This window comes from Humulus lupulus, chromosome 2 (assembly GCF_963169125.1).
Source record: "Humulus lupulus chromosome 2, drHumLupu1.1, whole genome shotgun sequence".
NCBI lineage: Eukaryota > Viridiplantae > Streptophyta > Magnoliopsida > Rosales > Cannabaceae > Humulus > Humulus lupulus.
The window spans coordinates 58,612,344-58,684,432 of NC_084794.1; the positions used below are offsets into that span (position 1 = coordinate 58,612,344).

The 72,089-nt window shown below is 35.8% G+C and overlaps 3 protein-coding genes across 3 annotated transcripts; all 3 read right to left on the minus strand.

Moving 5' to 3' along the window:
- Window positions 1–22,800: 22,800 nt before the first annotated feature.
- Window positions 22,801–23,403, minus strand: LOC133814305 (uncharacterized). Its single transcript, XM_062247286.1, has one exon. It carries the CDS (start codon window positions 23,401–23,403, stop codon window positions 22,801–22,803), a length of 603 nt encoding a protein of 200 aa, XP_062103270.1.
- A 2,785-nt stretch (window positions 23,404–26,188) lies between these two features.
- Window positions 26,189–27,645, minus strand: LOC133817874 (protein SPIRAL1-like 3). The gene is made up of 3 exons (XM_062250497.1): window positions 27,406–27,645; window positions 26,907–27,172; window positions 26,189–26,493 (listed from the first exon to the last, which is right to left on the minus strand). The coding sequence occupies exons 2-3, from the start codon at window positions 27,162–27,164 to the stop codon at window positions 26,413–26,415; spliced, it is 339 nt and encodes a 112-aa protein (XP_062106481.1). The 5' UTR covers window positions 27,165–27,172; window positions 27,406–27,645; the 3' UTR covers window positions 26,189–26,412.
- Window positions 27,646–28,609: 964 nt separating this feature from the next.
- On the minus strand, window positions 28,610–32,539 carry LOC133817873 (putative methylesterase 11, chloroplastic). The gene is made up of 5 exons (XM_062250496.1): window positions 31,995–32,539; window positions 30,270–30,506; window positions 29,925–30,068; window positions 29,412–29,543; window positions 28,610–29,127 (listed from the first exon to the last, which is right to left on the minus strand). Exons 1-5 carry the CDS (start codon window positions 32,343–32,345, stop codon window positions 28,846–28,848), a joined length of 1,146 nt encoding a protein of 381 aa, XP_062106480.1. The 5' UTR covers window positions 32,346–32,539; the 3' UTR covers window positions 28,610–28,845.
- Window positions 32,540–72,089: the final 39,550 nt, after the last annotated feature.

Below are 72,089 nucleotides of genomic sequence, written 5' to 3' on the forward strand. Positions count from 1 at the left end.
TATGAGTATTAGATAAGCATGCGGGCCATGTCTAGCCTTTAAGGGCATAATTGTAATTTTGGCCTGTTATGGCATAAACATGATTATTTGTGATAAACTGTTGAGACCACATTATTATGTGGATATATATTCGTAGCTTTTGGCACGAGGCGATCCTAGGGAGCAACTAGCGGGAAAGTCACAATGGGACCCAATACTTGACTCGGGGTGAGTCAAGGGGTATTTTGGGTATTAGACAATTATTTGGGTTATCGGGTTATGGAAATAAATAATTGGATATATATTTGAGGTTAGGAAGCCTAGGTGGGAGTACTGGAGAATTTTACCATTTTTCCCTCGGGGACATTTTCGGTACCCCGAACCTCGGGATTGACTTAATCAATTAAGGATAGATTAAACAAAACTCATAAAGTGGTAGAACAAGGCCAACTAAACCTCCTCTCTCTTCTCTCACTCTCTCAAGGGAAACTACATAAAAACTAAGGAAATTTGGCTAGAACTTAGTGAATTGAGTAGAGGTTTTGGAAGATTAACTCAGTAGAAGCTAAGGAATCTAACCAGGGACTGAGGTGAGCATTGAATTATACTTTTGATCATTTGATTATATAGCTTTAGGGCTGGATTCTAAGAGTTCTTGGGTTCTGAATTTAAAGGTTGAATTAAGGAAGAAGGCTTGGGAGTTAGCTCAGTAATTGTTTGGAGGATTGAGTCTTCAGTGAAGGTAAGCTTCAATTTATGATATAGTGTTTGAATTCTGGGTTTTTCTTACTGGTGTTGGCATTCTTGAGCTTGTGGGTTTCAAAGATTGAAATGTTGTTTTGATGAGTTTCTAGACTAGGTTTCTGTTGGGTTATGTTGCTAAAATCATGTTAGAATGTTTGTGATAATTGGATTATATCATTAGGATGGTTATGGGTGGTTTTGAGTGAGGTTTGAGTGTTAAAAATGGTAGTTTTTCTAGGTTCGAAGGGGTCGGGTCACGGCTCAGTTCTTGGTGTGCCGCAGCCCTCTGAAGCAGATGGGTACTGGGGAAGGAGAACGGGTCGCGGCATGGGGAAGGCTGAGCTGCGGCCTGTGTTTGTTTTTGGGTGAGGTTGGGCCTCTGGTTGGGGGCATGTCGCGGCATAGGAAGCTTGGGCTGCTGCCCTTAAGGACATTTTTGGCCTTTTGGAGTTTTTAAGCGCGGGAACCTAACCTAGGGTGCTTGGGATCGATCCCACTACCGTGTTTGGTGGAATTCAATGTCCCGGAGGTTAGAACTTTATTCGGACACCTTTATACAATTATTGATGGAATCTTTTATCATGGTTGTGACTAGGTGTACGCTTGGGCTCGGGGCAGGATCGTGCTCAGGGGCTGTCTTTCTTAATCGAAGCACTTGGAATTAAAGGTAAGAAAACTTCACCCGTTCATGTGGATAGGATGGGACTAAGTGTTCCCAATATTTGTATGCACTGTTATATGATTGTGATAAACCATGTGAATATGTTGGGACTAAGAGTTCCCTATAATTGTATGAATGTCATGAGGTGGTATTATGCCATGGGGACATGTGATAAATGGCCTAAGAGTGCCGGAATTAATACTTGCACACAGGGCGTGGCTCAGCCACTGGTAGCTGAGGACAGCTTAATAATCACTGAGCTCGGTTTAAGCGGGCTGGAGTCAGTGGGATGAACACTGGGCTTGGCCTAAGCGAGCCAAAGACAGTGGATTATATAGAGGGTGCGGCCTACGGGCATCGACCCTAGTTGTTGCTTGACATGTATACTATTGTTAATTAGATGTGTATGATATTCTGAATATCTGAAAATTAGATCATTGGTTATTGACTGATGTCCTGGATTGAATGAATGCTATGGCTACTGGGTAATTGATTAATGTCTTGTAAATCATTTGGTTATGCTCTGTGAACTACTTGGTTATTGATATTGATTGTGCTATGATATTATGTTTTCTTGCTGGGCCTCGGCTCACAGGTGCTACGTGGTGCAGGTAAAGGCAAGGGTAAGATGGTTCAACCATGGGTTGGAGAGCTCTAAGGGCAAGGTGTACATTGTCAGCTACTCGGCCACCACGGTCGAGGGTTTGTACAGGGACGGAGACCTAAAATATGTATTTTTCCATTAGAGTGGCTTTGATTGTTTATAACATTTGGAAACCCTATAAATGTGTCATTTAAACCCTGATTTGGGATCCCATGTATCAAACATTTGTTTTAATGAAAATTATTTGCTTTTCACCAAAATCTTTTAAACCTAACCTGTTTATGTCTTTAGACTCACATTTTTATTTAAATGACTTGGTTAGCAAGTCTCACACTATTTTAAACACACAGTGTAACGGTCTTGGTTATCCAGGGCGTTACACAGTTCTTGGTCAATGCTTAGGACTCCAATGTCCTTTATGACAAGAGCACTGAGCTCATCTCCTCGGTAACCTCTCTCACTTCATTATTTGTTGTAATTTTTCTTACAGTATGTTCTAACTTGATTCGTTTGTGTGTTAGGCTCTTGCTAGAGTTGCTTAGCTAAATTACAAGTTGAACAACGAGGTTCACACGAGTATGTCCTATGCTCATGAGTTGAAGGATCTCCAGCTTAAGCTCGTTGATGAGTTCAAGGCTGCAAGATCAAAGCTGGAGGCCGAGATTGAGAAGCTGAAAGCCGAGCTCAAAGAGAAGAGCTCCTGGGTTGAGGAGCTTTAGAAGTTGAATGCCAAGCTCGAGGAGGAGAAAAAGGCCACCTTCAAGATAATAGAGGGTGAAAAGGCTCGTCTTCTCGAAGATTTTAAGCAGAGAAAGGATCGGGCAATTGGCTTGGCCATGTACAGAATTTGGGCCAGCAACGCCGATCTCGACACGAGCTTTTTGGGTACCTTCGAGGACGAGTTTCTAGTCAAATGGTAAGCTCGGCTAGCAGCGGAGGAAGATGCTCAGGAGGACGCTAAGAAGGCTACGGAAGATGCTGAGAAGGCTAAGGAGGATCCTCCTGCTTCCTAGTTCTTTGATCATGGGCTGCGTCCCTTTAAAAAATCTTGTAATAGTTTAGAGTAATTCCTTTTCATGCCCTCGGGGCAAAAACAATCTACAGCTCATAAAAAGAGCTATTTACATTGGATATTTTTCATATTATGTTCGACTTTACTTTAATATTTTTGCTTTACATCTCTAAGATCGAAATATTTTAAGCAATTTATATTAGAGTTTTGCCTTTATGTTTGTTTATTCATACAAACATATATTGGATTTAAGCTCAAGTTCCAATGCATTCGCGCATAGTTTACTCGATATATCCATATCCGATCTCGTTATTTGTCAAGGTCGGATCTTACTTTAACCACGCACTCGGAAGTACTTAAGTGATATGTAAGCTAAGTAGTTTAGTTGTATCTTACTTTTTGTAGTCACTTTTCCTCTTCCTCACACAGTTCCTTGAGGTTATGAGGTTGAAACTTTTGTTGCAAAATACTCCAGCCTTGGTATCGACTTAGCTCGCAGTCGGTTAATCTTTTTCCCACTTGTGTCGATCAATTTTAGCTAGTTTGTCCCAAACCTATTTAGGTCACTCGTGTTTGGTTCGTAATCCATACACTTATAAATTTTTGATCTAGTTATATCTAGATCACACTGGCTCGCGTATCTAGTCGTATCCAGACACTTAATTTTTAATAATTTGGTTATGTCCAAATATTTTTAGCTCGCGCATTTGGTTATATCCAAATACTTTATTTTTAATAATCTGGTTATGTCCAAATTATCTTAGCTCGCACATTTGGTTATATCCAACTACTTTATTTTTAATAATCTGATTATGCCCAAATTATCTTAGCTCGCGCATTTGGTTATATCCAAATACTTTATTTTTAATAATCTGGTTATGTCCAAATTATCTTAGCTCGCGTATTTGGTTATATCCAAACACTTTATTTTTATAATACACTTTAAACTTTTATGTTGGGTTAACGATCCAGACATTTGTTTGTTTTTGTGTATGCTATATTTCAGTTATTTATTTTTTCAAACTTATGGTATATATACCACTGATGCCCCCTTAATATCCTATAAGTGTGACCATAGGTTATTAAATTAAGAGAGTTTACAAAAAATACTACATATTGAAACAAAAATGACTTTTATTCAAAATTAAACAATTTATTAACAGAAACTTTGTAAAGATAAACAAGCATGGTTACAGGAGACATCATTCCTACACTATTGATAGTAAGGTCGTAGATGTTCGTCATTCCATGCTCATGGTACCAACTCTCCGTTTAATCTCGCCAATTTGTAAACGCCAGGTCGAATAACTGACTCGATTTGGTAAGGTCCTTCCCAATTGGGCCCAAGCACGCCAGTAGCTGGGTCCCTTGTAGCTAGGAACACACACCTTAACACCAAGTCTCACAATCCAAATTTCCTATCCCGAACCTTTTTGTTGAAATACCGGGTAGCTCGCTGTTGATATGCTGCATTTTTTAGTTGAGCTTCATCTTGTCGTTCTTCAATCAGGTCCAGACTTATTTCGAGCTGGGATTGGTTCGAGGATTGATTATAAGCATGGCTACGAATGGTGGGTATTTCGACCTCAATTGGTAACATGGCCTTGCATCCATATACCAGAGAAAAAGGGGTATGTCTTGTTGAAGTGCGAGTTGTAGTTCGATAGGCCCACAAGACTTGGGGCAACTCCTCGGGCCATTTTCCCTTAGCTTCTTCCAATTTCTTTTTCATAGAACTCTTGAGAGTCTTATTCACGGCTTCGACTTGGCCATTTGCTTGGGGATGGGCAACAGAGGAGATGTTTTTCATTATCCCATTTTTCTCACAAAAACTGGTGAATAATTCATTGTCGAATTGAGTACAGTTATCTGATACTATTTTCTTTGGCGTTCCATATCGGCAGATGATGTTTTTTACCACAAAGTCCAAGACTTTCTTCGAGGTAATCGTTGCCAGAGGTTCGGCCTCGGTCCACTTCGTAAACTAATCAACCACGACCACTGCATACTTAACTCCATCTTTTCCAGTTGACAATGAGCCTATGAGATCGATTCCCCACACCGAAAATGTCCATGGGGAGGTCATCATAGTTAGCTCGGATGGTGGGGCTCGCGGGATTGTAGCGAACCGCTGACACTTATCGAATTTCTTGACATACTCGAATGCGTCTGCCTTGATAGTGGGCCAGAAGTATCCTTGTCTTATAATTTTCTTAGATAGGCTATGCCCCCTAGTGTGGTCTCCACAAAATCCTTCATGAATTTCTTCTAGGATTTTCTTGGCCTCGGGTGAAGTCACACATCAGAGTAATGGCATAGAGTATCCTCTCCGATATAACCTTCCTTCCACAATAGTGTACCTGGGAATCTGATACATCAGTTTCCGAGCCTTGTTCCGTTCTGCTGGGAGAATACCGGTTTCGAGGTCATCCAGGTTGGTTCGAAGTCAATCATGCAGACATCTTCCTATTCAGGCTCGCTAATACTGGGTGTCGACAGGTGCTCAATTGGCACAACATTCAGCGTATCGACTCCGTTGGATGTGGCGAGTCTGGCCAGAGCGCCACATTTGAGTTTTTCTCTCGGGGAACCTGTTCTATCGCATAGAACTCGAAATGTTCGAGCGTTGCTTTCGCTTTTTCTAAATATGCAACCATCTTCGTTCCACGAGCCTGGTATTCCCCTAAGACTCGGTTGACCACCAACTGCGAGTCACTGTAGCAATGTATTGCTTTAGCCCTGAGCTCCTTGGCTATTCAAAGTCCTGCCAATAGAGCTTCGTACTCAACCTCATTGTTAGACGCTTCGAAGCCAAACCTCAAGGCAGAGTGAAATCATCTTCCAGTTGGAGTGATCAATATGATTCCTGCCCTCGATCCATTTTCGTTGGAAGATCTATCGACATAAAGTTTCCACAGCTCGCGGGCTAGGGTTATAACTTCATCATCAGTCATTCCTGTACATTCCACAATGAAGTCTGCCAGGGCTTGCCCTTTTATGGTCATTCTTGGATGATAAGTGATCTTGAACTATCCGAGCTCAACAACCCCTTTTAATAATCGGCCCGAGGCTTCTGGCTTGGACAAGACTTGCCGTAGTGGTTGGTCAGTCATCACATGGATGGGGTGTGCTTTGAATTAAGGTTGGAGCTTTCAAGATGAGTGGATTAGGCTAAGAGCCAGCTTCTCTATTAACGGGTTTCTCGATTATGCCCCCAGTAACCTCTTACTGACATAGTACACTGGCTTTTGTACCTTCTGATCTTCTCGGACGAGTACGGCGCTGATGGCGTGCTCGGTTGTAGCGAGATATAGGTACATGATTTCTCATATGATAGGTTTCGACAAGATGGGAGGTTCCGTGAGGTGCTTCTTTAGCTCCTGAAATGCAAGCTCGTATTCCTCTGTCCACTCAAACTTTTTGGCCCCTCTCAAAAGGTTGAAAAATGGCAGACATTGGTCTGTAGATTTAGAGATAAATCTACTTAATGCCACCATCCATCCAGTTAAGCTCTGGATATCTTTATGCTTTTGAGGTGAAGGCATGTCGATTAACGCCTGGATCTTGTCAGGATTAACCTCTATTCCTCGCGCGTTCACAATGAAGCCCAGAAATTTCCCCAACGATACTCCAAAGTAGCATTTCTGGGGGTTGAGTTTCATGTTGTACTTTCGTAGCATGGCAAAGCATTCTTCGAGGTTGTCCACATGGTTATTGTTATGTTTATATTTGACCAACATATCGTCAACATACACTTCTAGGTTATTACCTATCTGCTCGGAGAACATCATGTTTACGAGCCTTTGGTACGTGGCTCAAGCATTTTTAAGCCCAAAAGGCATGACATTGTAACAGTACAGCCCTTTATCTGTCACAAAACTCGTATGCTCTTGGTTCAAGGCATGCATGGAAATCTAGTTATATCCAGAATAAGCATCCATGAATGACATTAGTCCATGCCTGGCTGTGGCATCTACGAGCTGGTCGATTCGGGGTAGGGGAAAGCAATCCTTAGGGCATGCCTTGTTGAGATCGGAGTAGTCGATACAAGTTCGCCATGCCTCGTTAGGTTTCGGGACCAACACCGGATTGGGGATCCAATCAGGATAAAAGGCATCTCGTATAAATTGGTTTTCCTTTAACCTATCGACTTCTTCCTTCAAGGCTTTCTTTCTATCATCGCCCAGGAGTCTTCGTTTTTGCTGCTTCGAGGGGAAGCTCTTGTCAATGTTAAGTGCATGGCTTATCACATTCGGACTTATCCCTACCATGTCTGAATGCGACCATGCAAAACCATCCTGGTTCTTCCTCAAGAAGCAAATTAATTGCTGCTTTGTTTCTTCTGAAAGATTTTTCCCTACCTTCACAGTTTTCGAGGGTTCAACTTCTTCGAGCTTGACCTCTTCGAGTTGTTCTAGCGGCTTGAGGTCAGCCCTCTCTTCTACTCTAAGATCAATTTCTTCGTCTATCTCGAAGATTGTCCCATCCTTATTCTGAATTACAACAAGTGCTTGTGCACTTTTTTGTCTTTTCCCTTTAACAGAAATGTTATAGCATTCCCTCCCTGCAAGCTGGTCCCCTTTTAGAGTCCCGATGCCACTAGAAGTCAAGAACTTGATGGCCAAATGCCTTATAGATGAAACTGTTATATTATTTTATAATATAATGTAATATTATATTATATTACAATATAATGTTTAGATTAAATAAATGTGACAAAGTGTGTCACATATTGTAACATATAATAGAGAGTTACAATATTTAGATATATGAGATATATCCAAATAATGTAACATATTTGGTGTTACAAATTTGTAACTTCCAAATATTACCCTTTATTGTGTAAAATTGTTGTTACACAATATTGAGATGAATTTCATAAATCCATATGTGATATGGCTGTTAGAGATATGATTTTAACCCCAATAATGTGTTTTTGGGAGTTACAAAATAATTTGGGAGGGTTTGGAACCGTTTGGAAAAACAACACAATTTTAAGTGCTGAAATTGGTCGGTGGCCGCGGCCACTGAATGTTGGTGGCCACGGCCTGTGGGACAGAGACCAGTGGCTGCGGCCACTAATGTCTCTGGCCGCGGCCACAGGCCAAAAACTGACCAATTTTCAGTTTTTTCAATCTTTGTTGAACGGCTCAAAAAACACAAATAACTCCCAAATCTCTTTTTTAATTCCATATTAATCCAATTAAACATTGGTAACAACCATGGGGGTTTGTGGAATTTGAAATTCAAAGGGTGTCTCTAAACTCTATAAATAGGAGCCTATAGCTCACTTGAAAGACACAACATTTCTATCCATAAGAGCACTTGGCTCGAAACACCTTGAGGCTTGATAATTCCATAAAGCTTTTCCAATATCTGAGAGAGATCCCTTAGTGCTTGAGTTAGGGGGAAATAAGCTTTTGGACAAAGGTTTTAAACCTTGTTCAAGTTGGTGATCCCCAACCCTCTTCACTTAGGTTGTGTAAGTGAGAGTTTCTTGTATTTCAGTTCTTCTTTCTATTGTATTGTTTTCTTCTTATCCTCTTGTTCTTTTTCTTTTATTTCTTGTTCAAGAGTTGTAATCTTTTATTTTCCTTTGTTTCAAACACTTTACTTTATTTGTAACCTTTTGCTTAGAGTTGTATTTTACTATTCTCTTCTTCTTCATCATCTTCTTCATTTCCTTTATTTTATTTGTATTTTCAGTTATAGAGTTGTAACACTTTATTTAATCAACCTTGTCTATTGTAATATTTTGCATAGAGTTGTAACATTTTCTTACCATTTCCATTGAGGCAATTTATATTTTCCTAACAAAAACTGCCCCCAGCCCTACTAGGGTGGGTCTCCCGTGCAGCACATTGTAGGCCGATGGGAGATCCACTACAATAAACTCCATCATCTTGGTTATCGAGACTGGGTAGTCTCCCAAGGTTACAGGGAGTTCGATGGATCCCATGCAGCCAATCCCTTCTCCTAAAAAGTCGTACAACGTCTTTACACAGGCCTTTAGGTCGCGAAGCGCGAGTTCCATCTTTTCTAGAGTGGCTTTGTAGAGGATATTCACCGAGCTCCCATTGTCAATTAGTACTCGGTGCACCCTCTTGTTCGTGAGCTAAAGGGTGATGACCAACGAGTCATTATGAGGGAACTGTACATGAGACGCGTCATCCTCAGTAAAAGTTATGGGTTGAGATTCAACCCTTTGTTGTTTTGGAGCTTTGGGTTCAGGTTCGTAGGGAGACTCATCACCAGTTTTCAGCTCATTCACTTATAACTCTACAAAATAGAGTTATTTTACCACATTTTTTATGCTAATTGTTGCTTAGTCTTTGAGTTTTTAAGTAACTTATTAAGATTTTAAGTAATTTTTAATTTATTAGTTTTATTGACATTTTTAGGATTTTACATGTTTTTATAGATATTTTATTATAATATGTTGTAGTTTAATTATTTGAAATTAGTGTTATTAGATTAAAAGTAAAAATGTTGTTTTTTTAACTTAAATGTCAAAGTAAATTAAGTTTTAATAAATATTTTCATGAGATTTATGTTGTATATTTTATTAATGAAAATATTTGTTTTAATTTAATTTATGATAATTTTGCAGAAATTTTGTGGCAATTTGATGTGTGAAAATTCAGAAAAAAAAATGAATGAAAAGGAAAGTGGTAGATTTGAAAAGAAATAAAAGAAATGAAGTAAAACAAAGGAGGCTCAATCAGCCTTCCAGCTACCTCCAACCATGCTCAGGCCCATGCCTCTTCTCAGCCGCTTGGCCCAGCAAAGTCAGGCCCACGCCTCTTGCAGATGCACTCCTCCAGCTCGCCTGCCTCCCTTCAGCAAACCCAGCAGTCCAGGAGTCCACCAGGCCAGCCCGTTTGCCCCAACCCAAGGCTCAATTCCATCCTTCCTTCACCTCACATCTGCACTCATCCTCCCCCAGCCATTCGGCCCAGTAAACAAACCCAGCCGAAACCACCTGCCACCCCAGCCCAAGACACGACACAGCCGCCTGCCCAACCACCAACTATCATCTTGAGCCCACAATGTCCCCTATGTCCAAAATGCCAACTTTTTACCCATTTTTCTACACATTTTTCACCACAACATCATCATTACACCCTATAATTTACCTCTACATACCATATTTATTTTATTTAATTAATCTAATCAATTTAATTAATTTAAATTGATTATTTTAATAATCTCATTTTGGCTATAAATATGGAATTTCAAGACCATTTTTGGGGGTGCTTAATTTTTGGGGTTACCATTTTCTCTCTTCCATTTTGGGTTTTTCAGGAGCATTTTCAAGTATGTATGTCATTTATTTTGTAATTTCTACTCTAGTTATGTGCTTCTAATCTTTTTCAAAAAGTTATTAAGATCACGATGAAGCAACTTGTAACTAGATAATATTTATGTTGTATGTTGATTTCCCTTGTAATGCAACAAAGTTTATGGATTTTTCTTCTTCATATATGTCTTTCATCTTTAATATCTCATATTTTGGATTGTTAGATAATATGCACTTTGTTCTTCATTTTGCAAAAACATAATATTCTTTGTGTAAGATGTGTCATTAAATTGTACACATCCATGCTTAGAACAAAAATATTATGTTTTGCCTTATAAATAATGTTATTTGATTTTTTGTTGTTTCATTAGGTTGATTCACATTAAATACTTTGAAATTATAATTTTTGAAAAGTGAAGAAAAATCCTATATTTTTAGAAGTAATTTGTGTTTAAAATTATAAATCTATTTGGAAAATGATAGTTTGATTTATTTTAACTATCACTAAAACTTGGTAATCAATATACTAATAAATATTATTAAACTTACATTTTGTGGATTCTAGTATCTTAATAATCTTTCCTTTTACCACTTATTTTAAAATCCTTATTGAGTTATTTTTATTCTCTTAAATAGCTTTATTTTAAATCTTTTATTTTATATTCATGACATTAAACCTCATCAATCTTTGGAACTAGGTTAGAATTTATTAATTTTGATTTAAAATAGTTTTATTTTTTATTTTAGACAACTCATTTGGGTTCGATCTCGTGCTTACACGAACACTATATTCCATATACGATTCGTGCGCTTGCGAGTATAAATTTTTAAAACATACCCGTTTTGGGTCCATATTCACATATCTTTTCTGGGCATTCCTGCCCGATCCTGCAATATGGGGTCCCCCCCGAGATGGTTATGACATCTTCTCCATCAATTGGAGGGGGTCGTTCATCTTCCCATGCTCGGGAGTTGTTGTTCTGGGCAGGCGGTGCAACTGCTGTCCTCTGGGCAGTGGAATCCTGATTGGGGTTTTGATTTCTTACATACTGCCTGAAATATCCTCTTGAGATCAGACCTTCGATCTCATCTTTTAATTGCCTGCATTCTTCGGTTGTATGTCCGACATCTCTGTGGAATCTACAATACTTGTTGGAGTCTCTTTTCGCCTTTTGGTTTCTCATGGGGTCAGGTCGTCTGAAAGGGACCTGGTTTTCATTAGCCAGGTAGATATTCTCCCAAGACTCATTGAGCTCAGTATACACTTTGTATACGGAGAAGTATCTTTCCCCTTTTTTCTTCTTTCCCCCATCCGCCTCGGGGTTATTCCCTTCATTCTTCTTTCTTTTAGAAGGGTTGTCCCCGGGGGGTTTTGAGGTCGTAGGATCCGCCGAGGTCGAGGCAGAGTTTGTGTTTGTTGTTGTAGTTATGGGATGAGAAGTCATATTCAATGCTAACCTTGCCTCTTCTACATTAACAAACCTCTGAGCTCGTCGATTGATCTCGGTTAAGGACCTTACAGGTTTCCTTGGTAAATCTTCCCAAAGAAGGCTTCCAAGCATTACTCCAGCTCGAACAGCCACTAAATGGCCACTATTGTCGACGTCATGAGCTCGAGAGACTTCCAAGTTAAATCTGGTGAGATAACCTTTTAGTGACTCATTTGGCTGCTGTCGGACATTGGTCAAGGCAGATGCCTCGGGCCTAATGTCGACCATTGCCTTGAATTGTTTCTTGAAATCTCGTGATAACTGATCCCAAGAATCAATCAAATGTCTTTTATATTTTTCAAACCAATTTTTTGCTGGTCCCATGAGCGAGGTTGGGAATAGCATGCACCTGAGCTCGTAGCCCACATTACTGGCTTGCATTATTTTGTTGAACGTACTTAAGTGACTGTATGGATCCGAATTTCCATCGAATGGCAGGACATGAGGAATTATGAATCCTTGAGAAAACGGGGTCCTAGAATTATGCAAGGCAAAGGGCTCGAGTTCCTCATCGAACTCTTCATCCGGTTCCCAGCCTCTTTCGTTTTGCAAGAGCCTAAATGCTCTTTCCAACTGCTCAATCCTTTCTTGGATTGGATCTATGGGGGGTTTGGCCTGAATCAGCAGGAACTGGTTATCTTTGATTACAACTCCAGTTCCACGCCTCGACGCGGGGTGCTTGCGCCAGTTGAGATGATCTCTCAGTTCTGGATTCGGGGGATTATCCTGCCCCCCATTGTGGTTTAGATGTTCCCATAAATCTGGGCGATTTCCTCGATTTCTAGTGTTCCTAGGTTCTTGGTCGTATTACTCACCGACCTAGTGTCACCCGAGCCTTCGTTGACATGGCTCGTTGCACGATTATTACGAGATGAATTTTTTGCTGATCCCCTTGTCTCAACCGTTTGAGATCGAGATACTTGGCTTCTCGTGGGATGGGGACCCCTATGCCCCCTAGTAGTTTCCCCATTCCCATGCCTTCACCCAGCTCGCCTCTCCCTATCACCATGGGTCGGTTGTGCATTCCTCCGAACTGGTGAGGGGTTCCTTATTGGCGATGGTGGGTGTCTTATTGGCGATGGTGGCTGCCATCCATTACGGGGCCTAGAAGGCCCTGAATTTGCTTGATCGGGTTCTGTAACATTCTGCGCGGTACCAGGATTTCAGGTCCGAGCCTCTGAGGGGGCTCGATTATTCCCTACTCTGGCTGGTGCCTCTACAGTCGGGTTGGTAGGACCTTCAGCCCGGTTACCCCTCTGGGGTCTTAGTGGGATAGGCTGCTCCGCTGGTGGCGAAGGTTGCCCAGCTCTCCCGATGGTCGCGTTTTTACGCGGTCGTCCCCGAGGCCTATGGGGTGGAACATGAGCGTCCCGCGGAGGCGGAGCCTAGGTGCCTTACGAAGGTGGGGCTTGAGCCGCCTGCGCCTCAACAGCTAGTTTGGCTAGCTCTTCGTTGCATTTTTTAGCTTCTGCCAACTGCTTACGTAGTTCACAATTTTCGAGTTCCACGATCGGGACATATCTCTCAGGATTGTAGTACATGTCTTCGTCGTCCCTAGGGGCAGGTGGTCCCCGAGAGTCAGATGAACCACTCCTCTCATCGAGGTCAGAATCCACCATAGGCTACTTTCCAAGGCGCCGAGGGTACTCTTCTTCATTTAGGATCTCCTCCTCAGGGATATTAGGATCATTTGTAGCCATTGCTAATTCGAGAGGCTTTCTAACTAAATAGATTCACGCACGTACTATTTAATGACTCTCAATGAAAGCACCAAACTGTTGACGTCGTTTTTCGTCAACTTAAATAGGAGAGCGATTAAACAAGAAAATATCAGAGGAAATGAACAAAGATGAACACAAGTGGATTTTTACGTGGTTCGGCAATTAAATCTTCCTAGTCCACGAGTCTATGTTATTAGAACTTAGGAGTTTTCTGGAAACTTTTCAGAGAATAGTTGCCCAGAGTTTTCTCTCCAGAAATCAGTTTTTCGCTCCTTTACAAATGGTGCTTCCTTCTCTATTTATAGAGAAGGTTGCAGAACTCATTCCCACATATCTCAGGAAGATATTCTGTGAATCAATTAATATAATGCTATTTAATGCATTATTTCCTTCATACACGGAAACGTCCCATAAAAAGTGGGATTGGATAACAGATTAAATAATATTCCTTAAACATTGGGATTGTACAACAATAAATATGTTCACATATAACTGATTAACTCAACTACGAGATTCATCAAATCTCTGAGACTAGCAGTCGATCATGAACTCGCCGAGACCATCAGTCGATCACGAGCTCGTTGCCTAACCCTGCCTATGCTCGGAACAAATAGATATTGATGATGTCATTACATTCGCACTCACACACTTCGAGCTCAAACCAGTCTGGAAGGCAAGAGATGGTTCATGGATATATCCAAGTGTCACACCATGCTATTTACAAGCTCGGGGCATTTTCGAGGCCACATACCCCTTTGCCCCTGCGAGGTCACTGTTTACAGAAACGGTTTAACTGAAAGGACGTGCGGCGACCGTGTCTATTTCGAGCTTACACATAACGAGCCTAGATTTCAGGATCACAACTTCTCATGCTCGAAATCTGGGTGTAACAAAATATATGTAATTATCTATATAATTTATGTTTTCTATAATGGTTCACACCATTTTTAACTTTGTATTTTAGCCGATTACCTGTTTGGACTCTTTTTTTTTTAAATTAACTTGTAGACCTTGAGTTTTGTCAAAAGGTTGATTACCCGTTGAATCATTTATTGTTAAAAATTAACAGTTGGATCTCTTGTTTTGTCAAAAGGTTAAAAATTCAAATAGACAGATTATTTATTTATTATTATATATAGATATTCAACATTGACATCTATTATTATTATTATTAAAATAAAAATGATAAAAAAAATAGATAGAGTTTTTTCATTAATTAATTAATAGCCATAAATTAGAAAAGTGAAATAAAAAATGAGAAAAGTTCACAGTTATTTATATTTATAATTTAATTAAACAGATGTCGTAATTAAATATCTGATCAAATTTGAATTCAAATTAAAAAATGTGAAAAAATAAGAAAATAGAAAGGGTGCTTTGGAGAAATTTTAGAATGTCACATCATATATATATTAGAAAATATACTTGCTTTCGCATAATTTTTTTATAATAATTTTAAATATATATTTAAGGTCATTTTTATATTTGTTTGATAAATATTATAATTTGAATTTATATATTTTGTAATTCAACTATATATATTTAACGTAATTCTACATTTGTTTGATTAATTTTATAATTTGTATAATGTGAGTGAGAAATTTATATCTTTTGTAATTCCTTCATTTTTTTAAGTTATGCTCTAATAGTAAAATTGTATAAAAAGTATCTAATTAATCAATTGTTTGTTTCTCTCTCCTTTCAAGAAATTAATAGAATGTATAATAGCACTTGAAAAGCAAGAGATGTGAAAAAATTAAGCTAACAAACAATATTAAGATCAATTGTCATAATTATATATTTTTTAATTCATAATATGTTCCTTGTTTCTAAAAAATATTTTTTGTGCTTCACATCAACCTCTGCATCTTTTGTTGCTGCTGGAATGTCCACTAAGTTACATTCTAAAAACATTTATTTACTATAGTGAAAACAAATCACAAATCCAAACAATAACATTAGTAATATCGTTTGGTCACAAGCTTGAAAAAATATCAAATGAGAGAAAAATACAATTATTAATATCGTTTTTATTATTACTACATTTTTAAAACGTGTAAAATAGATAGAGTAAATAATAATATATTGTAAAATATTTTATTTAAATTGAAAAAACATGTAACTACATATTTTTTATAACGAGTATGGTACATTTTTTTTTAATTACTACATTATTATAATCTATATAAAATGAATAAAAAAATTAAATTAATGGAGAAAATAAATAGAGTGTTTTGGAGTAATTTTAGTTTTTTAAACGTGTAAAATAGATAGAGTAAATAATAATATCTTGTAAATATCTTATTTAAATTTTAAAAAACATGTAACTACTTGTTTACTGAGATTTTCGGAAACCACGCTAATGAATATTAGCTAAGACTAAATATATGAAATATAGAAGATCAACACAAGGTTTTTACGTGGTTGGGGCGTTAATGAGCCTTAGTCCACGAGTCAGTTATATTAGAGCTTAGAAAGTCTTTTACAATGGAGTTTCTCTCTATGTTTTGGCAGAGTAACTGTATACTAGTCGAAGAGAGGTCCTTTTTCCAGTGTTCTATAGCCTGTATTTATAGACTCATGGGAACACTGGGTCTGAGCCGGGTATAACCCGGGCCCATCAGAGATATGGATACTCTTGGCTTCTCTGGTGGAAGCCCAATATAAAAGATAAAACATACATAAATTCAAGACTAATTAAGGCCCAATAAAGTGGCCCAAGAGCTATGCTTCGCCCGACAAAACGGTGCTTTTGGGTCTGGGCACTTCGAGTTACGAGGCAGATTCAGGGGACAAAGGCAGTCAGAGTACTTGTCAGTGCAGGTCTGAAACAGTGACGTGCAATCCCGAGGTGGCCTTTTCCGCAGGTGAAAAGTGGGGACAACCCCCACGCGTCGTGGGGCGGCTTCAGGGTCACAGATGCTTTTCCCTGCAAACAGGGAGGACCTGATTCAGGTTCGTTTACCTTTGTCCCTCTTCGTTTACCACGGGCCCGGACCGTTTTATATATACTTCAATGGGATTCCGAGCTCTGTGCGACTCCCGGACAACTATCCTGGATCATCATCCCGGACACCGTCCGGGCCCAGAATCGCACTAGGGCCGGGCCCCTTGGTTAATCCGGTACCAAGCGAACTTGGCCCGGGCCCACATTCGAACGCCCAGACCATGGGCCTAGACCACCGTCCTGGGCCCACGGCAGGAAATGGGGATAACACTACTTATATTTTTTTTGAATTACTATATTATTGTAATCTATAAAATTAATAAAAAAAATTAGATGAAATGATAAAATAGATAAAGTGCTTTGGAACAATTTTAGTTTTTTAAATGTGTAAAATAGATAGAGTAATTAAAAATATCTTATTTAAATTTAAAAAATATGTAACCACTTACATTTTTTTTAAAATTACTATATATTATTATATGTTGTAAAATGAATAAAAAATTAGATTAAAGGAAAAAATAGATAGAGTATTTTAGAATAATTTTATAGTGACACACCATCTCCTTAAATCTCTCATTTATATAATATATAGATATAGATATGTAACTACTTGTATTTTTTTCTTAAATTACTAAATTATTATAAGCTGTAAAATGAATAAAAAATTAGATTAAAGGAAAAAATAGATAGAGTATTTTAGAACAATTTTATAGTGACACACCATCTCTTTAAAGCTCTCATTTATATAATATATAGATATAGATATGTAACTACTTGTATTTTTTTCTTAAATTACTATATTATTATAAGCTGTAAAATGAATAAAAAATTAGATTAAAGGAAAAAATAGATAGAGTATTTTAGAACAATTTTATAGTAACACACCATCTCCTTAAAGCTCTCATTTATATAATATATAGATATAGATATGTAACTACTTGTACTTTTTTTTCTTAAATTACTATATTATTATAATCTATAAATTGAATAAAAAAATTATATTAAAAGAGAAAATAGATAGTGTTTTAGAGTAATTTTAGAGTGACACGTCATCTCCTTTAAGCTCTCATTTGTATAATACATAGATTGAAATTTTTTACCTTTTTGTTTTTTAATTTTTTTTAAAGTTAGATATTTAAGAATTAATTAATAACTTTTTATGTTTTTTTTATTTATAGATAGATACTATTTTTAAACTACATTTTTTAAAACACATATCTAAAATAAAACAACATTTACGTAAAATACATTACTACATTAATTTATAAAATATATATTTTGAATGTATTGATTTATATATAGACGTAATTAGTAGTTACGTTTTTTTTTTATTATTACTACATTTTTGTAAATGTGTAAAATAAATAGAGTAAATAATAATATCTTGTAAATATCTTATTTAAATTTAAAAAACATGTAACTGCATATATTTTTTTAAACATGTATGGTACATTTTTTTTAAATTACTATATTATTATAATTTATAAAATGAATAAAAAATTAGATTAAAAGAGAAAATAAATAAAGTACTTTGGAGCAATTTTATTTTTTTAAACGTGTAAAATAAATAGAGTAAATAATAATATCTTGTAGATATCTTATTTATATTTAAAAAATATGTAACTACTTACATTTTTTAATTACTATATTATTATAATCTATAAAATGAATAAAAAATTAGATTAAATGAGAAAATAAATAAATTGATTCGGAGCAATTTTAGTTTTTTAAACGTATAAAATAGATAAAGTAAATAATAATATATTGTAAATATCTTATTTAAATTTAAAAAATATGTTACTAATTACATTTTTTAAATTACTATATTATTATATCTATAAAATGAATAAAAATTAGATTAAAAGATAAAATAGATAGAGTGTTTTAGAACAATATTAGAGTGACACATCATTTTCTTGAAGCTCTCCTTTATATAATATATATAGATATAGATATTAATCTAGTTTATTACTATAATATAAATCTAAAAATAAAATCTAAAACAGACTTATAATTATAAAATTAAATAATTAAAATATATAATATTATATAAAAGGATATATATTTATGTATTAAAACAAAACTATTAAAGGTATTTTAGGTATTATTTTATTGGTTTTATATGAATAGTGTTGCCTTTATTATTATTGAAGGTGGATAGTGTAATTCTTTAAAATGAAGATGAAAATAAAGTTGAGTTGGAGAGAATTTCTGTATAATTTTGATCTTTAATAAATTGAAGGAATTGAGTTTTTGAAGGCAAGTTGGAGATGACTCTGGAGAGAATGAAGGAGACCTTGAGCAAGGGTGGGGAACGAAAAGAGATGGTGATATGTAGTGAGGGGAGGAAGATGTTTGTTGGGTTCATCTTGGTAAGTTTATGTTTTAGCTAAACAATACAGAAAGAAAAGAGAGAAGAAAGAATGAAAATCTCGGTGTATTGATTGATGAAAAAAATGAATTACAGAATAAAGAGAGCTTTATATAGCATCTCTGTACAACAAGATACAACCTGGCACTAACTGTTTCTAACTAACTCACTAACAATTTGACAAACTTCCCTAACTAACTCAAGACAACTCAGCAACTAACTCTGTCTATTCTTGATACTCCCCCTCAAGATGGATGGTATATGTTTACCAATCCAATCTTGTCTTTGAGTGCCCTTAATTGATTAGGAAATAGAGCATTTGTTAGAATGTCTGCAAGTTGTTCTTTTGTAGAAACATGGGCAGTTTTTATAACTCCTTGCTGTACCTTTTCTCTAACCAAATGACAGTTTATTTCAATATGTTTTGTCCTTTTGTGGAAAACAGGATTGGTTGCTATATGTTGAGCAGCTTTGTTGTCACAGTACATTATGGCTGGCCCTTTGTGTTCAACCCTTAATTCCTTAAGTAAAGAGAGCAACCAAACCAGTTCACTAGTGGTATTTGCCATTGCCCTGTATTCTGCTTCAGCAGAAGATCTAGAAATCGTTTGTTGCTTCTTACTCTTCCAAGATATGACTGAACTACCAAGAAATATACAAAACCCAGTTGTAGATCTTCTAGTGTCTACACAAGCAGCCCAATCTGCATCTGTATAGGCCCTTAGTTGAATCTTTGATGCCGCAGGAAGAAAACTTCCTTGTCCAGGAGTGGACTTTACATATTGAAGAACTCTTTGGGCAGCCTGAAAGTGTTTGGATTTGGGCATAGCTAGAAATTGACTCAGTTTATTAACTGAGTATGCTATGTCAGGCCTTGTAATTGTGAGGTATTGTAGCTTACCAATCATCTTTATGTACAGTGTAGGATCAGCAAGCTTGTCATTTTCATCCTATGACAACTTTAGATTTGGCTCCATAGGTGTACTAACTGGTTTGCATCCAAGGTAACCAAGGTCCTTAAGTAACTGAAGAGCATAAGCTCTTTGAGACACAAAAATTCCTTTATTAGACCTTGCCACTTCTAAACCAAGAAAGTACTTTAAATCTCCAAGATTTTTAAGCTTAAACTTGTTATGTAACCTGGTTTTTAGGACCTCCAGTTCTGTGATGTTGTTGCTCACTAGTATAACATCATCAAGATAAACAAGTAAGATGATAAAACTTGTTAAAGAATGTCTTATGAACTTGGAGTGATAAGTGGCAGAATGAGAGAATCCTTCGTCCAACAGAGTAGTGGAAAATTTTTCAAACCACTGCCTGGAAGCTTGCTTTAACCCATAAAGGGATTTCTTGAGTTTGCATACTGCATTATGTGGTAATGGTGTCTCCCCCTTAGGACTATACCCTGGAGGTAGAGTCATATACACATCTTCATGAAGATCCCCATGAAGAAATGCATTATTAACATCGAGTTGATGCAAAAACCATCCATGAATTGCTGCCAAGGCCAAAACCAACTTGATTGTAACAAGCTTAGCAACTGGTGCAAAAGTATCTGGGTAGTCTACTCCTTCTTTTTGACTGTATCCTTTGGCAACAAGCCTGGCTTGGTGTCTTTCTACAGAACCATCAACATGGTATTTGATTTTGTAGACCCACTTGCACCCAATAACATGTTGGTCTGGTGGAAGAGGAACAACATCCCAGGTCTGATTGTTTTCTAGAGCCTCTATTTCTGAATCCATAGTATTATCCCAGACAGGAATACCTTGGGCCTGTTGAAAACAGGTAGGTTCTTGTAGGCTAGAAATGGAAAGAACCACAGCTCGAAACTTGGGAGAAAGCTTTGAATAATCAAGCACCTGGTATAAGGGATGTGCAGTGACTGGCATGTTGTCCTGAGAAGCAATAGAGAGACTATTAGTGGATAAAAAACAATGATAATCATTCAAATATGATGGTTTGGCAGTGTGTCTAACAAGTCTAGCTGAATGTTGAGAAGAATCTGAGTTGGTGTCATGGTTAGATGAAAAATGTAGAGAAGAATCTGAAGCAGTGGAAGATGAATCAGGTAAAGAGAAAAATTTTTGATGCTGAGGAGGTAATGTTGCAGAATTAACAAAGGGAAATATAGTCTCATGGAAGGTAACATCCCTGGAATAAAAAAGTTTGTTGGTATTGAGATCTAAAAGTTTGTAGGCTTTCATACCAATAGGGTATCCCAGGAAAACACAAGGAGCTGCTCTTGGTGAAAACTTAGACCTAGAGGTGAGTAATGTGGAAGCATAAGCAAGGCACCCAAAGGCTTTCAAATGATCATAAGCAGGCACTTTGGATTGTAGAATCTCAAAAGGTGTCTTAAATTTCAGATTAGGTGCTGGGGTCCTATTGATTAGGTAAGCAGCAGTGCTAACACACTCATCCCAATAAGCTAGAGGTATGTAGGATTGAAAAAGCAGGGCCCTAGCAACATTGAGTAAGTGTTGATGTTTTCTCTCTACTACTGAATTCTGTTGTGGCCTTTGGACACAGGAATGGTAATGTATAATGCCTAAGGAACTAAACAGATCAGGAAATTGTAATTCTTTGGCATTATATGACCTAACCCCTTTAATGTGAACACCATATTGAGTTTTCATAAGCTATAAAAACTTAGGAATAGTTGTTTGTGCCTCAGATTTGGTTTTGATGAAATAAACCCAAGTGTATCTAGAATGATCATCAACTATGGTGATAAAATATTTACAACCAGCAAGGGTAAGAGTGTTAAAAGGCCCCCATATATCAATATGAATGAGATCAAATGAATGAGCAGCAATGTTGTGATGAGATATGAATGGTAATCTTTTTTGTTTTGCATAGTGACACACGGAACAATGAAAGTTCGGGGAAGAATCATTGTAAAATTGTAAAGTTTTATTCAATGAATGATTTTTGATACAAGCAGGATGGCCCATTCTATAGTGCCAAACAGTTTCTAAGGTTATTTTGGAATCAGAAATTGAAAAGGTAAAAGGTACAGTTTTTGAAGAATCAGAATGGAAGTAATAAAGCTTTCCAATCTTTTCACCTGTCCCAATCATTTGCTTCTTCAAATTGTCCTGGATATCACAGTGTTTAGAATGAAAGAAAAATGAATAAACACCAGATTCTGTTAGTGCAGTCACAGATAACAGATTATGCTGAAAGGTTGGAACATAAAGGACATCATTAAGGGATAGACTAGGGGAAAGATTTACTGTACCAATACCTTTTACTTTGGCACTACCACCATGTGGCAATCTTACATAAGTGATAGAGCTATCAACATATGTATTATGAAATAAGGAAATGTCAAAACAAACATGGTGCGTAGCACCTGTATCAATGATCCATTGAGAATTTGAAATAGGCAGATCCTTACCAGAAAAATGAGAGACTAGAGGTGCCTCTTTTGAAGAAGTGGATGGTGCATCTAGTGCTCTTTGAGACAACAATGCCATAAGTCTTTGACACTGCACAGATGATAAACTTGAAACCAGATCTTGATCTCCCTTAATAGCATCTCCATTATGATTCTCATTCCTATTTGAATTAGTTTCAACATTTGCTGCAGAAGGCTTCATGTTATTGTGTCCAGCAGGATGAGCATTTCGGTTAGGAAATTTCCCATACAGTTTGTGTCCTGGAGGATATCCATGTAGCCTGTAACATTTGGATATGGTGTGACTAGTAATACCACAGTGATTACACACCATTTTAGGTCGAAATGGTTGAACACTTCCAGCAAATTGTCCAGAATTGGATTCAGAGGTGGATTTAGCAGCATCAGAAGGAGGGAGATAACTTAGAGCATTGGTTAAGCACCTCTGTCTTTCTTCTTGAATAACAGACGCATATGCCTTGTTGATATTAGGAAGTGGATCTTGCATCAGAATTTGTGACCGAGTTCCATTATAGGACTCATTCAAACCAACCAAGAATTCAAGAACTCAATCCTCGTCGTGATATTCTTGGATGATCTTCATAGCACCACAAGTGCAAGCTGGTTGTGGTCGATACTCTTGAATAAGATCCCATAGGGACTTGAGACGAGTGAAATAGTTAGTAACACTACTTGATCCTTGTGCAAGAGACTGCTTGGTTTTGATCGCTTCAAAAACTCGAGGATCATTCTTCTGATTGAATCGCTCTTCAAGATTTGTCCAGATTGTTGTAGCACTCTCCATATACATGATGCTCTCAGCTATTTCATTTGATACCGCATGAAGAATCCAGGATATCACTGTGCTCTTACACCGATTCCATAGCTCAAAGTCATCATCGTCTTCATCAGGTGCTAGAAGTTTGCCATTAACAAATCTGAGCTTGTTTCTTGCGATCAATGCGACTGTCATTGCTCGACGCCACGAGCTATAGTTTTCACAACCAGTTAGAATTTTGGGAACTAAACTAGCTCCAGGATAATCACTGTTGGATAGGAAATATGGATTCCTAGCATCATCGGAAAACGATCGGCCACCAGGATCCAGAGCAGAAAATTGATTGGAAGTCTCTGAGGAGCTTCGAGTCTGAACACCTTCACCGCGAGCCATGGAGATGAAGATCAAAGGAATGAGAATGAAATTTACACAGAGATTGGCGCTGATACCATTTTAGCTAAACAATGTAGAAAGAATGAAAATCTCTGTGTATTGATTGATGAAAAAAAATGAATTACAGAATAAAGAGAGCTTTATATAGCATCTCTGTACAGCAAGATACAACCTGGCACTAATTGTTTCTAACTAACTCACTAACAATTTGACAAACTTCCCTAACTAACTCAAGACAACTCAGCAACTAACTCTGTCTATTCTTGATATTATGTGAGGAGAAAGAGGATTTAGCTGTTGTTGTTTATGAGTGGGTTGCAGGTGTATGAATACGAGTCATGGATTGTGGTCGGATTGGGTATGTCATGGGACTTTGACATGATTGTCTTGTGTTTTTAATCTGTAATTGATAGAGAAGAACTGAGAGAAGGGATGAAGAAGGATCTGAATAGTAGAGGAGGATATATGGGGTATTGTGTGTGTATTTTTTTTTTCGACTGGGGTTTAGAGGAAGATTGTGTTTGGTGAATGTGGCAATGGGTAGGGAATAGCTAAATAATGGAAAAGAGAAAATGAGAATAGGAAAGATAGTAATAGAAATGATAAGAAGAAAATAAGGAAAAAAAATTGTTGAGTAAATACCTGTAGATGGTGAGATATCCCAAGACAGTAGTCAAAATTGAACCAATAGGAAAGAGAACGATTGGCATCTGGACATTTGGAAGAATGATAGAAGGAAGATTAAAGGAAATAAAGAGAGATATGTTTATTTATTTATTGAATGATAGAAGGAAGATTAAAGGAAATAAAGAGAGATATGTTTATTTATTTATTGAACTATGAGGATTTTTTATTTATTTATTTAATTTTTTTTGTGGAGCTGGTCTGGAGAAATTCCCGGAAAAAAAAAATGGCTGCCAAGCCTTTAGTGGCTCTTGATACATGAAAGGAAATAAAATAAAATAGAAATGCCAAAACAACTAAATGAATATGAGGCCGGTACTATTCATTATACAGCAAGAGTAGTACATTTTAGAAATAAATATAATACAGACACATGTCATTACATAGCTAAGCACTAATGAGATACATTGCTAATACAATAATTAAAAAGGTATTACAATAATTATATGAGTAATGATATGTACACCCAAAATATGCACTTAAATATTACACATACAGTGACGTGTTATTGCTTTTTAAAACTGTGGGTCCCAATTTTAATAAATATGATTGATTGGACTAAACTGCCACATCACTGTGTGTAATATTTGTTTGTATATTTTAAGTGCACATATCATTACACTTAATATATGGCTTAACATAACAAAGTCATATATAACTGTCATATAACAAAGCCAAACATAATTCGGCACATGACAAATCTAAATTTGAGACTACAGGAGAATTTCCATTCGATAAGTATTCAGTGATCTAAAACAATACAAGCCATTCACGCTAGATATTGTAAAGGCCAAAGTTAACTCCAAGAGGTGACTTTGATCTGCCTGAGTTACCAATTCATCATTTAGCTTTATTTTAATAGCGAGCTATAAATACTCATAGTGAATAGAAAGTTGAGTTGTTTCTTGCTCTTGCTCTCTTTTGTAGGGTGTTTCTTTTTGCTTAGAAATGGACTTGGCTTGAGTTTTATTTTGCTCCAAATATGTATTTTCTTATTGTTTTTGCAAGCAAAATGATAATGGACCTAAAAGTTGAAAATAAAAATAACAATTGTCCACCTATTTTGGCAATTTTAAGTAGGAGTGTTCATATAAACCGCAAACCGTGGTTTGGAACCAAACTGTACCGTACCAAACCGCCAAAAATCGTGATCGGTGAAATTGTTTTCGATGGTTCGGTTTAACCGGACCACTCAATTTTAATGGTTTGATCACGATTTCTAATTTTTTAAAACCAATTAAACCGGACTGGACCGTAATTTTTTCTACCAAACCATCCAAGCCAAACAATTTAATTGTTTAGGATATGTTTTTAGTAGTATTTAATACATGCACAAGTTTCCAAAACTAAAAAAAGAGAAATGCAAAGTCTCCATATTGTTTAGAAAGTAAACATTTCTTTTTCTCACTTCTATAAAATGATTCAAAATACTTACACTTACAACAACAAAGACAATAAGCTTTTTGTAGACTTTTATAGTCTTAAAAATAAAGATAAAATTATTATTATTATTTATATACAATTATTTACTTAATTATTTTATAATAAAAAAAGTTTAAAATTTTAATAATTTAATTATATGCTTAAAACCAAACCAAACCACACCAAACCATTTATTCATGGTTTGGTTTGGTTTTTCATTTTGAAAAAACCGCATGAGCGGCTTGGTTTCAAAAAATTTCTAAACCGTATCAAACAAAATTGTGTACACCCCTAATTTCAAGCTCCTATCCTCTGAAGATGACAGAGAAAATTCTTAGTGGGGATCAAAATGCAAAACAAAATTGAGGAGGGTCAAATATATGATTTTTGAAGAAAATTAAGAAATTTTATATATAAAAAAAATACGACATAATTTTTTTATTCCTCAAAATTTGTGGGGCAAGGTTCCCTTACCTTACCTATCTATAGCTCCAATCCTGGCCCTATCAATGGTTCGCTGTAGGTTTTCTTTTAATAGTTTTTTGTGGGTGTTTTTTTCCACACCTAATGTAAAAGATAATAAGAAGAAGAAGAAGAAAAGAAAACCAAAAGTAATTTTTTGTGAAAATGAATCCGTTTACGTTCAAAAAATGAATGCAAGAATTATTGGGCAAGAAGATGAGGCAAAACAGACATTAATAATCCCACAACGTACAAGATATACAGATTCATCCAAGAGTATCCATGCAATTTCCAAGCACAAGAATCCACAAAAGGCCATTGTACAAATAAAGATCACTGATCCAAACAAGTAAGATCTTTTTAGAAATGGTTTCTAAAATATGTGTAATATGTTGCCAGTAACAAATTATTGATGGGTTCATATGAAGGAAGGAGATGATCTTAGTTCCCAACCCCACCAAAGAGGTAACCCAAAGATGATCCACCTCCTGGAGCAGCATGAACCTTGGTAGATGGCCGATCCTACACCACAAACATTATTACAATCAATATTTGAGAAACCAGGTAATAATTAGGGGGAAAATTACCATATATATATAGAAGGAAAAAAAATAAACTCATGACAGTAACCCAACTGTAAAGGACAGCATATGTACTAATGTACAAGTCCATTCAACTTATAGCAACTATAGTTGTCCGTTGTCATATTGTCATTATACGGTAAAAGCATCCAATGCATCAAGAAACCAACTCTTTCAAAGATCACTATCAAGCTAATATATAAAGTTTTGAAAATGAACTTGTACTATTTTTTGTTGTTGGGTATGTGTCAATCTTATTATCACCTTTATCACATACTTCATAATATAAAACAAATATATGAATAATAATAATTCCAATAGTTAAAGAAAATAAACATTGAGAGGGGAATTTACTGTTATAAAATTTCCACAGTTCTGGCCATCAGCTCTAAAATAATTGTTGGTAGGGTTGCCATGAATTCCTGCTGGGATCTCCTTGTCAATTATCTTAGGCTTTGAAGCAACAACCACAGGTTTTTGAGGAGAAACAGTGTTTGTGACTGTAACTGGGTCTGGGTTTTGAGAAGTTTGGGCTTTTTTAGGAGTCTCTCCACTTCCAAATAGATAGCCCAAAGAACTCTGTCCTCCACCAGCACTGACTCCCCGGCCCATTCTTAACCCTGCCAGCCATCATCATATCAGCCTAAGGTTTCTTTCAACTTTCAATTTCATAAATAAGAACATTACATAATTACATTACAATCACAACGAAACAAGTAAAAGAACGATCCTTTTCAAAGGTATACAACATTTTTCAACTGTTAACAGATAATTGAAAGAAAAAAAAAAGGAGAAGCAATGTTGTGTCTTGTAGTAGAGATTTTATCAAAAGAAAAAGAAGAGCTGTACTGACCTTCTTCTGGTTCTGCTCCTCCTCTTGGGACCAAGTTTGAAGCTTGAAGCAGAATAGCAGAGATTGTTGGGAAGTAGATACTACTTGTACAGCCAAACAAAGCTTTAATGTGAAGATTCAAATATAAGTTTAATATAAATAAATAAAAAGATAATGTATGGTATGACTCATACGTAGACAATTAATAAGAATAACATTTGTCAAGAAAGTATATAAAAAAGAATAAATATGTGATGCAGAGAAAGAGAGGTTTGTGTTTAGTGTTTAGTGACATTAATATGGTGAAGTTTGAGCTGGCATTATTAGTAGTATATTGGATTGGGTTAGGCTAATTAAACAGTCGGACTCAAGTTTGGCTGTCACAGACAACTGAGTTATGGGATTCACGTGGGTTTGAGTTGTAATGCTTTGGTGGTTCCACGCCTACTCTATTCTCTATGCTCTATACATTGATCAACAAACAAATTTGGTGTGAAAAGACAAGGCTTTGTTTTATTAGAACAAGAAAATAAAATGAAAATGGTTTTTTTTGGGTGTTTGGTAAGGAAAAATGAAAGAAAATAAGACTTTTAGTATTAGGGTATTATTGGATTTTAAATAGAAAACAAAATAATAATTCTACATGATTGATAAGTTAGAAAAGTTCTCTCTAACCAAATAATGTATATTTTTTTAGTCACCTACTTTTTCTTCTCTTTCTCCAATCCAGCCTAATAATAAACTAGGAAAGAAACAAAATTTCTTGAGAAAACACAGTAAAATTTTTGTTTTTAACTTCGAAAAGTCCCAAATAGCTGGTTAAGAAAGCAACAAGACGATGGAATTGAGAAATCTTAAGACAGGGTTTGCTTGGGCGTTGAGATAGGATTGTTGCTGAACTTGGCGGCAATGAAAAGTAGAGAGATGAGTACTACTACTTACTGAAATATATGTGTGGAGAGAGAGATCAATTGTAAAAGCAACCAAACTTTCTCAAGCAACACTTGATTTTTGGAAGCTTTTTCTTTCAAATGTTAACATACGTAAAGTTTCACCCTATACAATGCTGCTGTTGCACGCTTTTTAGTGGGTTTTTTTTTAAAATCATTTTGCTTCAAGAATGGTGTTTACTGCTGATTAGAGAAAATGGGGAACATTTTGATTGCGTTGCTATTATTAGAAAGATCTTCATTTAATAGCATAAATATAAATTGTGAATCAAGGATGAAGATGAGAAAACCCTCGTCAATAAAAATGGGAAGAACATAATCCGGAATGTGATGTATAGAAGCACTACATTGGCAACCTCAAATCCTATGCACATTTACAACAAGTTTGACTACTTGTGCTCCATCTTGTTTGGAACTTGCAACGCACCAACAACCGATTCCTGAAGTGCTCCTTATCAATGTGTATTTCGGCGAAGCTCTAACCATCTAACTGAATTGGCCTGTGATTTTTTTAAACTGTCAAACTTAACTTTGAGATCTCTAACAGAATCTTGTGAAGAGCTTGGGGCTTTGAGAAAAATGGTGAGTGATCGGCGCCTTTTAGGCGGAAGACTCGTTCTGGAGGGTCTGCGTTTATCATGCTCTCCTGGTGTGTTATGGATATGGCATTGTCTTCTGGAGTTTCTATGTAAAACCGCCTCACGGTCCCATATTTCTTGTCTGAGAGAGAGAGCTTCTCCAAAGCTGGTGCAAATGGAATTGGCCTCATTGAAACGGATGCCAATGCAACATCCTTATTGGGAAGAAGCAGAAATGCAGTCAGTAAGAGTAATAAAATGAAAAGGGAAACAATTATACGTGTTTTGTAAATATATAGAGATGTGTTAATATGCAGTAAAGAGATTAAAGTGCTGATACAGGAGCAATGAAGTATGCCTTCAGGATTTTTAATGTCATTTAAAAAAATGGTATAGTGATCAAAGGTAAAGAAAAATGGGATTTTGACATAAAACAATGCCTTCTCATAATTTATTACTTGCATCCCAATGTAGTAAGAAAGGAGATAAACAGTCATACCTTGGAAGGACTTTGGTTAAATAGCAAATTCTTCAGCAATGACTTGTCTAGATCAATAGCAGTTGGGGGGTGCTCATTTCCATTTGCATACAAAAATACCTGGGCCTGGCGCATTAGATCATCTGAACCAGCCTGCAATCTCTTAAGCTTTAGTCATAAATCATCTTTTACATGCATTGCACACTTTCTTCATAGAAATTTCAAATAGAAACAATAACAAGAAATCATATTCAGAAGTTGGGTCACTCCTAACAGGATTGCCATGCTTGAGGTTATAATGATTTGGAACTTAAACAGAGAAAATGTTTTACTCAGAAACTCCATTGATACTCCCAACCAAGTAAAGAAACATGGGTATGAAAGAAAAGAGTCTTAAAATCAGGAATGTGTGTATTTAAATTTTGGGGGTGGGAAGGGGTAAGTAGCCAAGTACAATGAGTATTAGGGCAGATCAAATATCAAAATTTGAAATTAATGTTGAATAAGGACAAATGATAAGATAAAGAGTGCAACCTGTTGGGAGAACATATCAAGAGTACTTTTTCCATTTTTCAACATTGCTGCCGCAAGAAAAACAGCCTTCGAAATTTTAAGAGGAAATAGCTCCATAGCATATGCAATACACGCACCACCAAAATCATGTCCCACCAAGATCACCTTCACAATATGTCCAAACAAAGGGAGGTAAGTAATATAATCAAGGAGGATTGCACTAACTTCTACACCCATTGTCATTATGAAAGCAAGAAAATACAATGAGTGCAATTAGATAAACAACCCTGTATCTAGTATTAAAGCATCTTTTAACGAAAGCCAGCATATGGGTAGGTTAAACGAATAGAGGTTCTAGGAAAATACCTTCTCTCCCTCAGCAAGATTTTCAAGAAAATCAGTAAGCGGCTTCACATATTGTGAAAGGTTTGTAATGCTATTTGCATCAGATGAATGAATTCCAGAACCAGTCAAGTCTATGGCAGTAACTTTAAAACCACCCTCTTCCAAGAGAGCTATAGTTTTATACCAACACCAAGCACCAAAGCCACCTCCATGAACAAGGACAAAATGGCTGGTTTCTAGATCATCATGCTTTACATCCTGATACCACAAAAATAGACATAGTTTTTGAGGGAAGATGCTTGAGCATAAGAAGTAATAGCATCTAATAATTGTGAGGTCTCTTCCACATTGAACCATTAAGGGAATAAACATAATCATGAAACTAACATCCAGTTGAAAGAATACAAGAAAGCCTGAAAAAATAAATAAATGTAAATTTTTAACTTGTATCCTCTACAAAAGATTTTGAACATCTAATGAAGATAAAACTCTGCAGCAGATTCATATGCTGCAACTTGTATGTATCTGGTATCAAATTCCAAATATAATAGCTTGAGTCAGATCAATCACTGTACAAATTGATAAAAACCAAAAACTTGACGAATGTTGTGCAATACACTACTTTGGAATTGGAACTTAAAATGCATGTTTAAAACCAAACTGTTGGAGGGCACAGCTATTTAACGCAGAGACATCATACCTGTTTCTGTTTGCCAGAGACCTTTAAAATTTAAACCATGAACCAAATTAGGACCGTGAAACGTTATTCATAAAGAATTGTGATACATCTTGCTTTTCACTTCAGGGAAATATGGTTTTCAGCTTTGGTTAACTTTCATATAATTTAAACCAAGCTACTTTATACTATATTATATATGTATGTATACTCAATAAACCGACAAATGCCTATCACTAGGAGAAGTCTCCTAAACTGCCGTCTTGCACCATCAAGGGCAGACACAAAATAATGAAGCTATACTCTTTCAAGTATGACTTTTAATTTTCTCTTTGAGACTGGGGCCTGGCAAGAAAAAATAACATAATTTCATAAATGATAGGAGCCCACCAACTCTTCAATTTTGAAATAGCTTACCAACGACTAAATATCTATTCAATATGGCCACCCTAAATGAAGACGGTGCAATCAGTAAATGTAATTAAAAAACATAGAACATACTTCTAGATTTGACAATCACCCTCTTATTAATTCTACATTGTTCGAATAGTTTATAAATAAAAGATACAGAAAAACAGAGCTACCTACATGTACGGTTATATATGTGTCTAGTCCATAACTACAGTTTGTGGTCGTGTATGGAAAACACAGACGCGATCAAAATTCCATTTTCAATATCATTATTTAACCATGACTCAATGAAACCATGGCACAAAGTTACCACCTTCAATATCTAAATTCATGAGCACAAACCGACAAAGTCAATAAGACCAGAAATGTCAAAGAAACTCTAAAAGAAACACATTATGAAACTTTAAACCATTAATCATTTCCTTTCCTTAAAAAACAACAAAAAGATCAATTTTCAATATCTCAAGTTCTCAACGTCTCTAACCAACTAAATGCCAAGCCAAACAATTAAGTATACTATCAAAATCATAACTAACATATAAGAAGGGACGCAAAAGCTAAATTCCGAGATACCCAAGTACAGATTTCGCATGTTTTGCCTCCATAATTATTTTCAAACAAACAAAAATAAAATTTAACGAAAGCCCATAAACCCGAACCTGGTTAACAAGCTGTTGAGGCTGCAGCAGAGGATCAGTGAGAGACCGAGCTCGGGAGCTAGAACTCCGGGGCAAGGTGTTACTGCTCTTCTTGGAGCTGGAATTCGGATACCGAAGCGAAGAGGAGCGGTCAAAAGGGAGAGACCCATTTTGGTGGTGATGCTGCTGAAAGAGGATCGCGGCGGCGAGAGCCTGTTCATGAAGCAAACCGTCGTCGAGCTTCTCCTTCCGCGAGGATCGGATCCGGGCCCATCGGTTGCTCGAATTGGCATGCGGCGGCGGGTTTTGGAGGCGCTTCGTGGGTTTTTTCTTCACTGATTTGGGTGCGAAACCAGCACATAGATTGCCCATTAATGGCGGTTATCATGTATAGAAAAATAAATATAAATAAAACAAAACCCGGATAAAAAAACCTCTGAAGGCTCTGTAAAGTGAAGACAGAGAGAGAGAGAGAGAGAAAACAGAGGTCGATGATGGTGACGAACTGGGCTTCACAAGAAAGGAGGAGCGATTGATTTGGTCATAGTCATGAGCAGGTAACGACTGAAGAGGAGGGCTTTATATATATAATGCTAATAAATACGTATTACTATTTTGGAGAGAAAGAGATACTACAACGGCAACTATGGTAAATATTGTATTATAATTGACTTAATTAGTTAGTTTTAATTAATTAAACCCTAGTTTTAAAGTAGACATTAACTAATGTCTTTATATTTTATTTAAAACATTATATTTTTTCATTACATTTTCTTATAGTTTTCAAAGTTTTAGTGAGAATAGTTTGTAGTAAAGGAAACACAATTTTGTAATTTTATTTTTAAAATTAGGAGGTGGGATACGGTCCAAACCAAATACATAATTATTTGAATTAACATTACCAGTCAACTAAGTTAACTATTTATTATAATAAAATAATATTAACACTACAATTTATAGTCAATGTAAGGCCAAAATTAATTAGAAGACATGATAAAGACTTGAGAAGTAGACTAATAGATGTCACCACATCTAATGCAAGTCTTTTATATAATAACAATAATAATTTAAGTAGCAACTTTTTGTTAGTATACTTAATTACCTAAAACTTTATTATTCTAATTGATTACTTACTTCTCTTTTTGTGTTGTCTATTTTTTTTGTTATGAAATAGACTTGTGATGATGAGCTATATAATTTTGTAACAAACAGTTTCATTATTAATAAGCTCTTAACTTTAATCAATCAATGTAACTTTCATGGAATGGAAGAGCTATGCTCTATAGTCTATACTACTTCACTAGGCTCAATTTATTTTTTCTTATTTTATTTGAAACCGCCATGACCCCACCAAGTACCTTTTTAGTCTCACTATTCTCTTATTATCATTGTATGTCTGTGCTTACAATTTTGAATTTTTAATAAAGAAAAGCATCAAAAGAAAATAAACTCCTTTGAATTGGACTGAAATAATGGCCTATGCAAAAGACGATTTTTGGCATTGGGATAAGCATTTATAACAATTTGCTATTTGGTAGTAGGTTTGTTCTTTACTTTTTTCATTGGCCAACCATTAAGTACTTGTAGATGTTGAGTATTAATTTGATACAATCTAAATTTGTGGTCCACTACTATGTTCCTCAGTTTAATTTACTACTATTTTTCTTTTTCTGGTAAAATAATTTAAATACTAATTGATTCTTCGAGAGAGAACGATCTCATTTTTTATATTTATTTTTAATGATGCAAAGGGTCCAAAAGGAGGTAAAAAGAAGCATATTATATTTTATTGGTAATGGAGTCTTTTCATGTGGAATATTTTATAGCTGCTAAACAACCTCCTATTATAGTTAGATTTTTACATAATACATACTCATTGGGGCAATTCGTAAAATTAATTATGCAATTTTAGAAGTAACGAAGACAAGAACATCTATTTTTAATAACCGAAAACAAGAACAATTATGCAATTTGCTATTAATAATAACTGAAATTCTAGTAATTATTTTTAATTTATGACGTCCAAATAGTGTGACTCTTCTTTGGTCAAAAAATTGTTTGACTTATATTTTAAAAGTTTTAAAAAACCTATATAATTCTAATTTATTGTCCTTTGTAAGTGTAATTGTCCGTTAAAGTCAAGTTATTTTAAAGACTAAAAAGAGCCTATTTTTAATTGTTTCTATCTCTCTTTAGTTTAATTATTATTATATTTATTCATAGTTAACTTTGTGTTTATGAAAGAAATATTCTTTTTTCTCATAAAGCAAATCTTAGTAGAGGTTTGAATACTTTTATAATGGGTTAGGTAATTTCTACAAGTTCTTGTTATGTTGGGGAGTTATGTGCCAATTCTGTCTTGGCTAGTTTACGTGCCAATTTTGTTTTGACTTTGTTATGTACTAACTTTGATTTGGTTTTCTCATGTGCCAATTTTGATTTGGCTTTGTTATGTTATAAGTCCAATGTTTGTTTGTGGGTTAGTCATTTGTTTTTATTTCCTTATATCTTATAATACCCGAAGGGACTCCATTTGGGTTCTTTTAGTTTGTTGGTTTTTAAATTTATTTCTAAAACCTTTTTAATAGTAAATTTGTATTTATTTTTTTAGGTGTTTTATATGTCAACATTTTGGTAGCTCGAACTTTTTGGAGGGTTTGTTTTAAACTCAAGTTGCTCAAACTGCTCCAAGCTTTTGGATATATTGGAGTGACTTTTTAGGCTCAAGTGTTATTATTTATGTTCTGTCAGTTGTTATTGACTAGAAATAAGTTTCTTGAATGAATATGATTCTTCCATTTTTTTTCATTCTATGGTAATTCTATTACCATTTCGGAAGAAAAAAAACAAGAACAAAATCCTTTTTTTTTATACATTGCAATAGTTCTTACTCACTGTAATATTTATCTTTATATAAAAATATAATGGTGAAAAGCTATTGTATTTGATTATAGTATATTCTCAATTATATCTAGTCTAGGATATATAAATAAGACTTTTCTGGATTGATTAACAATTTTGAAATCTGTATATATATATATATATATAAATATTTCAATGCCAAATTAAAATTTTAAATTTTACATATTATGAGATAAATATAGTAATTTATAGAAGGTTTAGTAGAACATTGCTCAAATTTAACGATGTGTAATAATTATAATTTTTGTATAAATTTAAAATTTTGATCATCAAATTAAATAAAAGATTGAATTGATATTATTTTTAAACTTTATATATAAATATATATATATATATATATTTAAGACACTGACCATTTGGTCAATGAGGACAAAATATTGATAGGCAAAAAAGCTAGGCAGTCACCCAAAATGGTGGGGATAACAAGGGCGGTGGCATGGATGATTTGCTACGTGATAAGATAACATAACCTTTTCTCAGATAATTTGTTAGCAGTTATTCAATCATAAATTTGATGAAAAATACCAAGGGAATTAATTAGGTGGGGAAAGACAAAACCATAAATATGACAACTTTAAAGTCCACTTATAATAATAAATAGCAACTACAAGTTAATTTTAATAACTTTCAAGAACCACATTTGTACTCCTAATAATTAACAAACTTGAATTCATTCCGATCCAAAACTTAATTTGTTTTGCAAGTTTTCTTCATGCTAAGTCAGACAGCTACATTAATACTTTATCATTCGGTTAGAATGGATAACCACTATTAAAATATTTGTTTGTATGTAAGTGAATATATATATATATATTTGTAACTTATTAACTTCCTTTAATTTTTAGGTAGTTTTTCAGTCTTTTAAGTAGAAGTTCTAATTTATTGGAGGGACTTGTATAGGGTTAAGTTCTCGATTTTTTTATTTGTGTTCTTTCTTTAATCCTTTCTTTTATTTGGTTACTTTCTTTTTATATATATAAAGCAGCTAATAAATTAGTTTGTAATTACATGTCTTTTAGTTAGACAATAAATTATTTGGATGAAAATGATCCCTCAATTTATCTGTTTTCGTCTATGATGATTCAATTACTACAAACAAACAAAAAAAAGTAATAAAGACAGACAGCTGCAACATTTTGCAAAATGGTTTCTCTTGGTCTAGTATTAAGTACTATTTATTTGTTTATTTTTACAAGGCATCCAAATGCAAGATATATAGTGGGAGAAAGAAAATGTGTGTGTGTGTGTGTGTTTTTTTTTTTAAATTGGTATTTATTTATATATATATATATAATTTATGAAGGTGGATAGGTAGATGAGTAACATGATTGTTAGGTTGTTAGAATCCTGGATTTTGATAAAAATTAGACAATAAAGCTGATCGGATCCTGACTTAGAATTATGAAAAACATTTCGACCTGATGACTACTTGGGTCCAATTAAGGCTTGGCCTTGGTGGTGGAAAGCTATTCGTTAATGCTTGCATTGGAGTTTCCTGTAGCTACTTTAATGCTCCCACCAATAACCATTTAGTTCCATCTTTCACTTCCCAACTGTACTAATCTTCTAGTTACTAGGATAAAGTAACTCTTTAATACCCTTTTTACTAGCCAATATTTTATGTTATCAAAGTAAAGTGGAAAAAGAAACAAATTCACTATTGTCATTGGTAATTTTATATGTAAGAGATTATGCAATAATTTGAGTCAATGACATCATAGCAAAGCATATGTGATATGTGATTATATGATATAAATAATATGTGCTTGCTTCGATCAGCAAAAAGAGCACATATATAGAGGCTAAACATGAACAATATTAATAATAAAACTGTTATAGAGATAAAAGGCATGCATGTGTGAGTATAATCATGGCATACATGATATGCACATGATCCCAGTGATGCTTATGCAAAGCAACACGTTGCAAAGGAGGAAACTTTTGCACGCTCGGATTTGAAGATTTGAAAACTCAAGAAGATGATCGACATAAATAATATACATATACAAATTTATTGGTTGGCCCAAAAAGGGGAAAAATATACAAATTTATTTTTGAGGAAAAGAGGCAAGTACCCACCTACCTTTATAGTACTGCTATACCATGATCTGAAGCTAGGCTTTAACTGATTTCGTTTCTATATCATATGTATAAAAATGGCTTTTCAGTATTATATATTGATTGATCAGTAGTTTTAACGTTGGCTTAAGCAACGTGTGACTCACCATGCCATCTTCTTTTCTTCTTCTTCTTCCATTGACTTGTGGTCCAAACATACTTTCTAAAATGTGGAGTTAATTCTTATATAATATATAAAGCTGGCCGGACTGTCATGCATTCATGCATCTATTTGAAATCATAATAATATATATGCCATGCTTCAACAGGAAGTGGGCTATCAGTGGAATGCCCTAATAAAAAAGAGTTTGAGCCTTTAATTAGGAGAGTTGGACTTGGGCTTTGCTTATTAGGATAATGCTATCAGTGTTAATCATTCCTCATCAGAGTGATTGAGGGAGTAATTAATTCTTCATAATCCTTTCTAACCGCATCAAACAAAAACCATTGGTCCTTTCTAATTTATTAGGTTGTGTGTGCACATGAGCCTATGAAGTTTCGGACAAAAGATGTTGGGAATTACCTCCTAAATAAACAAGATTGAGAAGCAATACTTATAAAAAAAAAATTGTGCGGATAAAAACTGAATAAGTAAAAATAAAAATAAGATGCTAAATTTATGTGGTTTGCTCAATTAATTTAGGCTGCATTAACATAGCTCAGAAATAGGAAGAACAAGCAGCTTCCATTTTCTCAAGGGTACATCTTATGTTGATAAGGTACTGGAAAGATTCTCTTTGGAAAATTTCAAGAAAGGTCAATTACCGACTAGACATTGAATTGTTCTATCGAAAAAGCAATGTCCTTAGACACCTCAGGTCAAAGAGGATGTGAGAAAGTATCTCTATGCTTTAGTAGTGGGTAGTCTAATGTATGTCATGTTGTGTACAAGACCAGATATCTTTTATGCAGTGGGAGTAGTCAGTCATAATCAATCAAATCTTGGCTTGGAACACTGGATTGCGGTAAAGCACATTCTCAAGTATCTTCAGAGAACGAGATATTATATGCATGTATATTCAGGTGGTGACCTGAACCCCATTGGATACACTGATTCTGATTTCCAATCAAATAGGGACATTTGTAAGTCGATGTCTGGCTCAATGTTTACTCTTGCTGGAGGAGTTGTAGTCTGGAAAAGTATTAAACAATCCAGTATTGTAGATTCTACCATAGAAGTCGAATACATAGCGGCTTGTGGGGCAGTTAAGGAAGCGGTATGGCTCAAAAAGTTCCATATCGACCTGGAAGTCATTCCATATATGGATATGTCATTAATCCTATATTGTGACAACAGTGGAGCGTTAGCAAACTCTAAAGAACCAATGAGTCACAAAAGGGGCAAGCATATAAAAATCAATTACCATCTAGTTAGAGAGATCGTACATAGAGGTGATGTGACAGTTATGAAGATATCGTCGAAATAGAACCTAGCTAACTCATTTACTAAGACACATCCTGCTAAGTCGTTTGAGGGTCATGTGTAAAATATGGGATTAAAAGACATGCCTCATTTGCTTTAAGAGCAAGTGGGAGATTGTTAGGGTTGATGCCCTAAAAGCATGTAATAAGATAATTCTATTTGGAATTAAATAAAATTTTATTTTATTTATAATTGAATGATTGAATTATTGTTGAATAATTATAAATATTAGAAAATTTCATATTCATTAATGAGAGTATGATCTTGTATGAGTATAATAGGATTAAGATCATAGATAATGAATAAAATTATCAGCAATAAATTAAAGTATGGAATCAATGGTTGCTAGTTCAGTTTACTAAACATTTTTTGATAATGCATGTAATCTAGATCCGAATCGCTGATGTGGATAGACATCTTAGTAAATGTACTTTATATAATTAGATTATATATGATTGGACCGGTGTGAATTAATTTCTTTATAAACATATTGTTTACCATAAAGATTTAATTCATATAAAAAAAATGATCATGTGTAGATCAGTCTAAATTCTAAGTAAGCATGAACTCATGTTCATGTCTATTGGGTTTTTGGATTCACTCATTAAGGTCTCTTAGTATAATGAGGCTAGTGACTTTTGTTTTGGAGATTCAATAGTATGAATGGGTAGGAACATGATCTTACAATAATAGAATCCAAGATTTCCTAATGGACCGAATATTGGTTCTCTTAAGAGTTAATTTTGGAATTGAATAGTTATTGAGCTCAAATTTATAATATGATTATAAATTAACTGTTCACTAGTGAATTAATGTTACTTAAGAAACAAGAGGTAATTAGAAAGGTAAAATAATAATTTTGACCAGCTCTAATTAGCGAACCAATAAATTGGATGACATATTTACATGAAGTAATTATACCAATGGACAAATCGAGATATTTCTGTAAACATAATTCTATAATTACTAAGAATGCAATTACATATTTATAGTGGAGTAATAATAGAATTAATAAATAAGATTATTTAATTAAAGAGTTTAATTAAGGGTTTATACATTTTTGGACCATGTGTTTTGTATCATTACATGTTTGGAACTTGTGTTTTGACAAATTATTTTTTGAACCATGAGTTTTGTAAATGGTTCAAATAAACCCTTAAACCCGATTTTGATGGGAAAAAATGAATGTAACAATACAGTTGTTAGACATAATGGTAGTGTTTTTGTTCTAGGTTATTAGTTTGGTGAATTATTTATGATTTTATTTGAAAAAAAAAAAAAAAAACTTGACCAAAATAAGGTTTAGGGATCTGTTTGAACCATTTTACAAAACACATGGTTCAAAAAGTAATTTATCGAAATACAAGAACCAAGCAAGTAATGAGACAAAACACAGTTCTAAAAAAGTATAAACCATTTAATTAATAATCTGGTTTATTGGAATTTAGTATTATAGGTCCATAGTCCCTAAGTCACCTCTATAATACACTGTCAATGGTGGATATAATTGACAAATTAAAATGAGAAAATGACTTAATTGTTAAGGAATTAATTTTTGGAGACTAAGTTGTAATTATGCAATAATTATGTGTAATTATTAATTATAAATTAATTAATTAAAAAAACTTATATGTTTTATTTGAAAATCATACATTAGTTGTAATATTAATTAACTTTGGGTTAATTAAATGATGAGAAAGAAAATATTAATTTATTATATGATAATAAATTATTTAAATTATAAGATAAAATTAATTTTGAATTAACTGACATTTATACATTTAGGAAATATTATATTATTTCAGTGTAAATAAATGAGATAAAATTTGGGAGGCACATGTGTGCCACATGCCCAGTCACTATGCAAGACTAGTGTGTGACACATGTCACAACCCAATTTCTCCAATTCAAATTTTAATTGTTAAGAATTTGAATTATTTATTTATTGAATAATTATTTAAAAAGGAATATATTAATTTGATTAAATAATTAAGATTTAAAACCTAATCAGTTTTGACTGAGTCTAATTTTTAGATTATTTTAGGTTTATAAAAATATAATAATGTATCGTAAAAAAAAAAGAAGCGATTGATTTTCACTTTTTAGAAAAAACCTGAAAAAAGAAATACTATGATAATCTCTCAGAGTCTTTGTCTTCTCCAAAGCTATCTTGATCTCATGTGTTGAGTACATCAAGAAAGCCTAAAATTTGTCCATAATGTCCTACGTGCCCACACACGTCTTTGTGTGTTGAGGATTGACTTGTAAGATTTTTGTGTGAATCTCGAAGTTGTCTCATTAGATTGGATGATCGTTTTTGTTTTACGAAAAGATAGCGATGATTCTTGATAGGCTACAAGAGATATGATTCTATATTTTGTGAATCTTGATTTAATGTATGAGTATGTATGTGATCTTGACTTTGATATTGGTTAAATTTGTATTGTCACCCTTCCGCTGCATACTCTGATTTACACAATCAATACCAACAGTTTACATTAGAAAGATTTCATTCTAGCAACCATAACTAGAATAGGACATTCTTCATGTATGTGGATCTATTAAAAATTACATAGAATATAATTATACCTCTTGCAGCGCAGAACTATATGCTTGGAATTTCTTGTCTTTTAGAATGTTTCATAACCACTTGTCTTCCAAGCTATGTCTTACATAAATCAAAGAGGGTGTGCGGTCTCCTTGTTTAATGATGAATTTTCTAATACACACTTCGGACTTTCAACACATGAGAGTGTGTATGCTATTTGATGTTGTAGAAATCAACACATAAAGCTTGTTTTTTCTCTTGCTTTGGGCGTGAGCTATGAGGAGAGGAAATAAACTTTTTCTTTCAATTATTCTGAGAGGAAAAAAATTAGCATGAGCTTCTTTACATAAGGTTCTATTTATAGAAGCCTTGGAAGTGAAGAGAGGAGTTAAACCCAACTATCTTTTTGGATTGGGCTTAGCCGCCCATCACAATCCATTGGACTACTTTGGGTGTCACCCATCTCAGCCCATTGGACTGTGTAGGTGCCCAACATGTGTTTCCCAAAACACATGCTTCAAATTTAGGCTTTCAATTATACCACTGTTGACCACGATTTTGGCCAACTGCGAGTAAACACAAAAACGACAATAAACCTTGAATAGAAAATACGACACCAATAATTTTATAATGGTTCAGCCCCAATTTGTCGGTAATAGCCTAATCCACTTGGAGTTGTGATATACGTATCATACACTTAAGATCAGATGAACTTGAGCCAACTGAGTTTCTTAAGTGTAAGTAGAAAAAATACAGAGTTTCTCTCTCTATAGAATACAAGCTTTCTCTCTCTAAGCTCTCTCAGAAAATGCCCCAAGAATGCCCCAAGTCACAGTCCCAAAGTCTCAAAAATTATAGAGTCTTCAAGTCTCCCAAAGATCAGTCCCCTAAAATGATGCCATGAGCTCTTTATTTATAGGCTCATGGTTCGTACATGAAAAATATCTCGTTTTGACGGGATCCTTGGTTGTTTCAACCAACTTTAATTAATACAATAATAAACAAATCCAAATTACAACAATATAGTTGTTGGGGTTTTATGCCCTAATTAAAACTCAAATTCTTTGTAATCTCATTTTATTATCAATAAAATAATAGAAATCATTTTTTTGACTTGGTCAATCACTTTGCTCACATGTTTTATTTTCATGATTATTTGTTTAATATAAACTTCTACTAAATCCCGAGCATATAGCTAATCTTATTTATAGTGACGTAATCACAGTGGAATATAAATATGATTATATGTTCAAAATAAGTTAATCCTAAGATTAGTCAATGCATAGGATTTACACTGACTTGCCAATCTACGATATGATCTACTTACACATTACAGTGTTATGTTATTTCTAGAACATTAGCAAAGTAGATAAGATCGGATGTATTTGTTACATCGGACTGGACCGATATTGACAGTTGATAAGATAAGTAAACATACCGTTATTATCTATTCTAGTCATATCATATAGTTGACCATAGGTCAATTCAATCTCAATTCTAAGTGGTTAGTATTCTAACTGATTGTATTATTTGAGTTCTTTGACTTGTTCGTGACCAGCTTACCCTACGGACTAGCTCATACTTACATCTTGGGAACTCGGTAGTATAATTGAGTGGGAGTGTTAATCATAGATATGAACATCTATAGCTTCTGATGAAGAAGTGAAACGATGGTTTCCTTTTAGTTTGATTCAAGGTGTTAAATGATAGAGATCTCATTTCAGTAATTAAATTAGTTTACTGAAATATCATTTACAAGGAACTATGTGTTTTAAGGATAAAATACAATGAGGGGTAAAACAGTATTTTAGTCCTATCTCATTGTAGACCATCTATAGAGGATTGAGTGACAATTGTGGTTGTAACGATGGATAATTAATAGCGTATCTATATTTGTTATAGAGCGTTCTATGAATTCAAAAGTGCAATTCCGAGTCTATAGTGGAGTCACGAGGAATTAATAAGTTAGTAAATTTATTTGTTAGATTTATGATAACTTATTGGAGCTTGATTTCATAGGCCCATAGACCCCCTTGTACCTTGGATAAAATATCTAGATAGTCTCAATTAATTGATTTAATTATCAATTAGAATTATCAAAGTTGACGAGATCATTTTTGGATAGTTTCACAGAGTTATGTAATTTCGAGAAGAAAAGAGAAATTATGGCAAATTTATTAATTAAGATAAATTGGTATCTAAATTAATAAATAAGTTTAAATCAAAGTTCAAATTATAAATAATTAATTTGATAAATGATTTAAATAATTATTTAATTAATTAAATCAATAGAAAATAATAGAGGCATTGATTTCAAGTCCAATGGGCTTATAATCAAATGGGAAATTTCACGGGCCTAAAGCCCATGATAATTTCGACCTAGGGCTTTAAATTGGCTATTATTTTATTGATTTTTTAATTAAATTAAATGGCATAATTGAGTCTATAAAATGAGTGCTTAGAGAGAATTCAAAACATAAGTTTAATCACTGGTTTTCTGATAGTTTTAGATTCTCTCTAAACACAAGTCATTTTCTAAGTCTCTTTGATTATTTTCTCTTCTTCTTCTCTGTATCTATCTCATGTGTTGAGAATTGTCCACACTAGTCTAGGTGATTCTAAGGATACATTGGAAGACTGTGAAGAAAATAGAAGATCGGTTCAGTTTCTTGATAATACTCTGCGACAGAGAGGATACAAGAGTTAGAGAAACTGAGGGAAGGACTCTTTTATTCCGCTGCGTATACTGTAAGTATTCTATTCATTGTTTCTCTTTGAATTCAATTTTAGAAACATGTTTTAGGCTATCTCGTATTAATTTGTTTAATATTAGATAAACATGAAAATAAATAAAGATCATGTATAAGTTTTCCCAACAATAGCTATTATTCCGGGATATCTAAGAGATTCCCGCGACAATTAAGAATGATTCAGGTTGAAGCTATTACTGAGGCTTTACTGAAAAGTCACTAGACAGTAACTTCTAAGATTCTGATCCGTGGACTGACCAAATCCATCCCTAAAGTGACTGGTTGGCCAAGACAACTCACTGGTCGGCATAGGCAAGCACCTATTGTCGGCATAGGCAAAGCACACCTCTAGCACACCTCTGGTCGGTATAGGCAAAGCACTCCTCTAGTACACCTCTGGTCGGTATAAGCAAAGCACTCCTTTAGCACACCTCTGATCTAGCATGACACATTTCTGGTCTAGCATGACACATCTCTGGTCTAGCATGACACTATTTTTTGAAGTGAGTGGTCGGACATAACTTTTTACTGATCGGTCAAGAACCTTACTGGTCGGACATAAATTTTACCTGGTCGGTCAAATTACTTTCTGACCAGATAAATCAATTTCTTGACCATTAATATCACAACTCTGAAGATTAATTTCAAACCTTTGCACTCCTTGGTCAACCCATTTAATGACTATTAATGTGTCATTCACTACCATGCATTGCCACGTGTCACTTTTGATTGCCACCTCATTGAATGAAATTTTGGGGATAACATTTGCCCCCCAAGTTTATTATATGATTTTCTCATATGATAAACTTTTTCTCTAACTGATATTTATTCATGTCGTCCAAAAGCTTCCACCCGGTCAGTAACTTTCACTTTTGAAGTAAACTCACGATTGAACTTTTCATTTAAGCCACCCCTTTTGAGGTTTTAACTGCTCGGATTCCACTAAACCGATCAGACCACCAAGCAAATACCTAGGCAACCAAACTCCTTTTGGCCCTCGGACCCAAGTACTCCTTGGGTGTTTTGCCTCCTCAGTCCCTAGCCTCTCGGACATGCAGCCTCGGATGTGCCCAACTCTACAGCATGCAATCTCTTCGGAAAGAAGCCTTGTGATGTCCTCCTTAAACCACTCGGACACGGAGCTCCTCGGATGGCCAGCCAGCAGCTCCTCGGATATGCACCCCAACACTCGGACACCACCCAGCCACTTGGACGCATGCAGCCGCTCGGATGCACACTCTGCTGCTCGGACACACGCAGCTGCTTGGACATGAAGCTCCTCGGATGTGCGCATGCCAGCAGCTCCTCGGCGTGCCTGTCGAGTCATTCGGACATGCAGCCTCGGACATGTGGCGCAGCCGCTCGGGCATATGGCATAGCTACTTAAGCATATGCCTAAAACTTATCCCTTCGAACACCATTAAAACACCTTGTTCGAATCTCTCAAAAGTATTTTGAGAGATTGATTTCTCTCAATCAATCTTGGGGAAAATTGATTTCTCTTCTCAAAGATATTTTTTCACTGCGTAGTAAATATTTTTACTTTGCACTCATTTTCTGTTTGTCATGCTCAACGCCGAGCAGTAGACTATAAGGAGCTGGTCCAGGTCTTGACGATGGTGTTAACCAGTCAGGGACTAGTTTACCCGACCAGTAGACACTCTTAGCCGACCTGAAAGCTTCTTATCCATCAACAAAGTTTCCTACTCAACCAGTGAAACATGCTCAGTCGACCAGGGAAGTTGTATCTACTCTCCCGACCAGGCAAACTTTACACCTGTCCAGCTGAACTTTGTATATGGCTCGTAGTGTATTCTTTGTTCTTATACTTTTGTGAAGACAATTGCTGCTTAGTAGATTTGATATTTTTCTCGTAAAGCCGAGCTATTGGCAATTATACTTTACTTTTCTTTGCTAATTTTAAACATTCTAAGTCTTTTTAGACTAAAAAATTATAAGTTTTTTGTGAATAATAAAGTCACTCTGATATATGCCTTATATTTTCGCATGAGTACTGTAATGCCCCAAATTTCCTAATAAGGTCTAGGACCTTGATTAGGAGGCCGGGAGGGCCATACTTGCTTTATTATGCTATTTAATGATAATATGCATGTTTAGGTGTATTAAATATGCATGTGAACCCATTTGTGATTAATTGGGTGATTTTCATATTTTGGCCATTTCGGGCATTTTTGGCATATATGTGAAATGGGCGTGGTGCTTTGTTATTATCTGGTTATGCCAGGGTTACCCAGCACAAGACGATCCTAGGAGGTAAGCTAGTGGGAAAGTCACAACGGGATTTAAGCTTGACTTGGAGTAAGTCAAGGGGTATTTATAGCATTACCGGGTTATTGGGTAATGGGAATTAACATTTGGTGATAAATTGGGAGTTAGTAAGACCAGGGGGAAATTCTGGAAGTTTTGACTATAATGTCCCCGGGGGTGTTTTCGGGACCCCGAGCATTAGGTTTTATTGGAAGCTACTTAAGCTTGAAGTAACCTTTTAAGAAAATAAAAAGAACGATCTGTACGTTCTCTCTCCCTAAAGTTCCCTTTTCGTTCCCGATCGCATTTTCGAAGGTATCTTGAGTTCTAGGACTCGGAATCAAGCGAGGATCGAGGCATAGCAATCCTAAGGAGAATTAGAAGCTTATTATCCGGAGGATTTAATTGGAAACAACTCAATCGGAGGTAATTCAAGTTTAAGTTTTAAGTTTTTAAAAGTCTTTAAGCTTGAATTGGACTTTGTGAATCGTTGGGTTTCTAGTTTGTTTGAACCTTGGGTTTTGGTGGTTTTGGACCATTGGGGAGTTTGGGAACTTTGATTTAATGATTTGGGAATGTTTAGACATGTTTTTGGGAGGTTTTAAAAGGTTAAAACGAAGGGAAAATGGCTGCCCCGAAGTTGGGCCGCGGCCTTGTTCTTGGGCGCCGCGGCCCTTGCTCGATGAAGCAGGTGCCCCAGTTTTGCCTTGTTGGGCGCCGCGGCCCTTGGTGTTGGGCGCCGCGGCGCTTGCTTCTGGTGGTGCTGGGGGCCGCGGCTCAGGGTGCCAGGGCCGCGGCTCAGGCAGGCTTTTGAGCCCGTTTGGGTGTTTTGACCCCGGAAACATGGTTTTGGGCCTCGGGATCATTCCTACTATCCGGATTAGTGAGGATTGATGTCTTGGAGGCTAAGTTTTAGTTCAAGGGTTGGTTTTAGAACTTGAACTCATTGGATCACCATTTGTGGCTGTGACTAGGTTTACACTAGAGGCTTGGATCAGGATCGTGCTTGTGGCTCATTTGTTGGTAACCTGTGCTTGGACCTAAGGTAAGAAAACTGCACCCCATACGTGACATGCATGGTTATGATTGATTCATGTTGAATGTTTAAATGTAAACATTGATAGCATAATGAATGCTTGGCAATCTTGCCCATTTGCATATGATTATTGTTGAGGCATGCTGGATGATTAAATGTGATGCATGTGATGCACGAGAAACATGTGATTAGGGCATGCCATGAATGATGAATATGAGATTGGTCAGAGCTTGAGTCTCTGAGTTTGTGCATGATCATAATTATGCCAGCAACTGTTTAGTAAGCATGCTGAATGCCCTATTCTTGGATAATTGGCATATGATACACATTGATAGCATTGCTTACCTGTGCATGGTACTGACTAATTAGTCAGAATGGTCTTAGCGTGTATCACGCAAGCCATCAAAGATGAGGTCTATTTTACTATCAGCATTGAATGACTCAAAGAGCATTAATGCCAGACCGACCCCGAGGGTCGATGAATGAAATAAGCGCTTGGAGGCTAGTGACTTACCCAGCAGCCACTCTCCCATTTGAATTAGTGACGTGCTTGTCAGTCACTCAGTAAGGTTTACCAGAACCTATTGAAGGTTAGAGGCTTACCCAACAGCCACCCTTCCATTTGAATTAGTGACTTGCATGGCAGTCACTCAGTGTGGTTACCAGAACCTATCGAAGGCTAGAGGCTTACCCAACAGTCACCCTTCCATTTGAATTAGTGACTCGCTTGTCGGTCACTCAGCGTGGTTTATCAGAACCTCAAGTGTTGCGACACTCACTTGATGAATATTATAAGTGCTTGAAGGCTAGTGGCTAACCTAGCAGCCACTCTTCCATTTGGTTAGTGACTTGTTTGGCAGTCACTCATCTGATTAGGATTGACTTGATAGTCCTCCAATCAGAAGGCCAGGATTTCTTATCCTGGATACCCCAGCATCTGTTTGAATTCATTTGCATGCTGAATAGAGCTATGAAAGCTAGGCATGTCAGATATGATTTGATATCATGATATGACTGTTTATGAGCATGTGAGTTTTCTTGCTGGGCTTCGGCTCACGGGTGCTTTGTGGTGCAGGTAAAGGCAAAAGGAAGCTGGACCATCCTTGAGTTGGAGAGCTTAGGTGATGACGTGTACATATGCAGCTGCTCGACCAATACTTGGGCGAGGTTTGAAAGTGGAACTAGGGCTGAACCCTGTTTTGCCGCTTAGAATGGCTTGTTGTAAATAATCTTTTGTAATAAACTCTGAAATTATATTTTTGGGATCCCAATGTATACAGTAAACGTTCTAGTGAAACGTTACATCCTAACCAAAGTTTTTAACCCCTAAACCGCTAATCATACTTAGTTACACGTTTATGGCCAAACGGCTCGATTAGTGAGTTTAGCACTGTTTGCAATGTGCACTGTAGCGGTCCCTGGAGTTGGGGCGTTACAAGTACTTAGTTTTCTAACTTAGAAATTCTAGACATTTCATAAGTCCCTACTAAGTATGCTTTCTCACACTCTTATTGCTCTAGCATTTTATGAGCATAATGTTTATTGTCACACGAATATTTGCTTCTAACTTGAAATTTTGAAAAATTCCAAGTTACTTAAGCTTTGTCAAACAAGTTAGCTTAATGGCCTTTTTTTACTTCAAAAATTTACAAGTCAGCCTAAAAACAAATATGTTTACTCGTGCTCTTATTTCCTGTGTTAAATTATATACCAGCATACCCCATGTGCCCCCCAAGTGATTGAGGGTTGAAAGATCCTGGGTCACTTGCTACTTGACCGAATCTGTTCGAGCAGTTAATTACTCGTGAAACACATAGAATATATGGAAAATATTCGAGCAGTTGAACACTGCTTGAATGTATCGACCAGTTGAACACTGTCCGATTTTACCGACCAGTTGAACATTGTTCGGATAATTAACACACATGCACATTTGTAGCAAGTATCGACCACGTTGCGCGTAGTCTCTTTTATTACTCGTAAATTAAAAAAAGACAAAACGTATCTAATAACGAGTCTGACACAACAAAAATTGTTCAAAAAATAAATGACTGGTTAGCAAATAACCAGCTCATAAACCAAACTTAAATAACAAGTCAAACAACTTGAAATTAAGCTACCACTCTAAAAGCGGTATTTAGAAATAATATATCCACAGAAGCTCGTTGTTCCAGTGGTTCCTGATCAGGCTCCGTTCACCAAATCTTATCCTAGCACTCCCGCTCATGTCGAAGTGTCTAGGCAAACCTCTCCTTTGCTTTGTTACTATCTTCAGCCAAGTGTGGACCTCCACATATAGTGTCTAAGGTAAAGTCCACAAGCTCGGGTTGCAAGGGTGGAGATCTCTGTTGTTTGAACCCAGGATTGATGCTGCCTCCTTCTCCTTGGGGTGTCTCTGCCCGGTACTTTTTCAACTGGCCCGACCGGAGAAGAAATTCTATTTCTTCTTTGAGGTGATTGCATTCATTCGTGTCGTGACCATAATCTCCATGGAAACGACAAAACTTATTCATGTCTCTCTTACTCATCTCTTTCCTAATGGGTGGAGGTTTCTTGTAGGGAACCTCTTCATGACTAACAAGATATATTTCCGCCCGGATGGCTGAGAGAGTGGTGTAATTAGTGAACTGAGGCTCATACTTGTTTGGTTTTTTGTTTGAACTCGACTTAGCCTTCTTTTCTTCATGGCAGTCAGACCCGTTATTCCCACATTTCTTTCCACCATCCTGATCGTTTCCACCATTCTTAGGAGGGTCAGCAGATCCGCCCGGATTGTGTATGCCTTTCTCCTCTTTCTTGATCGCGTCATCCAACTTCATATACTTATCCGCTCGGTCAAGAAATTGTTGAAGTGTTGAAATTGGATTTATATGGATACTATCCCACAAAGGGCTTCGATAAGTTATTCCAGAGGATATGGCAACCATCTTCCCCTCGTCTCCGACAGCAGTTGCTCTGTTGGCCTATCTCATGAATCTTTGTATATAATTCTTTAGAGATTCATCATTTCCTTGTTTGATATCTGTCAAGTGGTTGGCATAAATTGGTGGAGTCCGAGCAGGACTGAATTGTCTACAAAACTCCTTCCTGAATGCTTCCCAAGAGGTAATGGAATTCGACTTAAACATCCAATACCACTCCTGGGCAGTATCTGACAATGTGGTTGGGAAAACTCTACATCGATAGTCGTCACTTACCCCAAGCAGTTCCATCTGATCCTCAAACTTCCCAACATGTCTAATGGGATCCACCTTTTCTGTATATACCGGTAGCACCAGTGCTTTATATTTTGTCGGCGGCTGGGCTGCTCTAATTCGAGCACAAAATGGACTGCCACTCTTGTGGTCTACAGCATCCATTCCAAAAGGTTGTTTTGATAAACCTTGCACCACAGATGTTAGTGCGTCAAGCTGGGCTTGGATGGCTGGGGCGACTGTCGGGGTCTCAAGGTCTTGACCGCCTAGTCGGGCATTTCTGTCTGGCACACTGTTGTCAAGTATTTCTACTTGACTGACAAGCGATTCAGATCTTGCCCTTTGACCGAGACGGTTCTCCTCTTGTCACTAACAACATCCCTTAGATCCTTCCGAGAAATGCGTCTCCCAACTGATCAAACACTGTGCTCTTAGATTTTTTAGATGGCTTACTGCACGGGACTTCTTCTCTCCCACTACGTTGTTGGCCAGGATGTAATGGAGGCTTCTCGATACGTGCTAGGCAGTCTTTTCCTCCTTGTTGGTCGTTGCCCTCCTTTTCCTTTGACTGGTCGGTGTGATGACTATCAGCCTCATCACAACCATGTCCATCTATGAACTGTGAAGTTCCCTTATCTCGAGGAGTTCTGGTATGATCCTGCCTGGGTGGGGTCTTCTTACTGCCCGATTGGTGACTTCTTGATCTTGAAGTTTCTGATCGGTGGCTCCTGGAGGGAGTTCTAGAGTTCTCCCTCTGCGTCAAGGCAATTCTGGATTGGACCCCATCATCTTCTCGACCAGGGGGGTTACTCCTTCTTCTGTCCGGTCCCCGAGAATTGGCTCTATCAGTGGTCCTCCGACCAGCATTATTATTGTTTGCTCCCTGGGTGGCTGCTTGTGCCGCGGCTTAAGCATTGGCTTGGCTCAATTGGGTAGCCGCTTCTAGAGCAAGTGCTGCTTCACGATGTCTCCAGTCGACTTCCTCTTGTCGTTGTCTGATCTCTTCGCTTCTGGCCTCCATATCGCGCCTTTGCTGCTCTAACGCAGCTCTCTGTCTGGCCATCTCTTCAGCGAAAGACTCCTACCGAGCATTGAATTGCATCATCTCCTCTTGGAAAGAGCCTATTGCTTCCTAGAGTTGTTCAACTTCTAGAGTGGTCTCCTCGAGAAAGACTCTGGGCTCAGTCTCTGGGTTCTACGGTCCAGGACCTTCTGATCTACCAGGCTCTTTTGACGTGCCTGACTTTTTGGATGCCACATTGGTATTCTTGGGCACCATCTTGATATGATAGTCGTGTGTTTCTTCTCTTCAGGCTCTCAATGAAAGCACCAAAAATGTTGACCACGATTTTGGCCAACTGCGAGTAGGCGCAAAAACAACAATAAACCTTGAATAGAAAATACGACACCAATAATTTTATAGCAGTTCAGCCCCAATTTATCGGTAAGAGCCTAATCCACTTGGATTTGTGATATACGTATCCTACACTTAAGATCAAATGAACTTAAGCCAACTGAGTTTCTTAAGTGTAAGTAGAAAAAATACAGAGTTTCTCTCTCTAGAGAATACAAGCTTTCTCTCTCTAAGCTCTCTCAAAAAATACCCCAAGAATTCCCCAAGTCACAGTCCCAAAGTCTCAAAAATTAAAGAGTCTTCAAATCTCCCAAAGATCAGTCCCCTAAAATGATGCCATGAGCTTTTTATTTATAGGCTCGTGGATCGTACATGAAAAATATCCTGTTTTGATGGGGTCCTTGGTTGTTTCAACCAACTTTAATTAATGAAATAATAAACAAATTCAAATTACAACAATATAGCAATTATTCCGGAATATCTGAGAGATTCCCGCGACAGTTGAGAATGATTCGGGTTGAAGTTGTTACTGAGGCTTTACTGAAAAGTCACTAGACGGTAACTTCTGAGATTCTGATTTGTGGACCGACCAAATCCATCTCCGAAGTGACTGGTCGGCCACGACAACTCACCGATCGGCATAGGCAAGCACCTCTTGTCGGCATAGGCAAAGCACACCTCTAGCACACCTCTGGTAGGTATAGGAAAAGCACTCCTCTAGCACACCTCTGGTCAGTATAAGCAAAGCACTCCTCTAGTACACCTCTGGTCTAGCATGACACATCTCTGGTCTAGCATGACACATTTCTGGTCTAGCATGACACTATTTTTTGAAGTGAGTGGTCAGACATAACTTTTTACTGATCGGTCAAGAACCTTACTGGTCGGGCAGAAATTTTACCTAGTCGGTCAAATTACTTTATGACCAAATAAATCAATTTCTTGACCATTAATATCACAACTCCGAAGATTAATTTCAAACATTTGCACTCCTTGGTCAACCCATTTATTGACTATTAATGTGTCATTCACTACCATGCATTACCACGTGTCACTTTTGATTGCCACGTCATTGAACGAAATTTTGGGGATAACAACCACTATATTTATCAAATAAATAATGTATAATTAATTTAATTAATTTTCACAAAATTAATTCTAATAAAATATCACTATATTTTATTTCCCTATTTTATTATTTTATAAATAATACTAAATAATTTATTATTGCTTATTTAGAAATAATACTCTATTATTTCTTTAATTCACCAAATACTTTGTTTGTGTTATCAAGCTAGCTCGGTGACAAATGTACCCATATTCCTAAGCTCCAATAAATTAATTATCTCACTAACTCTTAGCTCAACGAATCAATTTATTAACTAAGAGATTTGTCCACTAAAAATTCATAATTGCATTGTCAGAATTTAGAAGTTGTAACTCATATATCTGTCCAATGATATAGTCATTACATGAGTTATGGCCTTCCAATAATTTTTCATAATTAGAGCTAGGTCATTGTCCGTTAACCTCTCTAATCACATATTTATCAATCAATTTCCTTGATACTCTAATGAACATTTATGTGACTCATATACATATGAAATTTCTATATATTCTCAACAGAAATTGAGTGTTCTATGTTCAAGTACTGCTATCAATATTGAAAGGAATGACTAATCTACTTCTAATCAAGGAATGAGTGGATTTCGTATTTGTGAATTATGTTTCCAACTACTCATATTCTCATGACCCCAAGATATCAGGGATTAGATCTACGTTCTCTTTTGTAAACTGTACTCGATGAGTCAAAAGTCATAAGAATACAAATAGGAGCCTATTACTCACTTCAAGATTAAGGTCAAGTCTCAAATGACCATCGAGTAATGAATGATGAACTTCTATATTTTAACAGAGATTATTAAAAGTTCTTTCTTTCATCGTGTCCCTAGTCCTATACAATTTATATTGTATACGACACCCTCATCTCCATACGTCAACTACACACAATAATCTGAATAGATTGTCTTGTTAAAAACAGAAAATAGACTATGCTCATAATCTTAATTAATATAAAAACTCTCAATTTAATATTAGCAATTACGGAAAATTTTTATATTATTATCTTGAATTAAATCCCCTTGTATATATAATCACATAAGTTAAAATATAGAGAGATATAAAAATGTACTGAAATTCCTCTGTATTGATTATTGTAATAGAACTTAACTCACTGAATACAATGAGAGAATTATGACTAAATATATACATAATATGTTAAGGAAATAAGCCAATGATTGGCTGAAATGAACGGCAGAATGTTCTATAAATGACACATCCCTACAATTGTACAATTGACAGCTATATTACAGTTGAGGTAATAACGGTAAGGAAATGATTGGTGACTATTCATTCTCTTCCTAAATTTGGATTGCAGATGTGGCATTACAATTCCCTTCAATACCCCCCCTCAAACTATGATGTGGTGACTTGATAATAGCTAGTATATTCTTCAAATGGTGAAAGCTTGAAATAGACAGTGACTTGGTAAGTATGTCGGCAATCTTCTCATTCGAAGGTATGTAACGGAATTCAACAGTTTTGTTTAGTACTTTGTCACGGATGAAGTGAACGTCGATTTCGATGTGTTTAGTTCTTGAATGAAATACAGGATTGGAAGCAAGTTGTCGTGCTTTGAAGTTGTCACACCAGATAATTGCAGGTCTTTCACACTTGATTTCGATTTCAACAAACAAGGATTGAAGTCAGGTGACTTATGTACAGGCTTGAGCTAGAGCATGATATTCAGCTTCCGTGCTTGATCTTGCCACGGACTTTTGTTTTCTCGAACTCCAGCTTACTAAGTTGCCACTGTAATACACACAATATCCACTTGTCGACTTTCGGTCGTCCAAGGAGCTTGCCCAATCGGAGTCACAAAAACTTTCGATTGTAGAGCTAAAAGCAGGGGAAAAATGTATACCTTCACCAACAGTGCCAACAATATATCTCAGGATTTATTTGCAGGCAAGCCAATGGTTTTGGTAGGTGCTTGTAAGAACTGGCTTAGTTTGTTGACAGAGAAGGCAATGCCAGGTTGACTGAGTGTGAGGTATTGTAGAGCTCCAATGACACTTTGATAGAGATTTACATGTTCAAATGCTTCACTGTCTTGTAGATGAAGGGTATTTCTCTGAAGTGTTGGAGTTGGGCAAGGTGTGGAATTGATCATATTGGTGCGGTGAAGAAGATCTAGCATGTATTTTGTTTGAGACAAGTGAATGCCATCAGCCCCCGTAGTTTTCTCAAACCTAAGGAAATAAGTGACAGTGCCTTGTTTTTTTAGAGCAAAATGGATATTAAGCTGAGAAATGATGTGAAGAACCCGTTGAGAATTATCTCGAGTAAGGAGAATGTCATCTACATAAACCAACACAAAGAGAAGAGCTTCACTGTTAATGTAGAAAAATAAAGAATTATCAGAGAATGAATTTTTGAAGCCAAGGCGAAACAGGACAAGCGAATCTTGTCAAATCAAGCACGGGGTGCTTGTTTCAGTCCATATAGAGCTCGATTAAGTTTGCACACATAATTGGGACGGCGAATGTCAATATAGCCATCGGGTTGGTACATGTACATTTCCTCAGTGAGTGTACCATTTAAGAAGGCGTTATTGATGTCAATTTGTTGAAAATCCCAACCTTTAGTAACGGCTAGAGCAAAGATAGTGTGAATGGTAGAGGGCTTAACAACCGGGCTAAAAGTTCAAAAAAAATCAACACTAACTTGTTTTTGAAAACCTTTTGGCAACAAGGTGGGATTTGTGGCGTTGGATTGTTCCATCAGAGATAAATTTGATCTTGAAAATCCATTTGTTATTGACAATATGAATATGAGGCATCAAGGGTACTAAGGTCCAAGTTTTATTTTTGACAAGAGCATTGTACTCTTCATCTATTGCTCTTTTCCAAGCAGGTATGGATAAGGCTTGGGAAACAGTATCCAGGGCAGTGAGTGTGAGAGCTGTGTTTGTAGGCTAACTGAGTAAGTAGGCAATGTAGGATTTTGGCTTGAATATTCCTGCTTTGGATCTAGTGATCATAGGATGTGTGGGATGGGGAGGGTCAGTAGTATTGTTGGGAGATGGAGACGGAGAGGTTGAGGGCGTGGGAGAGATTATATATGGGTCAATGGGAAGGTAAATATCTAAAGGTGTTGAGGGGTGAGAATTTATTGACCTTGGACTCGTATGCTGACCTTTGGAGGATGCATAACCCAAAGAAAAATGAGCAGGAGATGCACCAGAGATTGGCAAGCCTGGGGATTGATCACCTGCAGTGTTTACACAATCATCTTCATGAAGTTGAGAGGGAACAAATGGCAGCCAATGGTTGTACTGTATACTAAAAGAACACGAATAGGATGAAGATGGTTGAGTATCATGAAGAAAAGGACCATGAGCAAAAGGGAATTCAATTTCATTAAATGTTACACTTTGTGCAATGTAGACTCAACCTGATGGGTGTAGGCACTTGTAACCTTTGTGATGTAAACTATAGCCTAGGAAGACACATTTTGTTCAGCAAAAATCAAGTTTGTGACGATTGTAAGCTCTTACGTGAGGAAAACATGGACAGCCACAGGCTTTAAGAAATTTAATGTTTGGTTTGACTTGGAAAAGTGTTTCAATGGGAGACTTCATATGTAAAGTTGGGGTTGCAAGATGATTGATTAAAAATGCATCCGTAGTGAAGGATTCCCACCAAAAATGCAGAGGTAAAGATGCTTGGGAAAGAAGTGTTAATCCCATTTCAATGATGTGTCTATGCTTCCTTTTGGATTTGCCATTTTGAGGGTGTGTGTGTGGACATGGGTGTTGAAAGTGTATTCCAAGTTGAGTGAGAAGTGGTGCAAGGCCCCTATATTCACACCCCCCCCCCCCCCAAATCGGATTGGAGAGTTTTGATCTTGGCATCAAACTTTCTTTTTGCAAATTTTTTAAAAGCAATAAAAAGTGGATTTTACTTCAGATTTTAATTTAAGAGGGAAAACCCAAGTAAAGTTGCTAAAATCATCAATAAAATGCACATAGTAGCGGTTACCATCACTAGAGAGAATTGGAGCAGGGCCCCAAACATCGGAATGCACAAGTTCTAGTGGTTTGTTGGATTTGGAGTGTGAGGGAGCATAATGTTGGTGTTTCAATTTGCCAATATGACAAGCATAACAAAAAGGTAGAATGGATTTAAAAGACACTTTTTCATTAGCTAACATGACTTTCATTACATTATGTTAGGGTGACCAAGGCGTAAGTGTAATGCCCCAAATTTCCTAATAAGGTTTAGGACCTTGATTAGGAGGCCGGGAGGGCCATAATTGATTTATTATGCCATTAAATAATTATATGCATGTTTATGTGAATTATATTTTTATATGATGATAAATGCATGCATGTGGGTTCATGATAACTCTACAAAATAGAGTTATTTTACCATATTTTATTTGCTAATTGTTGCTTAGTTCTTGAGTTCTTAATTAATTTATTAATTTTTTTAAGTAATTTTGAATTTATTAGTCTTATCATGATTTTATATACTTTTGTATATTTTTATAGCTATGTTATTATAATATGTTGTAGTTTAATTATTTGAAATTAGTATTTTTAGATTAAAAGTTAAAAAATGTAATTTTATTGAACTTAATTGCCAAAGTAAATTAAATTTTAATTAATATTTTCATGGATTTAATATGGCTTAATTTGTAATTGAAAATATTTGATTATAATTTAATGTTTACTTATTTTGTAGGATGAACTTTGCATTTTTTGTATGCTTGAAGCGAGAAAGGTGTAGTTTTGAAAAGAAAAAAATAACAAAAGAAATATGGCATTTTTGAAAACTTCACTTGCCTTGTCCCAGCCGACCCAACAGCAACCCGGCCCAGCCCGTTGCCTCTCCAGCTGCCTGCCGAGACCCTCTCCTTCACGCCTGCCTCCTTGCACAGTTGAAGTCCTTCGACCCAGCCAACTTCTCCACTTCTCTCCAGCCGAAGTCAGCACACGCCTGCCTCCAACCGAACCATCAACAAAGACCAAGCCAAGGGACCCTGCCAGCAAGCCTGCCTGCTCCATTTCCTTCCCAGCCAGCACGTGGCCCAAGTCCAATCCATCCATCCCAGCTGCCACCAGCCACCACTTCTTGAGCCCATAAATTGCCTAAGTGTACCATTTGTCCCCTATGTCCAAAATGCCAACTTTTTACCCATTTTTTCTACACATTTTCACCACAACATCATCATTACACCCTATAATTTACCTATACATACCATATTTATTTTATTTAATTAATCTAATCAATTTAATTAATTTAAATTGATTATTTTAACAATCTCATTTTGGCTATAAATATGGTATTTCAAGACCATTTGTGGGGTGCTTAATTTTTGGTTACCATCTTCTTTCTACCATTTTCTCTCTTCCATTTTGAGTTTTTCAAGAGCATTTTCAAGTATGTATTTCATTTATTTTGTAATTTCTACTCTAGTTATGTGCTTCTAATCTTTTTCATAAGATTATTAAGACCATGATGAAGCAACTTGTAACTAGTTAATATTTATGTTGTATATTGATTTCCCTTGTAATGCAACAAAGTTTATGGATTTTTCTTCTTCATATATGTCTTTCATCTTTAATATCTCATATTTTGGATTGTTAGATAATATGCACTTTGTTCTTCATTTTGCAAAAACATAATATTCTTTGTGTAAGATGTGTCATTAGATTGTACACATTCATGCTTAGAACAAAAATATTATGGTTTGCCTTATAAATAATGTTATTTGATTTTTTTTTTGTTTCATTAGGTTGATTCACATTAAATACTTTGAAATTATAATTTTTGAAAAGTGAAGAAAAATCCTATCTTTTTAGAAGTAATTTGTGCTTAAAATTATAAATCTATTTGGAAAATGATAGTTTGAATTATTTTAACTATCACTAAAACTTGGAAATCAATATACTAATAAATATTATTAAACTTACATTTTGTGGATTCTAGTATCTTAATAATATTTTCTTTTAACACTTATTTTCAAATCATTATTGATTTATTTTTATTCTCTTAAATGGCTTTATTTTTCAATCTTTTATTTTATATTCATAACATTAAAAGTCATCAATCTTTGGAGCTAGGTTAGAATTTAAGGTTTATACTTTTTTGAACCCTGTGTTTTGTCTCATTACCTGTTTGGACCCTGTGTTTTGACAAATTATTTTTTGGACCCTATGTTTTGTAAAATTGTTAAAATAGAACCCTAAACCCGATTTTGGTCAATGTTTTCTCAACTAAAATCACAAATAATTTACCAAACTAACATTTCAGAACAAAAATAAAATCATTCTGCTTAAAAAATTGTGTTGTTATATTCAATTTTTTCTTCATCAAAATTGAGTTTAGGGTTTTATTTTAACCATTTTACAAAACATAGGGTCCAAAAAGTAATTTGTCAAAACACAGGGTCCAAACAGGTAATTGGACAAAATACATGGTCCAAAAAGGTATAAACCCTAGAATTTATTACTTTTGATTTAAAATAATTTTCTTTTTTATTTTAGACAACTCCTTTGGGTTCGATCTCGTGCTTACACGAACACTATATTCCATATACAATTCGTGCGCTTGCGAGTATAAATTTTTAAAACATACCTGTTTTGGGTCCATCAAGTTTTTGGCGCCGTTGCCGGGGAGTTGCAAGAGAAAAGAAACGAAATTTATCTCAAGGTTAGTAAATTTTTCTACTAGTTATTTTAATTTTTGCACTTAAAAAAACTATATAAAAAATATATATACATATAAAAACTAAAAAAAAAAAAGATAAAAAGAAAATTTGGGACGGTTCCACCATCCATAAAAAAATATTTATATTTCTATATTTATTGTTTTTTTTAGTTGACGGCACTTGTGCCTCCTATCTATCCTTTTTAATTTTTATAGTTGACGGAACTTGTGCCTCCTATCTATCCTTTTAATTTTTATAGTCGATGGCACTAATTTTGTTATAATTTTGTTGTAATTTATCTTGTTGTTATCTTTATTTTTGCAAGTTACTAGTTGATGGCAATTTTGCCTCCTAGTCTTATATCTTATGTTTTAGTTGATGACACTTGTGCCTCCTAATTTTTACCTTAATTTTATTATGGTTGATGGCATGCTATGCCTCCCTACTCTTACCTAAATTTTAGTCTTATTTAATTTTTGCCTTATTTTTCTTTGTCTTTTATAATATTTTAGTGCAATATTGTGAAAAATACTTGAAAAAAAAAACCTAAATCTTGTCCTTTCACCATAAGCAATTTTCGCTTAAAGGAAATTTGAACAAAATTCTCAATCCGCCTCTACTAATTAACATCGAGGAGTTGTTAGTAGTACGCGAGTAAGTGGAATCAAATAGGTCTGGGGACAAGTAAACCATAAGAATTATATTGTTGAGAACTCTCTAAAAATTATTAGTATGCTCTGTGGTTGCGGTTTTAACTGATCTTCCACATCAGAAAATTGTTTGTTTGAGATTATCTTTGTTGTTTTGTTTGTTAAAATTGTATGCATCATTGGGAACGTAACTCTAAAAATCGATTAGTAAAAAGACGTTTATCTTTGTTTGAAATTGAAAGTGTTAGTAAAAATTTGAGCATCATGGAACCTATTGCTAATCCTGTTGATGAAAATGTTCTGCCTGAAAAAACTTTGCTTGAATATTTTGCACCTATTTCATCTAATGCTCCTTCATGCATTATTTTTCCTACAACTTCTGCTACTCATTTTGAGCTTAAACCAGCAATCATTCAATTGTTGCCATCTTTTTATGGGTTAGATAGAGAAGATCCTTACATGCATGTAAAAGATTTCTTAGAAATTTGCTCAACATTTAAATTTCAAAAAATTTCCAATGAGTCGGTCAAACTAAGATTATTCCCTTTTTCATTAAAAGACAAATCAAAAGCTTGGTTAAATTCCCTTCCCACGAGGTCTATAACTACATGGGATCAACTTTATAATAAATTCTTGCTCAAATCTTTTCCTGTCGATCACGATTTTGGCCAACGACGAGTAGACGTCAAAACTACAGTAAACCTTTAAGAGAAAAAATGACACCGATAGTTTTATAGTGGTTCAGCCCCAATTCATTGGTAATAGCCTAATCCACTTGGAGTTGTGATTATAGATCTACACTCAAGATCAGATGAACCTGAGTCAACTGAGTTTCTTTAGTGCAGATGAAATGAATACAATATTTCTCTCTAGATACAAATATTCTCTCAGAAAATTAGAATCGAATCCCTTTTATGATGCCATGGGCCTTGTATTTATAGGCTCAGGATCGTACAAATTGTTAGGAAAAATTGTTTTGTCTCAATGGAAATTGATAATAATATTACAACTTTATGCAATATATTACAAATAAATAATGATTGATTGAATAAGATTACAACTCTATAACTGAAAATACAAATAAACTAAAGAATAAAAAGAAGAGAAGAAGAATAGAATGGTGAAAATACAACTCAAAGCAAAATGTTACAAGTAAAGTAAAAAGTTTGAAATAAAGAAAAGAAGATTACAACTCAAAACAAGAAATACAAATAAACAAAAGAGAAGAATATGAAGATGAAGAGAAATAGTATAGAAAGAAAGAACAAACAAACTAAATAGAAGCAACTCTCACTCACACTACCAAAGTGAAGAGTGTTGGGGATCACCAACTTGAACAAGGTTTGAAACCTTTGTCCAAAAGCTTATTTCCCCCTAACTCAAGCACTAAGGAATCTCTCACAGATTATAGGAAATGCTTTCTGGAATTATCAAGCCTCAGGGTGTTTCTAGCCAAGTGCTCTAATGGATAGAAATGTTGTGTCTTACAAGTGAGCTATAGGCTCCTATTTATAGAGTTTAGAGACACCCTTTGAATTTCAAATTCCACCAACCCCTATGGCTGTTACCAATGTTTAATTGGATTAATATGGAATTAAAAAGGAGATTTGGGAGTTATTTGGGTTTTTTGAGCCGTTCAACAAAGATTGAAAAAACTGAAAATTGGTCAGTTTTTGGCCTGTGGCCGCGGCCACTGGTCTCTGTCCCACAGGCCGCGGCCACCGACCAATTTCAGCACTTAAAAATGTGCTATTTTTCCAAACGGTTCCAAACCCTCCCAAATGATTTTGTAACTCCCAAAACACATTATTGGGGTTAAAATCATATCTCTAACAGCCATATCACATATGGCTTTATGAAATTCATCTCAATATTGTGTAACAATAATTTTACACAATAAAGGGTAATATTTTGAAGTTACAAATTTGTAACACCAAATATGTTTCATTATTTGGATATATCTCATATATCTAAATATTGTAACTCTCTATTATATGTTACAATATGTGACACACTTTGTCACATTTATTTAATCTAAACATTATATTATAATATAATATAATATTACATTATATTATATTATAATATAATATAACATTCCCCCACTAGATTAAATAGTCATCTATTGTAACACTTATTTAATCAATCATTATATTTTGAAATATAACATATCCCCCACTTGATTAAATAAGAACTCTCTCTTATAGGAGTCATTGCATTAGTGCATAAATCAAAGTTTTTTTCAACTTGAACTTTACTATAGTGTAATTATCACAAAATTTGTCGAAAATTAGGTTGCACTAGGCATTGAACCATCTTTTCATGATGACAAATCGGTGATAACACACACACCTTTGCGATGTTCACTTGAGACATCTATGTCTCGCTTTGCACCGTTAATGGCCATGTGCACTTTCCATTCATGGACGTTCTTGAGAATACTCTCAATTCTCATGAGAGGCGACACCACCCCTAGGTCCATATGTAATGACCCACTAATCTAGACTCTTGGACCATTATCGAACTATACATACAAAGTCTTACTAAAACATACATTTGCGAAAATACCATAATTTATTATAAACTTGTAGAAACAAAGGTTACTTTCATAAAATTTAGTAAGATATGGGTACCCATTGTCTTTAAAACAAAAATAACTTAAGTGAAAAGAGTTACATAGAAAATGCGGAAAATACATCTAAAACCATAAAAAAAACATAAACAAGACTACATCCTCGAATCGAATAACGCTCGGCTGCTTGACTCCATTCACCATCGATACACATCCTCTAAGCGTCACGAATCTTTCCGCCTCTAAAGCTTATTTCCTGCACATAAACAGAAAGGAATGAGCATAATGCCCAGCAAGGAAAATCTAACACATAGTCATAAACATAGATTTCATAATAAACGTAAAGACATATCATAACACATAATACACTTATTATAATGGCCATTATTACTTGGGGTCCCATAGACTAAACAAGCATATGCCCATGGGATTAGTGGGGTCCTACTAGCTAAGTAGGTCATATGCCCATAACCCATTTGGGGTCTTGTTAGCATATGGGTCATATGCCCAAGCCTACAAACATACATGCATACATATTCATAACATACTCATAACATATCATAACATAACACATAAGATAACATAAACATAAACATATAGATTCTAGCCTATTTTCCTTACCAAAGTTACCGGGATATAATGGACTGAGTTGGGACTTTTGGAACACTCCTAAAACCATAATGAACATGAGTGAGTTGAAAGAAGGAAAGAGATGAAAATGAAATGGGAAGACTAAACCATTTGAGAAACATGCTTACCACAACTTATGTGCTTAAGAACTTGGATTCCCTAACCAAAATAAAGATTAAGGTTAGAGATTGAGTAGAAGACTATGAGGAAGAAAATAACATAATACAGAAAGGAACTAGAGTTTTGGTTACCTCAAAGACTTGAAAGACCAATCTACACCTCAACCGAAATACTATAGAACCTCACTTCCCAAAGTGTTTGATAAGCTTATGATGTTTAAGCTTATGATTTCCCAAACCCAGGTGTTTAACTCTCACACTCTCCTAGCACTTGCAGCTTCTGAACTTAGAGTAAAAGGTGAATAATGGCTGGGTACTAGGTCCTATTTATAGAGTTTTGGAATGAAAGTATATTGATTTTACTTGAATAAAAATAATGGCTTTTTAAGTGAAAATCATTTGAATAATCGTTCAGCAGAGGCTGAAGACTCGTTCAAAAGATGCTGGACTTATGGAGGAGTTTGAATGGCTAAAAGGAAAAGAATTCAAAAAACAATTGAACATATGCTGAAGGAGGCGATATATCGCCCCCTGTAGGCGATATATCGCCTGGGCCAGTATGCCCGAGGCGACTGTGCATCGTCTCGTGTTTTCCGTATCTACGTGCTGCGATATATCACCCCCTATAGCTGCGATATATCGGCATACGCTGAATAATTAAACACGAAATTACACATTTTTAGCTAAGTTTGAATGGGGTAAACAGCCTTGACTAAGCCCTCAACGTATTCAAAGCTGCTGACTGACCTTAGGGGATTCAAACTTTACTCCTTATTAAATTAAATCCTCAAAAATACTTAATCCTTAATCACCATTCATAACATGTGCTTAAAATCCTATTGGTTGATATCTAAACCTTATAGTATAATAAATATAATCCTTAATATCAGTCACATTAATCAAACCTTAGGTTAACTTAATATTCTTAAACTATAGATTAAACTTAGAAAATCTATAAGTATTACAATGAGTGTCCAAATAATTCCCGGTCTGAACCAAAAATCCATAGTAACAAAGATAACACTAAACATAGTATCATAATATTATCTATCTTAGCTAAGTAAAGTTCTTGGACTCTACACCATATAGGTAGAATTCTTACAGTATTTTGTTACCAAAAATACTTGTCTTTACAAGACTGAATTCTATTAAAAAACCTTTCAGTTTTAACCCTCCACTTGGTAACACACAAGTACTCAATATTTCAGATGGGTCTTGTTTTGAGTACAACTAATATTCACTTGATTGACTTGTTGTTACCTATTGAACCTAACACTAGTTGAATAACTAGTGTTAAGATAGGTTACCATCAATCGTGAATCTCTTTAGGGAGTTTAAGTCCCATCCCTCGAGATGATGCAGCCACTAAATCCCTCGTTAGTGGCTTAGTGAAAGGATCCGCCAGATTTTCACTTGTTCTCACATAGGATATTGAGATGACTCCTCTTTGAATCAATTCTCTTACATATCCATGTCTTAGACTAATGTGTCTAGAATTCCCATTATACACTCCGATGTATGCTCTAGCCAATGTCGCTTGGCTATCACAATGTATCGATATAGTAGATACTTTATCTTTGATTAGGGGAATCTCTATCAACAGATCCCTTAACCATTCGGCCTTTTTGCCGGTAGCAGCTAGAGCTATGAACTCTGCTTCCATAGTGGAATGAGATATACAGGTTTGTTTCTTGGAACCCCAAGAAATTGCACCTCCACCAAGTGTAAATACCCAACCAGTTGTGGACAAGTTGTCCCCAAGATTGGATATCCAACTTGCATCTGTATATCCTTCTAAAATCGAAGGAAATTTGGAGTAGTGAAGGCTTAGTCCTTTGGTTTTCTTAAGATAACCTAGGACTCTTCCAATTGCCTTCTAGTGATCCACACTTGGATTACTTGTAAACCTACTAAGTTTACTTACCGCAAATGCTATATCAGGTCTAGTACACTGGGCAGCGTACATTAGACTCCCTATAGCACTAGCGTACTCCAATTGAGCCACCGCTCTTCCTTCATTCTTCTCTAGTTTTACACTATGATCGAATGGAGTATTGGCATCTTTAACCTTGAGATGGTTAAATTTGTTCAATACTTTCTCAACATAGTTGGCTTGCCCTAACGCAAAACCCCCACTATGTTTCTTTACTTTGATACCGAGTATGGTATCAACTTCTCCAAGATCTTTCATCTTGAAGGTTGATGATAGAAACCTCTTCGTTTCTTCTATCCCTTTCATGCTATTACTTAGAATAAGCATGTCATCCACATATAAGCAAACAATGATCACATATCCCTTACAAGTTTTGGAATACAAACACTTGTCTCCATTGTTTTGTCTAAACCCATTAGACATGATGGCTTGATCAAATTTCTCATGCCATTGCTTAGGAGCTTGTTTCAATCCATATAAGGATTTTACAAGTCTACAAACTTTATGTTCATATTTTGGTAGGACAAACCCTTCGGATTGTTCCATATAGACCTCCTCATTGAGGTCACCATTAAGGAATGCGGTTTTGACATCCATTTGATGAACATGCAAGTTGTGTATAGAAGCTAAAGCGAACAAAATTATTATAGAAGTTGTTCTTGCAACAGGCGCATAGGTATCGAAATAATCGATACCCTCTTTTTGTCTAAACCCTTTAGCTACTAATCTAGCTTTAAAGGTTTGGATAGTGCCGTCAGTGTGATATTTTCTCCTAAATACCCACTTAAACCCAATTGGCTTAGACCCCGGTGGGAGGTCTACCAATTCCCAAGTGTTATTGGAAAGAATGGAATCCATCTCCTCATTGATGGCTTCTTTCCAAAATGCACTATCTCTCGATTGCATAGCTTCTCTATAAGTCTTAGGATCATCCTCAATGAGAAGTACAATAGGAATTTTCCTAATGACTTCCTCTCTATTTCCTTCTACTATGTAGAATGAAATTCGTTGAGAATCTATCTCATCCACTACTAGACTTTTATGATTTTTAAGCCTTTGACTTCTTCTAGGTTCAAAGGGTTGCTTTACATCCTTTTGAGAATTCTCCTCTTGAGAATCAACTTTGGATGTAGAAGCTTGAGAATTGTTCTCATATAACAAATTCTCCTTTAAAGGTGTTGAAGCTTGAGAATTGTTGTCACATAACATATTCTCAAAGAATTCAACTTCTCTAGATTCAATCATAATATTAGACTCTAAGTCTAATAGCCTATAAGCTTGCAAGACATCCCCACACTTTGAAGTACCCTATGTTGGATTTTCTTCCTTTCCATAACTCATATGGAGATATCTCATTTTTCTTCATCGGTATTCGATTAAGAATGTGACAAGCGGTTAAAAGCGCTTCACCCCATAAGTTGAAGTTCAACTTAGAAAACACCAACATAGAATTTATCATCTCTAGATAAGTCCTATTTTTCCTTTCGGCAACACCATTGTGTTGTGGTGTATAAGGTGCAGTGTACTCATGAATTATACCATTTTCTTCACAAAATGTATTGAATTCATTAGAGAAGTACTCTCCTCCTCTATCACTTCTTAGCACCTTAATTTTTTTATTTAGTTGATTTTCAACTTCTAATTTATACAATTTAAAAGCATCAAAAGTTTCATCTTTATGCTTTAAAAGAAACACATAGGTATATCTACTAAAATCATCTATAAAAGTAAGAAAATACCTTTTACCACCTCTAGTTAAAACACCATTTAATTCACAAAGATTACTATGGATTAAATCTAGTAAATTAGATGATCTTTCTACACTAGGAAATGGTTTCTTAATCATTTTTGCCTTAACACATGTTTCACATTTACCATAGTTTTTAATATTGCATGCAATCATACCACATTTCACTACTCTTTTCATGGTAGAAAAACCTATATGCGATAGCCTAAGATGCCACAAAAATAAAGGATCATACTCAACAATATAAGCGAAATTAGCATTTTTATTGATAACATTGAAAGTTACATCATTGGTGCACAATTTTACCATTCCCTCACAAGAGTACCCTTTTCCCAAGAATACATTTGATTTGGTAAGTATAAGTTTACCGGACTCAAAAACGGCTTTAATGCCGGGCTTGCCAAGCAAATCACCACTTACCAAGTTTCTACTCATTTCAGGAACATAAAGTACATTCACTAATGTAACTTTCTTGCCGGAGGTGAAGTAGACATCAGTAGTACATTTACCAAGTACCTTGGATTTTCCCTCCTTGCCCATTTGTATCTCATGGTTTCCCTTTGACTCTTCAAAGGTCTTGAATAATGATTTGTCATAGGTGACATGGACGGTGGCACATGTATCATACCACCACCCTTTCACCTTGCCTTGGACAGCATTCACCTCACTAAGGGTAGCAACTATGTTTTCCTCTTGAGTTGCGTTCACCTTAGGCCTTGTTGATCTTTTCTATGCCTACACTCTCTAGCATAGTGACCCTTTTTCCCACACACAAAGCAAGGACTTTTCTCGCCCTTAAACTTGTTTGGGTTGATTTTTGGACCCAAAGGTTTCTCATTACCCTTTTTCCCTTTGTTTTTGGGATGTTTTGGTTGTGACACCGCATTTGCTTTGGAAGTCTCTCCTTTAGACCCCTCCACAAGTTTATCTCTACATATCGATTCCTCTTCGATTCGAATATGTTTTTGGATTTCCTCCAAAGAATAATCCTCATTTTTATGAAGGATTCTTTTCCTATAGCTCTTCCAAGTTGGTGGTAATTTAGCCACTATAGCACCAACTTGAAAGGCACCAAAATTTTTGAAATCGAAGTATTGAGATATCAAAAACTTTTTGGTACCTTCCTCTTCCGCCTTAAACTTTTTATCAAGTGCATCCCATATCTCCTTGGCCGATTTGGTCTCGGTGTAGAGGTCATAGAGCCTATCGGATAGGGCATTGAGGATATGACCCCTACAAAGGAGATTGTCCTCCTCCCTCTTCCGTCTCTTCTCCACCTCCTCGGGAGTGTCTTTGTCGGATGGCTCAGCTAGAGGTGCCAAGGATGACTCAAGGATGTAGGCGATTTTGAGAGTGGTTAATAGAAACCTTTCCTTGTCTTGCCACCTAGTAAAATTGGATCCATCAAACCTATCCAATCTCACTAGGTCTTGGTTCATGATCTTGATTGTCTCCCTTTCCATTGAAACAAAAAGGGATAAGCTTTTGAATGTTAGGAAAATATGTATTTGCCTCAATGGAAATAGGTAAGATAATTATAACTCTAAACTAAATATTACAAATAAATATTATTAATTAAAAAGTGTTACAACTCTATGACAAAAATTACATGTAAATTTAGAGAAAGAGGTAGAAGATGATAGAAATAGAAGATACAACTCTAAGACAAAAAGAGACAAATAAACTAGAAGTAGTAGAATGAAAGATATAGATGAGATTACAACTCTAAAACAAAAGACACATATAAAAGAGTAAATATAGAATAATAGAAGAAATGAAAAGCAATAGAATAAAAGAACAAGAATAAGAATAAGAACAATGAACTAAGAACTCTCACTCACACAACCAAAGTGAACAGTGTTGGGGATCACCAACTTGAACAAGGTTTGAAACCTTTGTCCAAAAGCTTATTTACCCCTAACTCAAGCACTAAGGGATCTCTCACAGATATTGGAAATGCTTTCTGGAATAATCAAGCATCAAGGTGTTTCTAGCCAAGTGCTCTAATGGATAGAAATGTTGTGTCTTACAAGTGAGCTATAGGCTCCTATTTATAGAGTTTAGAGACACCCTTTGAATTTCAAATTCCACCAACCCCCATGGTTGTTACCAATGTTTAATTGGATTAATATGGAATTAAAAAGGAGATTTGGGAGTTATTTGGGTTTTTTGAGCCGTTCAACAAAGATTGAAAAAACTAAATGTTGGTCAGTTTTTGGCCTGTGGCTGCGGCCAGAGACATTAGTGGCCGCGACCACTGGTCTCTGTCCCACAGGCCGCGGCCACTGACCAATTTCAGCACTTAAAAATGTGTTGTTTTTCCAAACGGTTCCAAACCCTCCCAAATGATTTTGTAACTCCCAAAACACATTATTGGGGTTAAAATCATATCTCTAATAGCCATATCACATATGGCTTTATGAAATTCATCTCAATATTGTGTAACAACAATTTTACACAATAAAAGGTAATATTTGGAAGTTACAAATTTGTAACCCCAAATATGTTACATTATTTGGATATATCTCATATATCTAAATATTGTAACTCTATATTATATGTTACAATATGTGACACACTTTGTCACATTTATTTAATCTAAACATTATATTATAATATAATATAATATCACATTATATTATAATATAATATAACACAAATGATGTCCCCCATAATCAGGATATTTCGCTATTCTCACTATATTCAATTAATAATAATATTCAAAATACAACAATACACTATTTTTATGGGATAATCTGAGAGATTCCCGCACAGGTATGGCCGATTCTTGTTGAAACCGTTACTGGGATCCTTTGCGTAGCACTGTTCTGTCTAGTCGCCCCACATCACACTCAGGAGAAGAACTAAAGGACCAAAATTCCTCACTGGTCGGCCAAGACCAGTGACTGGTCGGACAAGCACCTGACTGGCCGGACAAGCACATGTCTGGTTGGCCGCACCTGACTGGTCGGACAAGCACCTGACTAGGCGGACAAGCACATGACTGGTCGGCCAAGGTCATGACTGGTCGATCATGACATTTGACTGGTCAGTCAAAAATCTTCGCTGGTCTACCGGGTCACTCCTAAGCCAGATTACCCAGCCATTCCTTGCCATTTGTCACTTCTATTGCCACGTCATCGAACTCCAATTTTTGGGGATAACATTTACCCCCTAAGTTTATTATATGATTTACTCGTATGATAAACTTTTCTTCTAGCAAAATGTTTTTGAGGTCATCCAAAAACTTCCGTCCAGTCGGTAACTTTCACTTTTGTAATAAACCCACGATCGAACTTTTCTTTTGATTTCTTCAAATTCCATTCTTTGAGCTTGTTTGAATAGCTGATTTGAAATGCCTATTTGGTCCCCGGGACCCAAATAATTTCTTAACTGCTAACCCTTGGGTGTATTGTTTCCTGCTACTCAGACGCCTGCCTGGCTCCTCGGACACACGAACCACAACTCTGCAGATGTGCCAGGTCCCTCGGACACGCAGACAGCAGCTCCTTGGATGCGCACTCCAGGCTGTTCGGATCTAGCCCCCAACCGCTCGGATGCAGCACACACACCGCTCGGATGCAGCCCCAGCTGCTTGGACAGCCCGTACACCACTCGGATATAGTCCCCAGCTGCTCGGACATCAGCCTTCGGACGCGCACGCGGGCCTGCTTCGGCACACTCGGCATCTGCTCGGTCACCACCCAACCGATCGGGCATATGGCATAGCTATTCAAGCATATGCCTAAAACTTATCTCTCCAAAATCCATCAAAACACCTTGTTTGAATCTCCCAAAAGTATTTTTGAGAGATTGATTTCTCTCAATCAATCTTGGGGAAAAATCGACTTCTCTTCTCAAAGACATTTTTTCACTATGTAGTATTTACTTTGCATGCATTTGTTCGTGTTTGTTTGATTCACTCCAGGGACTCATCGTTGTTAGTCATGCCCGACAATAGAGTTTCCTACTCAACCAGTGATACATGCTCAGCTGACCAGGGAAGTTGTATCTGTTCTCCCGACCAGGAAAACTTTGCACCTAATCAGCTAGACTTTGTACCTGACTAGTAGTTTACTCTTTTTTCTTGTGAAGACAATTGTTGCTTAGTAGCTTTGATATTTTTCTCGTACAGTCGAGCTGTTGGCATTTATACTTTACTTTTCTTTGTTAACTTAAAACATTCTAAGTCTTTTTAGACTTAAAAAGTTATAAGTTTTTTGTGAATAGTAAAGTCACTCTGATGTATGCCTTATATTTTCGGATGAGTACTTAGTTTTCTAACTTTGAAATTCTAGACATTTCATAAGTCCATGCTAAGTATACTTTCTCACACTCTTATTGCTTTAACATTTTATGAGCATAATGTTTATTGTCACACGAATATCTGCTTCTAACTTGAAATTTTAAAAAATTCCAAGTTACTTAAGCTTTGTCAAACAAGTTAGCTTAATGGCCTTTTTGGACTTCAAAAATTTACAAGTCAGCCTAAAAACAGATATCTTAACTCGTGCTCTTATTGCCTGTGTTAAATTATATACCAGCATACCCCATGTGCCCCCCAATCGATCGAGGGTTGAAAGATTCTAGTCACTTGCTACTTGACCGAATCTGTTCGAGCAGTTAATTGCTCGTGAAACACATAGAATATATTGAAAATATTCGTGCAGTTGAACACTGCTTGAATGTATCGACCAACTGAACACTGTCCGATTTTACCGACAGTTGAACACTGTTTGAATAATTAACAGACATGCACATTTGTAGCAAGAATTGAACACGCTGCGCGTAATCCCTTTTATTACTCGTAAATTAAGAAAGGACGATACGTGTCTAATAACGAGTCTTAAACAACAAAAATTGTTCAAAAATAGATGACTGGTCAGCAAATAACCAGCTCATAAACCAAAATTTAAATAACAAGTTAAACAACTTGAAATTAAACTACCACTCTGAAAGCGGTATTTAGAAATAATATATTCACAGACGCTCGCCGTTCCAGTGGCTCATGATCCTAGCACTCCCGCTCAGCATACTTTTCCCTTGCTTCGTTACTTTCCTCAGACAAGTGTGGAC

Coding starts and splice junctions, on each gene's coding strand:
- LOC133817874 (XM_062250497.1), bottom strand. CDS start 27,164: ATGGGCCGGGGAGTCAGTGCTGGTGGAGGACAGAGTTCTTTGGGCTAT. Junction 26,494..26,906: donor ACTGTGGAAATTTTATAACA/GTAAATTCCCCT, acceptor TTTGTGGTGTAG/GATCGGCCATCTACCAAGGT.
- LOC133817873 (XM_062250496.1), bottom strand. CDS start 32,345: ATGGGCAATCTATGTGCTGGTTTCGCACCCAAATCAGTGAAGAAAAAA. Junction 30,507..31,994: donor CTCAACAGCTTGTTAACCAG/GTTCGGGTTTAT, acceptor TTGTGGTATCAG/GATGTAAAGCATGATGATCT. Junction 29,544..29,924: donor TTGATATGTTCTCCCAACAG/GTTGCACTCTTT, acceptor AAGAGATTGCAG/GCTGGTTCAGATGATCTAAT.
- LOC133814305 (XM_062247286.1), bottom strand. CDS start 23,403: ATGGCTCGCGGTGAAGGTGTTCAGACTCGAAGCTCCTCAGAGACTTCC.